This window comes from Nomascus leucogenys, chromosome 20, assembly GCF_006542625.1.
Source record: "Nomascus leucogenys isolate Asia chromosome 20, Asia_NLE_v1, whole genome shotgun sequence".
Taxonomy (NCBI): Eukaryota; Metazoa; Chordata; class Mammalia; order Primates; family Hylobatidae; genus Nomascus; species Nomascus leucogenys.
In genome coordinates, this window is record NC_044400.1 from 41,805,590 (window position 1) to 41,875,239 (window position 69,650).

Genomic DNA, 69,650 nt, shown 5'->3' on the forward strand with positions numbered 1-69,650 from the left:
CTCCTTCAAATCCTAAGCCTGGGACCCTTTGAGCTTCCATTAATAGTCTCCTTGAGGAATTTCCATCTTTTTCCTACTACTTGGTCTCAGATGCAATGTAACATTTTCAAAAACCAATTTCATTCACCAAATGTGTTCTAGTTATTTATTGCTATATCACAAACCACTCCAAAATTTAGTGACTCAAAACAATCATTCCTTTTGTGTATTCATCTGCAATTTGGGAAAGCCTGGCAGGAATGACTTGTTTCTGTGATGTCTGTGGCCTCAACTGGGATGACTCGACCAGCTGGGGACTTGAAAATCGGGCATCTCTTTCTCTCTCATCACGTAGTCACAGTCTCTCCATGTGGTCTCCCCATACAGCCTCTTCAGCATCACAGTCTCAGGTACTTACTACATGGCAGTCAGACTCAAAGAAGAAGTGTTCCAAGGGACCAGGCAAAAGCTAAATGGCTTCTTATCCAACCCCGAAAGTCTGAGAACATTGCTTCCTCTACATTTTATTGGTCAAGCAAGTCACTAAGACGAGCCTATATTCAAGGTGAAGGAAATTACATCCGTTCTTAAAAAGGAGTGTCAAAGAATTTGTAGCTATCTTTAATCTGGCTCAAATTGCAAAGTGTTCAATTGCATAGGTGTGTCATGATTTAACTAACTAGTCCTCTAATGTTAGACATGCAGGTCACTGTAAGGTTTTGATTTTTTTTTTTTTTTTTTTTTTTTTTGAGACGGAGTCTTGCTCTGTCACCCAGGCTGGAGTGCAGTGGCGCTATCTTGGCTTACTGCAAGCTCTGCCTTCTGGGTTCACGCCATTCTCTTGCCTCAGCCTCCTGAGTAGCTGGGACTACAGGCACCCGCCACCACGCCCAGCTAATTTTTTTGTATTTTTATTAGAGACGGGGTTTCACCATGTTAGCGAGGGTGGTCTCGATCTCCTGACCTCGTGATCCACCTGCCTTGGCCTCCCAAAGTGCTGGGATTAGAGGCATAAGGCACCGCACCCGGCCAAGATTTTGTTTTAATGTATATTCCCTGATTAAGTCTTTAGGATAAGTTATTTTAACTAGATTTGCTAAATCAAGGGTATATAGACGTTTTATGGTGCTTTTTAATGCATAGTTACCTGCTAAAGATTTTTTAAAACAATATATACTAAAATAAACTTTATATGAGATTTTTGGTTGTCTTCACCCTTACTAAAACTAGATATTTTTATTTTATTCTATCTTTGCTAACTTCATAGGTCAAACATTATGTCTTATTTTAGTTTAAAATTATTAATAGTGAGTTTAAATACTTCCCACAGGTTTTTCCGTTATGAATTGCTCATTTCTTTGCTCTTCTTTTTCTTTTTCATTTTAATTTCTTTGCCCTTTTATTTTGAATTAGGAGATATTATATTAAGTGTAGTCTCTATAGCCCTGATCCAATTGTCAGCACTATCATTTATACTCTCTATCATTTGCATTATTTTACTAGATTTTTTACAATGCTTCCTAAACTAATATGTTTTTGTTTCCTACTCTTATGTTTGTTCGAATACATTGTCTTTGCATTTCATCTTTTCCCTGACTCTGACTTTGAATTCATGTGTGCATATTGTAAGGGCAAGCTTAAGTTAAAAATATAATTTATTACTACATTTAATGCGCACTCGCAAACCCCAGTACGCTGTGGCTCTGTAAAAGGGAAGGGATGAAAATGGGTGTTGCTTTCAACATCTTCATGTGATGGGTTCCCAGTCTTCCTCATGATCCAGCCAACTCTGCAGATAAACCCAGGCAAACAGGGAGAGTACAGTAACTGTGTAAACTAAATACTAGTAATGATTAATATATTTCATATTTTTATATAGAAATAAATATAAATAATAGTGATATGGTTTGGCTGAGTCCTCGCCCAAATCTCATCTTGTATTGTAGCTCCCATAGTTCCCACATTTTGTGGGAGGGACCCGGTGGGAGATGATTGAAAATAATCGAATCAGGGAGGCAGTGTCTCCCATACTGTTCTCATGGTAGTGAATAAATCTCACAAGACCCAATGGTTTTATAAGGGGTTCCCCTTTTGTTTGATTCTTATTCTCCTATCTGCTGCCATAAATGTGCCTCTCACCTTCCACCATGATTTTTCTTGATAAATTACCCAGTCTTGGGTATTCCTTTATCAGCAGCATGAAAACTACTAATACAAATAGTCTGCTATTGTTTTCTCTACTCCATTGGATCGTCTTGCACAGTTTCACATCAGAATTTTGGGTGAAAGTAGTGTGATACATGAAAAGCTTCATTCCCCGAGTATATATTGCCATTGGATGCTTGTCTCTGATCTTTTAACAACAGGGTAGTGGGGGAGACTATAGTTCCTAGGATGCATAGAACCATTATTAGTGTCTTAGTCTATTCAGGCTTCTATAAAAAAGTGACACAGACAGGGTGGCTTGTCAACAGTGGAAATTTATTTTTCTTAGTTCTGGAGGCTGCAAGCTGAGATCAGGGTGCCAGCATAGTGGAGTTCTGATGCGGGCCCTCTTGCAGGTTGCAGACTGCTGAGTTCTTATTGTATCCTCACATATTGGAAGGAAACAGAGCTATCTCTCTGGCCTCTTCTTATAAGATTACGAATCTCATTCATGAGGGCTCCATCCTCATGACTTAGTAACTCCCCAAAGACTCCACCTCCAGATACCATCACATTGGGTTAGATTTCAATGTATGGATTTGGTAAGGGGACAAGAGGAGGGCATAAACATTCAGTCTATAACACTTTTTTAAAATTGTATTTATTTATTTTTTATAAAGGTGGGGTCTCACTATATTGCCCAGGCTAGTCTCAAACTCCTGGGCTCAAGTGATCCTCCCACCTCAGCCTCCAAAAGTGCTAGGATTACAGGTATGAGCCACTGCACCCAGCCAGTCCATAACAATTAATGAGAACTTCCACCCCAATCCCACTAAGCCACAATACCCTTTCACCATATATCCTGAGAGCAGTCCTCCCTTCTCCCAGGAGTGACTTTCCCCAAATATGTATCAGACCATAAGACCAGGTGGCAGGATTATTTCTCTGGCACTTAGAAAAGCAGCATTGTTACAGTAGGGGGATGGCTGCTTTTCTATTTATTACAAAGCCTGAATCTCTGAGGGTCTCAGGAATCTTCTGCCTTTCATATGAGTGAGCTGTCTTGGTGCACGACGGAAAGACTGCGATGGTCTAAAATCATTTTTTTCACTACATACTCATCGACCTTATCACAGAAATTTTACCCAGGCTCTGGCAGGAGGTTGACTCCAAGCATTAGTTTTTCACATTGTGGCATGTTTATCCTTTTATAAACCTTCATATGTCATTTTGCTGGGATTGTGGGACAACTTTCTGGCCTAGTGACACTTTAAACCAGACAGTCAACTGTAATTTTTTTAAAACAAGATTCAATTGTATTTAAAACATTATTTTGTCATGCTATACACTACTTTCCCTAGCTCAGGTTTGTGTATGAAACATAAATACTGCAAGGCAGAGAGTTTTCCTTTAAAGAGCTCCCCATATAAAGGCAATGTTTGAGTAAATGTTCAAATTAAGTTAAAATTCTAAGATGTAAGCAATTAGCTTCTACTATCGAAAGAAGGTAGAGATACCCTTTATGAAATAGAATTTGTATATTGACAATTACATTAAAAACATACTATATCTGGTCACTTTCCTCAAACTATTTTAATAACTCTCACCTGCTGATCATAATAAAGTTTTCACAATAAACTTGGAATACTTTGACAAAAATCTTAATAATGGTGCAATTGCATAGGCCATGAAATAGCAATGTTGTCATAAAAAACATAATTATGACAGAACATTGTGAAGAATTTCACCTTTGTTTGCTAAAGGAAATATGGTCAACATAAACATACGTCCTTACTGAGCAGTACCTAAAGGATTTTAGTCAAAATAGTAAGTAATACTTGGACAATAAAGTCAATTTTTACTTTTCTTATTAGAAATTTTATTTTTTTATTGTAAAATAAGACATGAATGCTAAGGAAACTTTAAATCTCTAATTGCAATCTCTCTATAAGACAGAGTATTTGCAAATATCCAGTCTCCTATCTTCTTTTGATAAAATAACTTTATTCAGATTTATGTAATATCAAAGTAGAAAAAAATGTGTTGAATGATTGTAAATAATGAACACAAGAGTAAATTTGGATGCTTGCTGTTGATCCAGTTTCATCATCACCTAGAAACATAATCAAACAGGTCACATTTATTGACAATTTACTACTTGCCAGCTACCGTAATCAATTGTACCTTTTGCAAAATTCTATCTAATCCTCATATTTTATACTGAAGTTTATATACACACATAAAAGTTATATATTCATTAATTAATAATCTTGATATATTGTGAAACATGGAAAAATAGAATTAAGTGGATGAGATAAAGATGAAATAAACAGTACCTAAGAGGAAAAATAAGTTTTATTCCTTTTTACTGATGAAGTAACTAAGTATCTATGTGATTAGATAACTTGTGGAAGAATGTATGTAATTCCTGGGAAAGACTTCCTATGAAAATTAATTACATCAATTTGCTAAATGGATGTAAATTTGACTTGTTATTACGTATTTAAGTGACTATTATAATAATATGGTTACTAAGAATGTACAACTCAATTGCTGCTCATATCAACTTTCATAATCTCAGGTGTAAATTATATTTTTGCTAACAAAACATATTGCCAAACTAAAAACTTAATAAGAATTCAGCAATAACTCTGCTAGAATGCAATGTTTTCTGTAAAGACAAATAAAGTCTTTACAGGAAAAAAAAAGTGGAAATTAAGAAGAAATAGCCAAAGTAAAAGTCAAAGATAATTGTGATAGTATTAATGAAGCAAAATCCTTTAATTTTCTTTTCTTTGCTTGCCATAGAACATATTGAGCTCTTTAAAATTCATGCAGAGCAACAGAATTTTATGCCCATTTTCATGTGTCTCTGTAATATTCAGGGCTGTAGTTTCAGGCTTATAAAATAGAAGCAGCAGGGTCTTTAAAAGGCAGATGATCAGGAACAAATCTTATGTGGTACTAACAAAAAGAGCATTTAAAGAATACTGATAAAAATGCATTAAAAGTAATGCAAAACAGAATGCATTCTATTCTTCTCTGAATTAATGCAGATGTGCATTAAATTGCAATACAGATTGCCAGAATAAAGTAATTACATGATAAACACTGGTAACAAACAACCTGTTTCTCTGTCAGCAGAGGTAGAAAATGATGACATATTTTTCTTTGGGTTTATTGGCAGCTCTATTCAGCTGAAAATATTTGGGGTAGAGGGACACAAATAAACATCATTTAGTGTTCCTAAATAGATACATTCATAACACCAGAGTTCTGGGCAGCCATACATAATATTTTTGAAGAAACAGAGTAATCAAAGAAAACTGAGCGAGTGAGAGAATTGATGCTTCAGACTAGGTTCTTTCACATACTAACTGTGTGAATGCACAAATCAATTTGCTTCTCTGAGCCTCCATTTTTATATCAGAGGACTGCAGTGATGAATGTCACAATTTTGCATTATACTTAGATTGATAGACATCAACTAAAATATTGGATTCTGAGTATGCAGTATTAATAATAGTTATCATTCATCCATACATCAAGCCATTCATTATTTAACTTAACACAAATATGTATGCATAACTGTCAGGTATATGGCAAATTGTTGTCAATATATCTATTGAGCAACTCACAGACTCTACAACATGTGACAGATCACCAGAGAGATGCTAAGAAACTATGGAGGGAAATTCTTATTGATTCCTACTGCTAATTGCAGTTAGCAACCACAGAAGAATCTTTCCTGATTTTGTCAAGTCGTTAAAGGTGTATTTTTACAGTCTTTTTAAGTGAGCTTTGTTATCTCCTACCAATCTGCTACTGTGAAAGTGTTATTTCACTTTTTAAAATAATTACAAAGAGAATTATAAGTGGGAGAAAATGGTGACTTCAACCAGGCTGATAGCAATGGAGATGGAGGAAATTGGTTAGTGAGAGATATATTTAAGAGACAAAATTGATAGAATTTGTTGAAAAATTAGATGATTTCTGATTTGAGTGGGTGCTTTGTGATGTCATTTCTTGAAATAGAGAAGACAGTGTTGGGTTGGGAAGGGTAGAGACTTTAAGAATCCACTTTGGATTATGTTAAGTTTGAAATGTCTATCAAATAGTCTGATCCTGAGAAGAAAGGTCAAGGATGCATATGTAACTTTTGGAATTGTCTATACATAGATAATATATAAAGCCATGGGAATAGATAGGATCAACTTAAGAGAGAGTTCAGAGAGAGAACTGAGGGAGAGAAGGAAAGGATGAAGGTAAGGAGAGAGGGGGGAGAGAAAAGAAAATGAGAAGGAAGGAAAAGAAAGTGGCTATGAGTAGAACGCGGGGCATTTTTACATCAGGTGAGAAACTTCATGCACATAATGCAGTCTTTTTGGTCATTCAGGACACAGAAACAATTACTAAAACAGATGAGTTAAAATAATTGATGACACTGTGACTATATGTAATATCAATCTACACTCTGTTCTTCAACACGTGCTACAGCAATCAGATAACTCATTAATGGAAAAAACCCACTTAAATGTATATTTTATAGATACACAGTGTTATATCCATAAGAATAGCTTTAAAATATTCTTGCATATGCATTAATGGTCCATTAATGCACTTCTAAAGAGACTGAAGTCATTTTGTCTTCAATGTTTCATGGTTTATAATTCACTTGAGGCCGAGATTAATTTTTTTATATGCCATTTTCAGTCCATATATTCCTACAATTCATTTAATCGAGCCAGGATTTTATGAAGGAAACTGTGTTGAAAAGTACAACATCAGAAAATAAGTTTAAAATGTATCTAAATGGACTAAGATAAAATAATATTATCTTTGGTAGGCTTTTTGTGGAATTTATATGTCAAAAAAATGTACTGTAAATCTCTGCTGTTTTAGAAAAGGACCTATGTTCTCACATAAAGAACTTTGAAAGAAGGAATAGAAAAGATAATAATCAAAATTTGGCCACTATATAACAATGTGGCCTTTTCCTATGGCATTATGCACTAGAATAGAAAAATTGACAGAATTCTAGAAATCATCCTCAGTAACTGCCTTTTCCTTCTTCCTCCTATTCAATAGAAACTGAATCCTATTAAATCTTTTCCAAACATCTTCTGTATTTGTTCAGTACTCTACCTATATATTGGACCTTCCTCAGTTCATATAACTCATCATAATTTTCCTGGACTGAATTTTCTTTTTGCTGATATTACTGCTTCAGTATTGACCCCTGTAATTCATCTTTTCCTCAGTTGCCATGACTTTTGTACCAGTTCTCCTTCCACTGCTACTCTAGTTCAGGCCACTCACATCTCATGCCTGTGTTATTGTAACATTCTCTTCCTAACCAGGCTCTCTCTTCCACTTGTGAGTAATACGGAATCATCACATTTTGTACAACCCTAGAATGACATTTCATTTCAATTATAGTAACCTTTAGACTCTTTACCAAATCCTGCAGGCTCCTTTTTGATCCAGCCTCTGTTCATACCTCTGACCTCATCTCCTTCAACTTTTCTCTAATTCAAAAATCCCTAGCAACATTGGTTTCTCTTTCTAAACCAGAAACCACAAAACTCCTTGCCTTCTGAAAGTCTTTGCTTGAAATGTTCTTCACGTAGTCTGTAAAGCAACTTCTTCATTATCATCCATCAGATCTCTATCCAAATGACCCTCTTAAGAAGCCTTCCCTGAGTACTCAAATCCTCTCCCCTTTGCACTCTCCATCTTAACAGTATATTCTATTGTATAATTCCTGAAATTATCTTGGATAATGTGAGTTCTGAACTCAGTCAGGTTTCAAACATTGGCTTTTTCACCTACTAGCTAATGACCCTGGGAAAATTATTCAATCTCCATTTATTTTTTGGTAAAATGGGATAATAATACCTCATCAGGTTGTTACAAAAATTAAATGACTTAAAGTTTGTAGAACAATGCCCAGTTATTCATTATTATTAGTTGTAGGTGTAGCAAAATCAGTAATAAGATGTAACTCTTTAAATGTTCAGTTTGCTTGTTTCTGAAACCCTGGCATCTACAGCAGAGTCTGGAACTCAACAGTATGCCCTTGATAAATGTGTGACCAATTGTTGCCTAACTAGTGATGTAGGAAGGGCAGCTGTGATTAAAGATATTCAAATTTCAAATGCTTTTAAACAATGTGGAAAAAAATTACTCCAGCATTCTGCCGTTGGCTCCAGTTGAAGATTCTTAAGCGCCAAATTATGTGCCTTTGGACAGAAAATTTCACTTACTGAGATTTGGATACATGGGAAGTCTTAAGTCCTAGAAAAGAGAATCAGCATGAAGCAAACCACAGGGGACTTGACTTCCAACCATGAGATTAATATTAGGGATGAGAACACCGGATCTAGATAGAATTGATAGTATTAGCTAGGTTACTTGGGTCAGAACCAGAAAGTAGGCTCCCAGCAGTGACCCAGTGATACAGAGAAGGGCCAATTCAGGGAGCTTCCTGAGGTGGGGATGGGCCTAACACCTTCCAGTGGTTAGGATTGGCTCAATAATGGTACAGAAACTGTCTGTCAAGTAAGAAGCACTAAATCCCATTAGCATATCCATCTTGGCCTCTGCTGGAAAAGTAGGAAGCAGGAAAAAAGTCAGAGGCAGACCATAATTAGTCTTCTTAAATATTGCTCATATAAATAGAATAGCTCTAATTTAGATAAAATTGACAACTCATTTTCATTTTGGTGCTGAGATCTTCACAATAAGATCATGTGCCATATTTTGATTTTTACTGCATATTATTAGGAAATCCATGAAATGGAAGGGACATCGAGGCCTCTTACTTTTTAACTGCTTGCCTCAAATAAATAATCTTACCTCAGAGTTTAGTAGACATGGACAAAAGGGAATTGTATCTATCTTTCCACAATTTCCATATTATCAAATTGTATGTCTGTAACACTGTTCACTGTGTTTGTAAACCATAATAAGTGTTATAAGATACTGTATTTGGCTTTTGGCAGGCTTTTTTATTTTTGACTGTAGCATCTGCTCAGGGTGTCAGAATACAAATTTAGAAAGGTATATATATAGCCAGCATGTCATCTTTTCACCAACGGATTTGCTTTAAATTTCTCACGCAAAGCTACATTTACTGGAGGATCTTTCCATAAAAAATAAGCAGAGGTATGTGTCTGATCCTTCTAAAAGACTTGGCATTTAAACAAAATACAAAGCTCGGTTATGTAAGGACTGTAGTACCAATAGTCATGTTACATAAAGCTTTGCACGTTATGAAAATTTAATGTATTCTCAATAAATTACTCTCTATGCTTTATAATAGCGTATTTTCACGTGTTGAGAAAGTTATGCTATTACATTTTAAGTTCTTTAAATTATAAATTGTTAAAAGATTTGTCACTAAGTCCTGATTTTAGTTTACATAACTCATAGCTACTTTTATACACATTACTAATGAAAAATCTTGATTTATTACATCAGATGTATGAATCGCTGCATCTAATTTTAGAGAAGCTTTTTGTGTTTTTATTGAACTGAACAAATTTGATATATTTGACAATTGTTACTTGAATATTTCTGATTAATGATGCTCTTAGAGTTGAGGCTGTTTATGCAATTTCATTTGAGATTTTTATAAGTAGTATTCCATAGATTATTATAAGTATATGGATTACTCCTGGCGATTTTTAAATCCACTCTTTTAAAATAAGAAGGTTTTCAAAGAAAAATAAAGAATTAAATGTTGAGTTGAATAATCACATTTGTCCAGTTGAAAAGAGTGTCTTCTCTATTCTCTACTTTTTATCCAAAGAGCCACTATTACCTCTCTAATGTCCTCTTCTCCCACACCTCTTCCTTCTCTCAGTTATTTATTTTTCCCTCTGATATTCCTGGCCATTAGGTCTAATTCAAAAACAATCATTCCTCTTTACTCCCAGAAGTGAGTGAAAACTATAGAGAGAATGTATAGAACGAAAGACTCCCCTTAGCAGGATTGAGTCTTTTTCTCTCTGACTCAGCCAGAAGCCCAGGTGCAGTATCCAGAGCAAAAGAAAAATGAAAATATTCCAAACACTTTTTAAGAATTGCCAAGTAGAACAAGGAAACGGGTTTGTAGGGTTTTGGTTTTACTTTGGGAAGGAGTATTATTATTATCAGCCATTTGCAGATAATAATCCTTGCTATGAGTGTGTGTGTGTGTGTGTGTGTGTGTGTGTGTGCACGCCTGCTTAAAGTGAGAAACACATCGTTTTAGGGAAATCCTTCTAGATGTGTCCTAAGTTTTAAGCTTTTTCTCTTAAATTACTAAGATATTTGGAGAAGATTAGTTCTTTCAGATGAATTAAAGTCAACTTTATTAAAAGCCACAGTCCAGGGTGTGAAAACTTCAGAAAAAGTAGTTGAAGATAACACATTCTGTAAATAACTTTCTAGTATATATTTCTATACCCTTCCCCCAATACTTTATTGACCCCATTCAAAGGACATCTTGTTTTCTGATAGGAATCCAGCCATAATCACATTGTCAGTTGATCTTTGTAAATATCTCAAACTAAATTTTACTGACTCATGAACTTATTAAAAACATACTCTTATTTTTCAGGATGTCAAACTTGGCACAATTTGACTCTGATTTTTACCAATCTAATTTTACTATTGACAACCAGGAGCAGAGTGGTGATTATTCCAATGCCTATGGAAATCTTTATGGATCTAGAAAGTAAGTACTTAATATTGTTCTTTTTTTTTTGACAGAGTCTCACTCTGTCACCCACATATAGTAAAAACTCAATATATTGCAGTTATTATGAAAGTTGAAGGGTCTGACCCTTCTTGCCCTCTAACCTAGACCCACAAAAAAAGTCCAAGAAAGCAACTAATTAACAAAATACAGTATACTTAAGTGACTTTAGGTAACAAAGTGTCAATTGCTTTTGTAAGGCTGGAGTGCAGTGGTGCAATCTTGGCTCACTGCTGTCTCTGCCTCCTGGATTCAAGCGATTCTGTGCCTCAGGCTCCCATGTAGCTAGGATTATAGGCGTGTGCCACCATGCCTGGCTATTTTTTTTTTTAATGTTTAGTAGAGACGAGGTTTGGCCATGTTGCCCAGACTGGCCTCGAGCTCGTGAGCTCAAGTGATCCGCCCCACTGGGCCTCCCAAAGTGTTTGGATTATAGGCATTAGTCACTGCACTGAGCTGTATTGTTCTTGTTTTAAGAAGTCTTAACATTATGGCAGGGATTTCTAGAGAGGGAGGTTTCCTTGGGAAAAGCCAACATTTGCCTCAACATATCTCAGTAAATTGCCCAAGAGGAAATGTCAGGAAAGGGCAGAGAAATTCATCAAGTTCTCCATGAATCCCCCTTATCACCTCAGCCTGAGCCAAGTGAATGGCTTGTCTCTTCTTTTCAAACTATCATTTAACAGGGAGCTGGGATGCAGGCAATGGGCAAACAGAAAGCATTTTCCTTTTGTCTAATATTTTCCAGGGCACTTCTTGAGAAACAGATTTCATTTAATTTAATAAGCATTTATTGAGATTCTGCTTGTGTTTCAGAAATTAAGAAGGGCACTGCAAATCCAAATATAACGATGAAATTCATAGTTTTTTCTCTCATGCAATTTAATATTTTTATGTTGAAGAATTGGGCAATTAAATATGCAATTTAAAGTATGAAAAATGCCATGACGGAATCAAGGTAAACATGTCAAAATATGATAGTTATTTGAGGTAAAAACTCAACTTGGGTTGAAAATGAAACAAAATGATTAAGAATTTGATAGTGGCAAAATATGGCATTTAGAGTAAGAAGAATTTGGTTGATCTGGCTTTGGCATTTTTCATCTGTGATATTGGGATGACTTACCTTCTCTGACTGTCTTAATCTGGAAAATAAGGATATTAATAATACCTACTTAATGGAATTGTTATGAAAAAAATTATGATAATATGTAGAAGAGTGTGTGTTAAAGTAAAACCACTATATAAACAGTATTTATTCATATAAATATGACTTACAAAAGCAATTGACACTTTGTTACCTAAAGTCACTAAAGTATACTGTATTTTGTTAAATAGTTGCTTTCTTGGAATTTTTTTTTGTGGGTCTAGGTTAGAGGGCAAGAAGAGTCAGACTCTTCAACTTTCATAATAACTACAATATATTGAGTTTTTATTATATGTTAGGAACTGTTCTGAAATTATATAAATTAACTCATTGGATCCTCAATTATATACATTAACTCACTGGAGCACCATATGAGTTAGGCACTACAGGTTGAGCATCCCAAGTCCAAAATTAGAAATCTAAAATGTCCCGAAATCCAAAACTTTTTGAACACTGACATGTGCTCAAAGGAAGTGCTCAGTGGAGCATTTCAGATTTCTAATTTTCAGATTAAGGATGCTCAACCAGTATGTGTTCTGTAAATATTCAAAAATCTGTAAAAATCTGAAATCTAAAACACTCTGGTCCCAAGCATTTCAGATAAAGGATACTCAACTTGCACTGTCATCCCCATTTTGCATGAGAAGACAGACACACAGAGAAATTAAGAGACTTTCTCAAGGTTATACATCTAGTAAGAAATGGGGTTAGGATTTTAGCTCAAGGTTGTTTGATTAGGGCTATAACTAGTGTGAGCATATGACTTATTATAAAATAAAGACTTTTTAAGTGTAAAATTCATGCTATTGTAATAATGTTGGGATAATAGGAATAAACTGTTCCATAAATTAGGATATGTGGTATATTTCAAATGTATTAATTTTTGAAGCTTTGTTATACACACACACATACATGCACACACCTTAAAAGCTCCAAATAGAAAGAGGAAAAGACAGAATACATATAACAGGCAGTGGGGAGTCTTCTGTTCCTACTCTGCCCAGAAAAAAATGGACTCTCTTTTTACTGACTGATCACTCCTACAGGTATAAGCAAATAGATGCTGCTTTCCAGATAGGGAAACGTACTGAGATATAATTTTTTTTAGGCTGGAAAAGTTGAATATCTGGAACTGTATCTAATTCACACTCCTATGCTATCCTGCCTAGAACTAGTCAGGCTGCCTTTTATGATTTACACTTTGGAAGGTGAAAAAAAAAAAAACCAGGAAAATGTTTGAAGCACAGGGAGTAGTTTGAGCACTAAGGTATACAAAGGTGGTCACTCTAAATTTGCAATCCACAATGAAAGCTATCTACTAAGATTTTTAAGCTCTGTTCTGTTTTGTAGAAAGGAACTAGTTGCCTTAAACCTTCTGTTTCTTTTCTCCACTCTCTTTTCCAGATAAGATTAGCATTTTGGTAGCATTGATATTTTCAGATTAAATTCAACTAAAATGTACAATAAGGGAGAAAAAACTTTCTCCCTAAGCAAGGACTCATGGACCACGACTTTATCCACCCACCCCACGCACTCTAATTTTCTTTTTCCATTTGACTGAACATTTCCTAGAAATCAAAATGACAAAGAGATGGAAATTAATGTAGCCAGATGAGGAAAGCTCATAATTTTATAGTACCAGGTTGATGACCTACCCTGCATCAGATGCTTAGCATTTAAGTCCAAGTCCTGATTTGGATGCAGCAACATTTAAATTCCGATTCACACTGTGCATCTCAGGAATTAGGAAAGGGCATAGTAGCTGTGGTAGTTTTATGAGGTACATAAAACATGGAGTCAGGTCAGTGATTTACTATGTACATCAAAGGAAATCCAGAGATTTGATCTTTTATTCATACCATGAATAGTTCAATTAAAATATACCCCAAATCAGAACAAGATGGTGATCATCCTGGCAAAAGATGTAGGAATGTAGAGAATAGTTATAATCAGTCATTCAGCTTCTGTTTCTCTGTCCCTGTCTTTGCCTCTCTCTTTCATTCTCTCTCTTCCTTCATCCCTGTCCACAGTATATGAGAGCTCATTTTAAAAAGCCTGTTTGGCTCAATGGTGTACTGATCTGAAAGCTGGCTGACTGTGCTCACTAAGACAATGAAGATAATTATATTTAAAAACAAGTTTTCTTATTTTAGAATGAACAGTAGGATCATTATCTTTTTAAAAACATAATTATTCAGCCGTTCAGATAGGGATAATTTCCAACCATCTATAACTAGTTACTGAGGCTATATTTTTCCACCTTTTGAAATGTGAAATCTATTCATATTATTTGGAAAAAAGAAATAGATACTGTTGCAGAAAGGTGTGAACAACTGGAAAAATTCCTTTGAGTGGTTTGATAGGACTTTAACAGATAAATATTGAATCATCATCTTTTCTGAATCCTCAGACGTGATCTTCTAGGATTTCAAACACAGTTAAGGCATCACTGTGCACCCAGCTAGACCAACCAGAGTCTAGGAATGTTGCAGAAGCCAGCTCTCCCAGCTACCACTCCCTGACTCATGCTACCACCAAACTCATCCTATTTGATAAGGTCTTACCAAGGGCACTTAGATTGCCTAAGTTTACAAGCTTAATCGGAAATTTACATAGATAAGTTACACAGATACGGTTTTGAATCAGCTATGTTTAACTAGTTAATTCTGTATTGCCTCTGGAATTAATAAACACCAAAAAGTTGTGAGCTGTTCTTGTTAAACATTTTCCTTGACCCCACCAACATCTCTGCTTTTAGAAAACTATCAGATATCTAATTGTATCCAGTATAGAATTTGGAAAATATAGAAACATATGAAGAAAATATTAAAGTCACTTCAAATCTTGTTTCCAAGACATGACTAACAATTTGGTGTACTTCCTTGCTGCCTTTATTCTATTTTCCTATGAACGTGTATATTATATATATATTTAAAAATAAAATACTATTTTTCAATGAATGTATATGTATTTATGAGTACTTATAAATGAAATTTGCTGATTGTTCTAAAGGAGCCCTACAGTCACTTCTCTGTAGTTTGAAGTGATTTTTAAAGGAAGAGGAGGTGTTTACTAACAAAGCTAAAGTTTAAATTCAACCAGCCAGAGTTCGATGTTTCTTTTGATCTAATTCAGTTAACATTTATTTTATCTGTAATAATGTGCTGAATTTGAAATTATGACAATTTCAGTATTTATCTTTCAATAGAGCTAATGGAGACATTGTGTAATACAGAAGAAGAGTTACATTTTCTTGGCATATTCTGCAAAAGTCTTATTGGGTGTGAGGTACAAATATATAAATGTAACATCTTAAATATTGAGCATATTAATCTGACTCATTACATTACCTCTAATAGGTTAATTGTCAAGGACTATAGGCTTAATAGAGCAAATAGTGATGTGTCCAGATCCATTATCTCACAGACTTTTTTCATGGAAGGATATTGTAGGCTTGAAAGATGTCTCTAAGAATATATGAAAACTCATTGGCATAGCCATTCAGAGTTGGTGCCGCTTAGTAACAAAAGGAAAATACCAGAAGACATAGGGGACTAAATGTAAATTCACAATATGTGTTTAAAATTAAGGTTGTTCATATAAATTTTTAGAAAAAAAACCCTAAAACATAAGAATTGGGTTATTTACTGTATCAGGCCATTCCCACACTGCTATGAAGAAATTCTCAAGACTGGGTAATTTATAAAGCAAAGAGGTTTAATTGGCTCATAGTCCCACAGGCTGTAGAGGAAGCATGGCAGCAGCTGCTTCTGGGGAGGCCTCAGGGAGCTTTTACTCATGGTGGAAGGCAAAGCAAGAGCAGGAGTCTCACATGGCAGGAGCAGGACCGAGAGCGTGGGGAGGTGCTGCACATCTTTAAACAACCAGATATCATGATAACTTTATCACGAGAGCAGCAATGGGGGACGGTGCTAAACCATCTATGAGAAACCACCTCCATGGTCCAGTCACTTCCCACTAGGACCCACCTCCAGCTGGGGATTTCATTTCAACGTGAGATTTGGGTGGGGACACAGATCCAGACCATAGCCTTCTACCCCTGGACCCTCCCAAATCTCATGTCCTCACATTTCAAAGTTCAAATTAAGCCTTCCCAACAGTTCCCCAAAGTCTTAACTCACTCCAGCATTAACTCAAAAGTCCAAGTCCAAAGTCTCACCTGAGACAAGTCTAGTCCCTTCTGCCTATGATCATGTAAAATCAAAAACAAATTAGTAACTTCCAAGATACAATGGAGGTGTAGGCATTCTAAAAGGGATAAATTGGCCAAAAAAAGGAAATGCCCCATGCAAGTTTAAAACCCAGCAGTGCAGTCATTAAATCTTAAAGCAAATTTGTCCAACCCACAGCCCACAGGCTGTGTGCAGGCAATAGTGGCTTTAATGTGGCCCAACACAAATTCATAAACTTTCTTTAAACATTATGAGATACTTTTGCAATTTTTTTAGCTCATCCCCTATCGTTAGTGCTGGTATATTTTATGTGTTCCAACACAATTCTTCTTTTTCCAGTGTGGCCCAGGAAAGCCAAAAGATTGGACACCCCGTCTTAAAGATTCAAAATAATTTCATTTGACTTCATGTCCTACATCTGGGTCACGCTGATGCAAGAGGTAGGCTCCCAAGGCCTTGGGCAGCTCCAACCCTGTGGCTTTGCAGGGCGCAGCCTCTGTGGCTGCTCTCAAGTTCTGGTGATGAATGTCTGAGGCTTTTCTAGATGCAGGTTGCAAGCTTCTGGGGGATCTACCGTTCTGGGGTCTGGATGATGATGGCCCTCTTCTCACACAGCTGCACTGTGAGGGACTCTGTGTGGAGACTCTGTGTGGGGGCTTCAACCCCTCTTTTTCATTCCACACTTCCCTAGTAGAGGTGTTCCATGAGGGCTCCACCCCTGCAGCAGGCTTCTTCTTGGACATCCAGGCTATTCCATAAATCCTCTGGAATCTAGGTGGAGGCTTTCAAGCCTCAACTCTTGCACTCTGTGCACCTGCATGTTTTACACTATGTGGAAGCCACCAAGACTTATGGCTTGCATCCACTGAAGCAGTGAGCTGTAACTGGGTTCATTTGCCCCAAGGCTGGAGCTGGAGTGGCCAGAATGCAGGGAGCAATGTCCTGAGGCTATGAAGGGAAGTGGGGTCCTGGGCCTGGCCCATGAAACCATTCTTCCCTCCTAGGCCTCTGAGCCTGTGATGGGAGGGACTGCCACAAAGCTCACTTAAAGGCCTTTGAGTCCTTTTCCTGTTTTCTTGGCTAATAGCACATGGCTCCTTTTTTTAACTTATGCAATTTTTTGTAGCCTGCTTGAATTCCTCCTTTGAAAATGGGCTTTTCTTTTCTACCATTTGGCCATTCTGCAAGTCTTCCTAACTTTTACACTCTGATTCCTTTTTAAATATAATTTCAAGTTTCAGATCATTTCTTTGCTCACACATATAAACATAGGTTGTTAGAAGCAGCCAGGTCATATCTTGAATGCTTTACTGGTTAGAAATTTCTTCCACTAGATGCCCTAAACCATCATTCTCACTTTTAAAGTTTCACACATCCCTAGAGAAGGGGCACAGTGCACCCAGGCTCTTTGCTAAAGCACAGAGAAAGTGACTTTTACTCCAGTTCCCACTAAGTTTCTCATCTCCCTCTGAGATCTCAGCCTAGACTTCATTGTTCATATCACTGACAGCATTTTGATCATAACAATTTAACGAGTCTTTAGGAAGTTCCAAATTTTTCCTCATCTTCCTGTCTTCTTCTGAGCCCTCCACACTCTTCCAACATCTACCTGTTACCCAGTTCCAAAGCCACTTCCACATTTCCAAGTATCTTTATAGCAATGCCCCCACTCCTCAGTACCAATTTCTTGTATTAGGCCATTCTTGCACTACTATAAAGGAATACCTGAAACTGGATAATTTATAAAGAAAAGAGGTTTAATTGACTTGTGGTTCCACAGGCTGAACAGGAAGCATGGCAACAGCTGCTCCTGGGGAGGCCACAGGGAGCTTTTACTCATGGTGGAAGGCAAAGGAGTATCATCTCACATGACAGGAGCAGGATCAAGAGAGAGAGGTGGGAAGTGCTACACACTTTTAAACAATCAGATCTCATGAGAACTCTATCATGAGAACAGCCTTAGGGGGATGGTGGTAAACCATTCATGAGAAATTGCCCCCATAATTCAATCACCTCCCACTAGGCCCCACCTCCAGCATTGGGGATTACATTTCAACATGAGATTTGGGTGGCGACACAGATCCAAACCATATCATTTACAGATTTTTTGGATCATACTTTGGACTAATCATGTGATTCTTTTAGTATTGGTTATGCTTTTTTATTGAGATGCAACATTTAATATTACAATGATGGTATACAAAGATATAAGATAAGAAAGATATAATTTAAATTTAGATAGTTATCAAAGGTGAGCATGGTAATTTTATACATAATTATGTGTTTTCCTTTATGGGACAAATTCTAACATTTTACTTTCTTAAATAAGTGGTAGAGGAATTTTAATATTATACCCCCATTACAATAAGGACAATGGAATCCAAGCTCCTGAGAATTTTTTTCTGTAAAATTTTGTTTCTCTTTGAAGAGGATGGTCAAAGTTACTACCTGAAATAGTCCACTCATTCACAGAGGTTGCTTTGCAGCTAATAACTGTGAAGGTTGTGTTTACTCAAGCCTGATTAGTAGCACCTGACATGAGTTATGGTAAGGCCAGACAAGTACGGCAATGACATAGTCTTACCTAGACATTGGTCCATTTAGTCATCTTTACATGTCCCTCTCATTTTTCTGGAAAAGCTTACATTAAAAAATAGATATTGGGGGATTTTTGTCAACAAAAAAGCCATTCAGATTCCTATTTCTAATTTGTTTCTACCAGTATTTTTGATGGTGTGCCTATTTTTCTGGAAAATAGATTAGGAATATTACATATGGCTAAGTGAACAATAATAACAGGTAATCACCATACATTCTGGCAGGTTCAAATATTATTACACCAGGCTCTTGCTCTTGATGAGCATACATATGAGTTAGTAAATGATTAAGTGTATATCTCCCCGCTCTATATCTGTGGCTTTCTTTTCCTAAATAAGTTATTCTCTTGGTCAGGCTTACTCACATAATGGAGGTTGAATATGTTATTCTTAGATTTCATATTAAGATTAATGTTCGAAGGAAAGTACTAAAGGCCATTTTGTGAATATTTTATCATGAAGAAATCACAAGGAGTTACCAAGTTCAGAACCTTGGACTGTACATTCCGTTTACACCAAGGGCTTTTGTGAAAGAAACTTAAAACGTGTTACTGGACAGCTCTATGTTTCTTTCCATTCTTTCAGGTAAAAACAATTTAAAATAAATAAAAATAAAAAGAAAAAACATGTCAAAGAGGTATTATGGCTTGGCAAAATTGAATTGCCCATTTTCAAAAAGGGACTCTTTTTTTTTGTTCAAGATGGCTGACTTGAAGCATTTCAAGCATGTTTTATCCACTTAGAAGAAGCAAAATTGTGTGTAGACAATCACACTTCTAATATATTATCCAAGGCAGAATATTGGAATTCAACAGGAAAGTGACAGAAAACACCAAAATCTAGGAAGGGGAAGGAAAATAGGCAGCATACATGGCCAAGACTAGCCAAGAACCAGGAATGACTCTCCAGTACAGGAGAGGGTGAGTGACAGTCTATACGTGGTCCCAATTCTGCTGGGGAATTGCACAATTCAGGTTGTGGGAGAGCACCTTGACTCTCTCAAACCCTAGGTCTAACTTAGAAAGCAACCAGGAAACTGTGAGAAAGAACTGCTTTAGGGAGGGAGCATGCCGTGGGTTCCATGCTGTTTCTGAAACACAGGCAGCTATAGCAAGACACCATTCTAGATCTTAGCCCTTAACAGACTGTGTGAAGTCCTGAGATTTCCAGTCCTAGGCGTTAGGGAAACTTAGGCTGCTGTTTGCACACCCGGGGTGTGAACTAGGGGCTAAGACTAAGAAGCTAGTGTGGCATGGGCTGCAGCCACCAGTGCAGGAAGCAGGTACTGCTCCTCCTACTTGAGCAGGATGAGAGTTGCCATGAAGGCCTAGTGTTAAGCTAAGTGGAGACTCCTATGGACCATGGGCATGAATTGAGGGGCAACAGTTGGGTTGGCTATGACACCTGAGACAGGGCAGTGAACTCTGTCCAGACTGGGGGCTGTAAGAAGGAAGCAAGTCTCTTACTCACTGGCCAAGGCTAAGGCCACTGGGACTGGTCCCACACTTCCCGTGGAGGGACCTTAGTGCAGTGGTGACTACACTTTACCCAAGAATTCCACCAGAGGCCTGAGGACTGTTTCTCCCCAACCTGTCATGGCTGGTGCATGCACTCATGACTAGGGGGCCTGAGTGTAAGCTTGCCCAGTCCAGCTCCATCTGGCTTTGGCCTTCAACCAATAGTAAGTGACAAAATTGAATCAGCAATAAAAAGTCTCTCAACAAAGAAAAGGTCTGGACCACATGAATTCACAGTCGAATTCTACCACATGTACAAAAAAGAAATAATACTAATCCTCCTGAAACTGTTCCCAAAAATTCAGATGGAGGGAATTTCCTCTAAGTCATTCTACAAGGCCAGTAACACCTGATACCAAAACCAGACAAGGACACAACAACAAAAACTAGACCAACAGTTCTGATGAACAGAGATGCAAATATCCTCAACAAAGTACTAGCAAACCAAATGCAACAGCACATCAAAAAATAATACGTCATGATTTAGTAGGTTTTATACAACAGATGAAAGGATGATTTAATACATGTAAAGCAATAAATGTGATAAATCACATAAACAGAGCCAAGGACGAAAAACATATGATTATCTCAATGGATGAAGAAAAGCATTTGATAAAATTCAACATCCTTTCATAATAAAAACCCTCAACAAACTAGGAATATAAGGAATGTACCTCAAAATAATAAAGTCTATTTAGAACAAACCCACAGATAACATCATGCTGAATGTGAAAAGTTGAAAGCATTTTTTCTAAGAAAAAATGAAACAAGACAAGAATGCTCACTCTCACCATTCCTGTTCAACATAGTAGTGGAAATCCTATTTAGCAAAATCAGGCAAGTGAGAAAAATAAAAGCCATCCATGTTGGAAATTGGATGATATGATCTTATTTCTAGAAAAACCTAAAGAATTCACCAAAACCTCTTAGAGTTAATAAATGAATTCAGTAAAGCTGTAGGATATAAAATCAACATACAAAATCAGTAGTATTTCTACACAGCAATAGCTGTCTAGCTGAGAAAGAAATCAAGAAGGCAATCTCATTTACAATAATTACAAACAAAATTTAGGAATACATTTATTAGCCAAGGAGGTGAAAGATATCTACAAGGAAAATGACAAACACTGATGAAAAAATATTGTGCATGACACAAACAAATGGAAAAACATATCATGCTCATGGATTGAAAGAATTAATATTGTTTAAATGACCATACAGCCCAAAGCAATCTATAGATTCAATGCAATCACTATCAAAATACCAGCATCATTTTAACAGAATTAGAAAAAAACTATCCTAAAATTCATACAGAAGGAGAAAAAAAGCCCGAATAGCCAAATCAATTATGAGAAAAATGAACAAACCTGGAGGCATCTCATTATCTGACCTGAAATTATATTACAAGGCTATAGTAACCAGAACAGCATGGTACTGCTGTAAAAATAGACATATAGATCAATGGAACATAATAGAAAACACATAAATAAAGTCACATATTTACAGCCAACTAGTCGTTGACAAAGCTGAGAACAACATAACCTGGAAAAAGGACACCCTTTTCAATAAATGGTGCTGGGACAATTGGATTGCCATTTGCAGAAGAATTAAACTGGACCTCTATCTCCCACCATATACAAAAATAAACTCAAGATGGATTAAAGACGTAAACATAAAACCTAAAACTATAAAAATGATGGAATAAAACATAGGGAAAACTTTTGGACATTGGTCTAGGCAAAGAATTTATGACTAATACCTCAAAAGCATAGGAAACAAAAACAAAAATAGACAAATGGGATGTAATTAAAAACTTCTGCACAGCAAAAGAAATAATCAACAGAGTGAAGAGACAGCCAGTAGAATGGGAGAAAATATTTGGAAAATATTCATTTGACAGGGGACTAAAAACCAGATATACAAGGAACTGAACTCAACAGCCAAAAATCCTGAAACAATCCCATTAAAAAGTGGGCAAGGAGTAAGGTGGTATTGCATCATGGTTTTGATTTGAATTTCCCTGATTATTAGTGATGTTGAGCATTTTTTCATATGTTTGTTGGTCACTTGTATATCTTCTTTTGAGAATTGTGTTTATGTCCTTAGCCTACTTTTTGATGGACTGTTTTGCCATCACCTGTCATGGCTAGTACATGCACTCATGACTGGCGGGCCTGAGTGCAAGCTTGCCTAGTCCAGCTCCATCTGGCTTTGGCCCCCAGCCAATAATGATTCAAGATTGAATCAGCAATGAAAACGGCCAACAAACAGCCAAAAAAAAAAAAAAACCCTGAAACTCAACAGCCAAGAAACCCTGAAACAATCCCATTAAAAAGTGGGCAAGGAGTAAGGTGCTATCGAGTCATGGTTTTGATTTGCATTTCCCTGATTATTAGTGACATTGAGCATTTTTTCACGTTTGTTGGCCATTTATATATCTTCTTTTGAGAATTGTCTGTTTATGTCCTTAGCCCACTTTTTGATGGTAACTTTTTTTTCTTGATGATTTGTTTGAGTTCCTTGTAGATTCTGGATACTAGTCACTTTGGAATACTATTCAGCCATAAAAAGGAATGAATTAATGGCATTTGCAGCAACCTAGGTGGAACTGGAGACTATTATTCTAAGTGAAGTAACTCAAGAATGGAAAACCAAACATTGTATGTTCTCTCTTATAAGTAGGAGCTAAGCTATGAGAATGCAAGGGCATAAGAATAATGCAATGGGTTTTGGGGACTTGAGGGAAGGGGTGGGAGGGGCGTGAAGAATAAAAGACTACAAATTGGGTTCAGTGTATACTGCTCAGATGATGGGTACACCAAAATCTGATAAATCACCATTAAAGAACTTACTGATGTAACCAAATACCACCTGTTCCCCCAAAACCTATGGAAATACAAAATTTTTTTAAAAAAGAAAAAAGTGGCCAAGAATATGAATAGACATTTTTCAAAAGAAGACATACGAATGGCCAACAAGTATATGAAACAATGCTCAACATCACTAATAATCAGAGAAATGAAAATTAAAACAACAGTGAGATATCATCTTCCCCCAGTCAGAATGGCTATTATTAAAATGACAAAAAGTAACAGATGTTGATGAGAATGTAGAGAAAAGGGAACTCTTACACACTGTTGGTGGGAATGTAAATTATTAGCCTCTATGGAAAACAGTATGAAGATTTCTCAAAGAACTAAAAATAGAATGACTATTTCATCAAGCAATCCCACTACTGGGTATATATCCAAAGGAAAAGAAGTCAATATATCAAAAAGATACCTTCACTCATATGTTTATTGAAGCACTATTCACAATAGCAAAGATATGAAATTAACCTAGTATCCACCAATGGATGAATGAATAAGGAAAATATGGTATATATACAATGAAATACCATTCAGCCATGGAAAGAATAAAATCATATCATTTACAACAATATAGATGGAAATGGAAATCACTATCTTAAGTGAAACAAACCAGGCACAGAAAATCAAATATCACATGTTCTTACTCATAAACGTGGTAAAAATACGTACACATGGAGGTAGAGAGTAGAATCATTGGCAGTTGATACTTGGAAGGGTGAGGGGGTAGGAGAGGAGTGATGAGAAATTAGTTAATGCATATAATGAATGTTATTTGGCTTTCGGATACCCTAAAAGCTCTAATTTGACCACTACACAATCTATGCATGTAACAAAATTTTATATGTGCCCCATAAATTTGTACAAATAAAATAAAGAGACACTAAAGCCAACTAGATAATACATTTAGCTAGGAACTCAGAGACAATTCTATTGGCAATGACTGTCTCGGAATGGCTAGAACTGAAGTGTATTTCCTTATGCACAGCAATTAGTGTATGTATTTATTTTTCCTATCAGTTGACTATACTATTAAAATTATAATTTTTCCTGGCTGCTTCCACATATTTGGAGGGGCTTCATGGCTGGAGACTGTCCCTGAAGATAAGTTAAAAAGCATCAGTGTGTGGCGAGCAGATCGCTGCTCAGAAAGCTTCACACCAGAGTCCAGCACCTGCAATGTTATTTTGTGTTACTGGACAAGTCGTTTAGTCTCTGTGAAATTCTATGTCTTTTTCTGTAAAATGGGATTAGAAATACAGCTTTTACCTTATAGAGTTTTAACTGAGAAAAGATTAGGGGAAACATTCAGCATGTTGTCCACGCTCAATTAATGTTTATTGGTATGGATTATTTTTCCAGAAGCGTTTAGATGACCAGTTATTTTACATTTTTGGACTAAAGTTAAATTTTAAGTAAGTTCTTTCTTTCATGAGTAAATACTCATAAAAACTACATGAATTCACGTGATTAAAATTGTAATTTCCTCCTTTATTTGTCATGATACCTTTTTCTTAGACATATAAATGTTTGTATTTTTCTTTTTCTAGGCAACAAGCTGGTGAGCAGCCTCAGCCTGCCTCCTTTGTTCCGTCAGAGATGCTCATGTCACCAGGTTACGCAGGACAATTTTTTCAGCCAGCATCCAACTCAGATTATTATTCACAATCTCCTTACATTGACAGTTTTGATGAAGAGCCTCCTTTGCTAGAAGATAAGTTAAGGAAGTGTTATTAATGTGTGTACAGCTAGAAGAGTAATAGCAATAATTAGCACTTAATGTGTGCTGTCAGCCTGAAGTGTACAGTGTTTTATGTGTGACTGTATCACATATAACAAGAGTTTGCAGAACCAGAACCCTTAAAGCATTGGAAGTTTGTCACATGTTTGCATAGGGGAAATTGGGTGCAGATATGGGCTATTCTGTGATATTGCTGCACTTATTAAGTACTTCTTCACTGTTTCTTAAATTCAAACTCCTTGGCCAAGAACAGAAAAAAATGAAGACATTTTTTGGCAGAGTAGTTACAGCAAAGTGACCACCCTTCCCACCCAGTTAATGAAGCACTTCATAACAGCATATTTTATTTTCTACTATGTTTTCCTGGGAGCAAAGTGGATAGTTTCTCAAATTAATATTTTTGTTGTCATTGTTGACATGGAGACAAGCCAGTTTTTTTTCTTTCCTGACTCATACAAGCCCTTTCATATCAGCTTGGCATGGGTAGGTGAGGAAGAATATAAATCCAGTAAATAACGCTGCTGGTGGGAAGGAAATCCAGAGATTCTTAGAGCTGAAGGTACTTAGAGGATTTCGGAGTTGTTCCATCCATTGATTTTTTTTTTCATATGTAGCCAGTCTGTATGTGCTGCTTTTGCTCTTAAACAATGTTAATACAATGCTGGAAACATGGATGTTAAGACGCTAAAACCCAAGTGGATTTAAATTGGAGAACCAAGCAGAAATAGTCACTGGTTAACTACTCCAAGTCCTTTGCATGAAGTCAAGTGAAAAGGAATAGATTAAAATTTCCAGTATTTTACATCACAAGATGTAAAGGTGTTTGCCTCACATGAACACAACCAGCCACATTATTCTTTCTTTTCCTTAAATAATGTAAAAACATGAAAGATTTAAACTGTTCAGAACAGAACAGAGATTTATATAATCGATCTATTGGCTCTTTAGAAGCCAGTCAATTTTCTGGATCAGTTATCTTTAACCAGTTCGTTCAGTTTTGCCTCTCCAAGTAATAAACACCTAGAAGTTACAAGTTATTCTCATTAAACATTTTCCTTGACTTTGCCAATATCTCTGCCTAATTGTCTTCAGAATTTGGAAAACATAGAAACATAAAAATAAAAATATAAAAATTACTTCAAATCTTGTCCCAAAAACATGACTATCATTAACAATTTGATGTATTTTCTTCTAGCCTTTATTCTATATTCCTATAAATGCCTGTTTATATGTATTATGTATGAATATGCATGCATACTTTAAAGTAAAATACCAATTTTTCAATGAATATATATGCATCTGAGTACTTAAGTATTATATTCTTTTTATTTACTTTATGTCATGTGTATTTTTTTTCTTTTTGAGATGGAGTCTCACTCTGTTGCCCAGGCTGGAGTGCAGTGGCCCAATCTCGGCTCACTGCAACCTCTGCCTCCCGGGTTCAAGCAATCCTCCTCCCTCAGCCTCCTGAGTAGTTGAGACTACAGATGCACACCACCATGCATGGCTAATTTTTGTGTTTTTAGTACAGACAGGGCTTTGCCATGTTGTCAAGGCTAGTCTCGAACTCCTGACTTCGGATGATCCACCCGCCTCGGCCTCCCAAAATGCTGGGATTACGGGCATGAGCCACTGTGCCCAGCCTGTCACGAGCACTTCTATGCAAGCATTGTTTAAAGTCATTAAATATTATTTGAAAACAATTTATAATGGTTTCATAGAGTTCTATCATATAACATAACCATAATTTAAACACAGCTTATAGGTTATTCCTTAAAGCAAGTAATCCTTTGTTGACCATCATAGGAAACCATCTTTGACCTTTATAGAGTCTGTCCTTAGGATGTGTCTATAACAGTGGGATTGCTGGGTTAAAGGTACTGACACTGTCAAGTGATCTCAAAAATGGTGTTCTACTCCACTTCCAGAGTAGAATATGATATGTCTTTGTCAATTTCATAGGAAAAAAGGAAAAAGGAATACTTTGTACCTCTGGGTTACTAAAAAATTTTTGACATTTCTCATATGTGTATTGACTTTTTATTTTTCATTGGTTTTTTTAATTCAGATTTCTGTAGAATCTAAAGAGTTTTCTTTCCTTGTTTATTTTTTAGGGATTTTATATAGTAACCATATTAATTATTGTCTAGAACATGTATTTTAAACTTTTTTTTTCCTAGCTTGTGTTTGCCACCTAATTTGTTTATGGGTCTTTGGGACATATTAAAAATGTGATATTAATTTTTTAAACCCAGAATATGTTTCCTAGTAACATTTCTTTCCAATTGTTCTTTGTTTAGAATCTATTTCTCCAGCTCTAGGTACTGCCTCTATCTCCTTATAGATGCTCACATTTTAAAATTATCCTTTTCTGTTTTTTGTTTTATATTTATTCGAGAGTTGTTTAAGCTTAATATGTGAAGTAAGGATTTAATTTTATTTTTTTCTGTACTGCTTAACTATTTCCTGCAGCATTTATTGAAAATAATCTTTTCTACTATCTGAAATGTCTCTATTGTTGCATTAATGTACCACTTTCTATACATCCTCCTCTAACATGTCTTTCAATTTGAATAGAAAATATGTAATAGATTTTCATTTCCATTTTATACAGCTCAGAGTTAATTTCCCCAAAATATATAGTGTATTAGAACAGCAGTCCCCAACCTTTTTTGGCACCAGGAAACAGTTTTGTGGAAGACAATTTTTCCACAGACAGGTTGGGGAGATGATTTTGGGATGAAACTCTTCCACTTCAGATCATCAGGCATTAGTTAGATTCTCATAACAGGCGTGCAGCCTAGATCCTTTGCATGCACAGTTGACAATAGGGTTCACGCTCCAATGAGAAACTGACGCAGCTGATCTGGCAGGAGGCGGAGCTAAGGTGGTAATACTTGTTTGCCCACTGCCCACTGCTGTGCGGCCCGGTTCCTAACAGGCCATGGGCAGGTAGGTATGGGTCCACGGCCCGGGGATTGGGGACCCCTGTATTAGAAGGTAGAGTACCTAATATAATTTTGTGTTTTGAATCTATGAAATATCTGGATTTTGGATCCAATGTGTTCTTCAAGCTGAGTGACTTGTGAAAGCCTCAAGCCTCTTTTGTCTAAAGACATGAAAAAGGCCAGGGTATGTCTTTTTCAGATATTAAAAAAATACAATTTCTAGGATAACGCATTAAATAACATTTACTAGTTTTTATTGACCATCCAACAGAATGGCCTATAAAATTATGAAGCTATAATACTATGCACAAAAACATGTTGTTTCAAAAGTGTCCTGCTTTATTTCTTATATATTTTGTTGTCTAAAATATTTGTTTGGTTTTATGTAAGAATGATAAATATGTTAACAAATGCATTTTCAAGAATAATAATAAATTCAATTCTGTCAGATAAGAAAAATTACTGATATTTGGTATTTTGTATTTATAGCATAGCTTGACATTTCCATATGACAGGCCAATGCCACAATTTGCATAGAAAGTAGAGATCTTAATTCACTTTTATAGCATATGTATCATATACTTTACTACCACTAGATGACAGCAAAACAATAAATTTTGCATTCAAATTTCACAGCAGTTTTATCTTCTTTTATTTTGTACAATAAGATGTTATATTAGAGTATCTACAATTAATAAATAGTTATAATTGCTCACATACCTTATAATAAATAAAAACCACAATATTATAGAGATATATTTCAGTAGAAAGCACATAAAATCTTTTTTATTACAAAAATATTTGTATGGGCTTATGTTCGTTTACTGTCTCATGGCTTGATGTTAAAATACGTGCAGGAGTTAGTTATGCCATTAAATAAATGGTTGACATCAGTATGATGTTGTGTAAAGCATTTTTCATCTGAATTTCTTCCAAAATAATTATGTTTTCTGATGAAAAGATACTTGGAATTAAATACCACTTTATTGTGGTAAATACTGAAAATGTATTTTTAGCATACATGCCAAAATTAAAAAATAAAGTTTGAGCACATAAGCTTCAGGTGAAATTAATTTAAAATTAATTAATTTAAAATATATAGCATGTCTCAATTTTTAAAGTCTTCTTCTCTTTTAAAAATTACATTAGACATTCTAACCTCCTTTTAAGCTTGGTGAACTGCTCATATTCTTCAAAGCATATGTTCATTAATAAATATATAAATGCACTGTGGAAATAAAGGATGAAACAAGGAAGCAGAAATGTAAATTAATTGCTATTAATTTAACTATTCAATTTTTTTTCAAGCTTAAAATAAGAGATGTCATTCTGGGCATGAAATGAGTAAAACTTTATTTTTTGGTTTAGACCAGTGTCTAGCTGACCCTCTGAAAATTTCTAAGTTGTTAGAACAAGGGTCCTCTGCGTCATAGAGATTATGAAAAGTCCATGTTGTCGTCTGTGTACAGAAAGTCAACTTTTCAAGGTATTTAGATGGCATGTGCTTCTGTAAAATAAGTTGAGCTATACCCCTGTATCTGACCAAAGAGGGTTACTAAAGCTTGGAAGGGTGGTTGAGTGCCACATATAAATACGTTTAGAAAGACAGTCTTTCACATGGAAGAATTGGGCTCATTTAAAAAAAAATACAAACATTATGAGATTAGATGAACATTGACCTGACCACAAATCTATGGTTACACATGTGCTTTCTTGAGTCAGATTGTGCAGCATTGAAACCTAAGTTTTCTATTACTGCTTTGTGTCTTCAGACAAATTAATCTGTCAAAGCCTTATATATCTGATGCATAAAATAGGGATAAAATAATAGTAATTGATTGATTGTGTATTTATAAGACCAATGTATGTAAATCTTGTGGAGTCCATAGCAAACACTCAGTAAATGTTAGCTTTCATTCTTCCTAGCCTCCACCTCACCCTTACTGACATTCTGAAATTATAGAAGGAGGATAACCAATTTGATTGCTGGTCCCTAAATAGTCAAGTCATACTCTTCTCTTTGAATATTCTCTTTCTCTACCCTAGATAAATCTTAGTTCATCTCTACAGGAGTGGTGAGAAAAGAAACTGATGTGGTATCAATATGTATTTCTATGTTCAGAGGATGTCAAATGGCTAAGTATTTGCTTTATAGTAATAAGAGAAGCAGATTCTAGTAGAAGGACCTGTGAGGCAGCAGTCAGAAGTATTTGAAAAATGGGAATTGGAGAAAAAGAATCAGAAATTTCTAAATGGGTTTGGACTCATGAACACTGAACCTCATTGATTTTGGATATTTTATTTGAATACTACCATGTATAAAAGAGAAAGGTTAACTCGTCTCAAGAATTTAATCTTTGAATACATAGACTCAACTTCACAGTACATTGACCTTACAAATATATGCATGCACATCATGATCACTTTTACTTGCAGAAAGAGCCCTTTTCCCCTCTGTGTAGTTTCAAGCATTTAGCATAAAATTGCTCTTCTCATTAGGCATAGTGGAAGTAAAACCCCAGACTTGGACTAAATCTCATTAGTTCATTATAGCACTGCTAATTGAAAAATTATGCCATGGCCGATATGAAAAGATTTCAGAAGTGTCAGCAATTGAAAATACAGGAAAAGGGCCAGGTGTGGTGGCTCAGGTCTGTAATCCCAGCACTTTGGGAGGCCGAGGCAGGAGGGTCCCTGGAGCCCAGGAGTTCGAGACCCAGGCAACATAGTGAGACCTCGTCAACATGAAAAAAAAAAATAAAATAACCAGGTGTGGTGGTGCATGCCTATAGTCTTAGCTACTCAAGAGGCTGAGCCAGGAGGACTGCTTGAAACCGGGAGGCGGAGGAGCTGAGATCGTGCCACTGCACTCCAGCCTGGGTGACAGAGAGAAACCCTGTCTCGAAAAAGAAATAAAAAACAAAACAGAAAATACAGGAAAAGGGAATATCTAGATGGGCAATAGGATGAAAGCTTTGATCTGTTAGCTACAATTTTATTTTTTACTGTATATTGCCAACTTCCCAATTTTCAATTAGATTTAAAGGTTGTATTTGCTGCATAAATCAGGGAATATTTTCCTTGATGGAAATATTTCTCTAATATATTTCTTTTAAGTCATTCTTTGGAAAGCAAATTATTTTTTAGTTTTTTTTTAAGATTATTATATGTTTCATAGAACTTGAGTTTCTGTGTAATACAGAACATAGAACTTTAGAAGGTATGATAGAACAATCAGATTAAAATGCTAAGTAAATTAATCAGATATGTTAACCTTTAAAGAGTGTAATTTATTTTTATTTTTCTATATTTATGTTATCATATTATATTTTTTCCTTTTTACAGAACTTGGAATCCATTTTGATCACATATGGCAAAAAACTTTGACAGTGTTAAACCCAATGAAGCCAGCAGATGGCAGCATTATGAATGAAACGGACCTCACTGGACCCATTCTTTTTTGCATAGCCCTGGGAGCCACCTTGCTTCTGGTAATGTGTCACAGCAAGCACCAGATTTTAATGCTTGTCCTTTCCAGTGCTGGTTTTGAAGCAATCTGTATAAATATAAGAGCAACTGTGTCACTTTACATAGTGAATTTTTTAAGTGAGAGAGAATAGTTTAACCATAGTGACAAAAATATGCTACCACTATGCAATGCAACAGCTAAAAAGTATAAATTTAAATAGAATTTCAAAAATCAAGAAGGAGATCAAAGCAGGAGATCACTTATGTCTTTTTTGTTATTAAGAAAAGACTGTAAATCTGGAATAACGGAAGGAAAACATAGATTTGGGAGATATAAGGCCTACATTTTATTTTTTGCTTTTTTGTGACAGTTCTATTGTGACACTGAAGAAGTCACTTCTCTTTGGTCACCATTTTCTTTGCTGTGATATATCTCCAGACTATTTCTAACATCTTATGAGGTACCAGACAGATCTCTTTGTTTGGGGTTAGGCTACTATGAAAAATTAATTTGCAATGACAACCTATGTTTTGTTTACTCAACCTACATATTTCCTCTAAAATGTTAGTTTTTCACCTTTTATGAAGACATTTGTTCCCTGACTTCACCATATGTCTTATGTATGCTTTCATTCTTTATATCTGGAAGTAATTATATTAAGGGTCACTAAAAAAGTAAAGAAAAATGTACTTCCACCTAAGTAAACTTTAAAAGACATTCTAGCTCATAGTTTAGGAAAATGTTTCATTAAGAAAAAAAGGAAGAAGAAAAAAATGAGAAAATGTCTCTGACTTTATACCAAGGAGGAGGTGGCAATACATTAAAAACAGAGAATGATAAAGATGGTCAAGCCAGTCTGAAAAGTGTAGTTTCATTAAGACACAAAGAGATAAACTAGGCAGAGGAAATAATATGAGAAATTAAACATTACAGGAAAAGCTCTTACAATAACTATTTAGCCCTCTTCCCCATTTTCCTGCTCTTCATGTTCCATAATAATAATTTCTTCCAATGGATATACAATTTTCAAAAGTAGTTGTAAAATGCATTCGCAACTAAATAAAATCCTGCTTTTCAATTATTATATATAATCAATCAAAATACTGATAGTAATCTAGTTTCTGTAGGTGATATGGCCAATAATAACATCATATTCATCCAATACAATAGTATTTAGTGATAACATCTTATTTCTTGGTACTACAGCAAATGCAAATACTCTGTAAATCAAACACTATATCAACTAGAGTTTTAATTTAGTCTCTAACCTCCCTTCTTCTGTCTTTGTCACAGTAATTTGATAATCTTAGATTAACTGCTAAGTAAGGCCATGTCAATTAATCAAATAGTCAGAAACAATTTGCTATATTAACTCATCTTTCTTTACAAGTCATTTGTGATAAAACAGCTGTTTGTTCTGTAGCAGAATATTACTGTTGCCATCCCTTAAAGAACAGCATCAATTCCATTATGATCTCTCTTGGATGCATAATGTTACTTGGAGTTATTTACATAACCCTTCTTATATTTTAAATACAAAGCAATAGAGGCAAAAAATTCTTAACTGGAAGTGAGAAAATTGGATCTACCCTAGCTTTGCCACTTGCTGTAATCTTTAACCTTTGGCTTCATATTTCTAGGCTTTCATTTTCTTCAAGGCAAAAGGAGTTTATTTGAGTGGCTCTTCAGGTTCTATTTAGTTCTAAAATTGTGGAGAATATGTGAAAATACGTATTTTCTGAATGTCTTTATGCAAACATTATCACTTGAAATTTTACCATTAGATGTGATAACTTTCAAATTGATTCTGATATAAAGCAAAAAGGACTCCCCAAAAACTCCAATTGAATATTACTTGAAGTATGATTTAACTCAGAATTCATTTGATTATAGGTTAGTTCTTTCCTGGATATGTAGAATTAAAATGTAAGAGTGATTTTACCGGCTGATAAAGGAATTTTACTAGCGAAAGCAAAACTAAATCCAGAATCAATGTCCAAATCTGTTTATTATCTCTGGAGGCATAAGAGTCATAGTCACATACTCTTCCTTCTTTAAGATTTATGTTGACATAAGACACAATTCTTTCAGTGGACTTTCTTCAGGAGAAAGGAGACAAACCAAAGAAAACAGCTTCAAGCACTTAGCACAAATTTAGTTTTACTTATTCTTTTCCCCCAAACTATTTTCATTTCCAACACCAAGAAGACAAATGGTTTAAAGCTTTTGCTCCATATAACTTTTCTGGTAGGGCCAAGAGTGTGGTCTGAAAAAGCAATATGCATGGCCAATATAAAAGTGCAATCAGAAGAACACTAAGTATTTTAAATCAAGATGTGGGGCTGGGCGCGGTGGCTCACGCCTGTAATCCCAGCACTTTGGGAGGCCGAGGCGGCGGATCACGAGGTCAGGAGATCGAGACCATCCTGGCTAATACAGTGAAACTCTGTCTGTACTAAAAAAAATACAAAAAATTAGCTGGGTGTGGTGGCGGGCGCCTGTAGTCCCAGCTACTCAGGAGGCTGAGGCAGGAGAGTGGCGTGAACCCGGGAGGCGGAGCTTGCAATGAGCCGAGATCGCGCCACTGCACTCCCGCCTGGGCAAAAGAGCGAGACTCCGTCTAAAAAAAAAAAAATAAAAAAATAAAAATAAAAAAAAAAAAAGATGTGGTAATGAGGATGGTATAGGGAGGATCCTTAAAAATTTTGAGGTTAAAAAAAAGAACATTTATTTTCTATTTTAATTATAAGCCCTTGTTAGAATTTGAAACACTTTTGTAAAATGGCAGTGATTTAGGCTAAACGGAATTACAACTTAAACGGGACAAACTAACAAGAGAAAGACATGATGAGAGAAGTGCATAACTGACATGAAAAGACACAACTTTACTACCAAATTAGCTTCATCTACTCCCTATTTGCCCCACTCCATTTGTAGAACTGCCTTTTCAGGACAGGAAGGTCCAGTTGGATGTCCTTTGGGTGTAAGAGAGTTGTCCTATACCATCAGCCCTACCTCAGATTTATCCCATCCGAGTGAAATATTAAGTCGATGGTTTCTCTAATGCATGACAATGATGTGAAATTGTCACTATTTTGCAAGTGGAGCAAACTCACCCAATAAAGCAGTGGATAGCTGATATGTTTCTGTTAGCATGTCCATCATTAGCATTATTTCATTACATAGTCACAAGCATACAGAAGGTATCATAAGAATTTATCAGTGGCTAATGCTGGAGACAATTCTGCCAGCAAAAGTCAGGAATATTTAAGAAAGGACTTTGTAGTGATCAACTCTCCAACTGCAGAGGAAGAAGAATTCAGAATAGGTGAACAATTTTGAACATTAAAATAGCTATGGCATTCTCCATTACCCTGATTAATTGTAAAATAAATGCTCTAAAATACTTCGTAGATAATAGCATGGAGAAGGAAAAGTGGCAACTGAAAAGCTCTCTCTCTCCTGAATGAACTTATCAGATCCTTCATTGTTTTTGTCTAATTCCCATGAAAACCAGAGACAGCCTATTCAACTTTTGTCTAGAAGTTATGCTCAGCATAATGTAAATATAAAAAATTAATGAATTTTTTTAACTGTAGCTTTGGTATTCTCAGATAGCAAACATTCAAATATCCTCTTCTGAAGTAATAGTACGCTGTGATTTTCTCTGAATGAATTTATTGGGGCTTGTATTCACAAAACACTAGTTTTATGAGCAATGGGCTGTTTTTATGAGTTTTCCTCAGAAGATTGGTGGTGTACTCTGAACACTACTAACTTCCTTTGACAGTACACCTTTTATAATTCATTACCAGTTAGTTTATATAAATCACCTTTTCATAAGGTGTGGTTAATCAACCTGGCAATAGGTATCATGAAACATAAAAGGATTCTGTGGTCAACTAAATGCTGAATTAAGTAGGGTTAAATATGTGCCATTATTTTGTGACTTATTTAGGACTTGTAAGAGCTCCCATTGATGTTCAGGACCTAAATTTTAGAGCTGAAATACCTAGGTTAAAAGCCAACCTCCATTGCTTAGCGTTATATTACCTTGGGCAAGTTACTTATCCTCTCTGCACCTCAGTGTCCTCATGTGTAAAGTTGGTGTAATAATGATACTGATTTCATAAGGTGGTTATATGGATTAAATAAATATACATAGCACACTTAGAATGGGATCTGCCATGGTAAACCCTGTAGGTGTTTGCTAATTTTACTAATATGCCTTGTAAATCTCCAAGACTAAAATTGGATTTTTTTATTCCTCTATTCAATCACATATTTATTTAATAAATATGGGAACAAAATATAGTCTTACTTATGCCTTGTACTCGTAATGGACAATTTATAGTAAAAAATATAAGTCTAGAAATATTCGATCTTTTTTGTAGCATGCTTATCCCATCCTAACTCTAGTCAGAAGTGTTTGTTTTCAGAATCTGAATTCAAACCACTGGCCATGTTTTTCCCAGAACTTCCAGTCTCCTGATGACAGTCCTTCAAAGATATGGAACAGCACTGAACTGACTCTAAGATGCTCTCTGCTTCATGATATTCAGATTTCCTCTTGGTGTCCATTGTGTGTTCAAACTGTTTTTTCTTCACGTTGTTTCAGGCAGAAAAAGTTCAGTTTGGTTATGTGTATGGCATAAGTGCCATTGGCTGCCTTGTGATTCATGCCTTGCTGAACCTGATGAGCTCTTCAGGGGTGTCGTACGGCTGTGTGGCCAGCGTGCTGGGTTACTGCCTGCTCCCCATGGTCATCCTGTCTGGCTGCGCCATGCTCTTTTCACTGCAGTAAGTGTCTGTGTGCTCTCAATGACCCCACATGCACAATCATAGCCAAGGTTTGCCACAGCCATGAAAAAGTTAAGGCCTTTCTGATTGTTTTGGTAGTGGAACTGGGAAAACCATGGCTATTAAAAGCTACACATAGATACAGAAAAGTAGGTTAGTTTTGGCCCAGGTGCTGTTCTTACTTCAATTACTTAAAAAATAAATTAGTCCAAGTTATCTTTAAAACTGGCACTTTTTGGCCGGGCGTGGTGGCTCATGCCTGTAATCCCAGCACTTTGGGAGGCCGAGGTGGGCGAATCACCTGAGGTCGGGAGTTCGAGACCAGCCTAACCAGCATGGAGAAACCCCATCTCTACTAAAAATACAAAATAAGCCAGGCATGGTGGCACAGGCCTGTAATCCCATCTACTCGGGAGGCTGAGGCAGGAGAATCGCTTGAACCCAGAGGCGGAGGTTGCAGTGAGCCAAGATCGCACCATTGCACTCCAGCCTGGGCAACAAGAGCAAAACTCCATCTCAAAAAAAAAAAAAAAAAGAGAGAGAGAGAAAAGAAAAAAAACTGGCACTTTTTAAGTTGTCACATTTTTCAATGTGAACTATTGTCATGTGTAAAATAAGAACTACAGGAACTTCACTTGTTTGATTTTGGAAGAGTAAGTGCCTGGTGAACACTGATAAATTGCTTCAGCTTTCAGGCACTCTGCCTTCTGGGCTGAAAACAACTAGTTCTTTCTCAGCTGGGCTCTTTGCCGCGTAGAATTCCCAGGAACCCTGATGAGGATACTAATGTTGGAGAACTTTATAACATGCATGCTCAGTCAATATGTTTTTTTCTTCCTTAATTTAGGCAATTAGTATGTGCAACTCTAGACCATTACTAAGAATACAGTACATTAAACAACTCCAGAAATTATCCCTAATAGGTATTACTTAAATCAATAAATGTAGCACTTATTTGGTGTTTTAAAAATATGTTTGGTTTATTAATGGTCTGAGGCATTAGAAGCTATACTGTAGAGCTTTTCACTTGTTTTGCTTTGGTTCAATTATTAGAAGTAGATATTTCTGTCATTTTCACAAATAATAAACACAATTCCCAACTTCAGCGTCAAACCAACATCAAGTAAGGCAGTTTAGTTTGGTGGTGAAAAGAGTACTATGCTAGGAGAGATCTTGACCTATTGTCCACTTCACCATGCAATTTTTATCATCACTTTATGCTTTAAAACTGGGCAGTAGACATCTCCTGAGATTTCTCCCAGCTCTTATGTCTTATTTTTCTAAATAATGCTTTCTATTTAGCACATAAGAAAGGAAATTCACTCTCGACCACCCTTCCTGCCTTATTATTCTCCAAGTGACTAGACTTAACTATCTTATTTGCTCACCTGCCTCCACAGTTACCTTTTGAAGACACCAGTTGAACAAATCTATTTCAGCATTCTAAAAATATACAAAATGGAACTTCAAGGATGAGGTGGGAAGCCACACACATATGTGCTTTCCTGTCCCATGTGTTCCTTACTTGAGCTGTGTCAGGCTTTTTGTGATGTCCGACAAAAACCTGAGAAGTAGATCTGGAAGTAGTGGGAGCTAGGCACCCCACTGGAATGTAACTCTGTCTATCTTTCTCCGATGCTGTTGGCCAATTTTTGAGGAAAGTAGGGAAGAGGAAATCTGTAGCTATAAGGAAGAGAAGGCTCTCAATGCTGTATTTGAGGGACTTTTAGAAATTAGGATTTGAATACTGACAGATGAGAACAGAGTGACTGCAGGTGACTTCTACTGTTTTTTTTTCTAATTCAGGTTTAACAGAAATATAAAATATTTAGCCTCTGTAATGAATTTGACTAAAAAATGCCTAACTGGCCAAGGGCTTTTGTTCATATATTTCATCATTTTCATTTTACCACTCAGGAAAGTAGTTATAAATATTGTACCAAGGACATTTCAGAGGCAACTTTAACTCAATAATCTCTTTTCTACTGGCACAGGCAATCATTTCTTTGTCTTTGCTGCAGGGGCATCTTTGGAACCATATCATCCCTGGTCATCATTGGCTGGTGTAGTCTCTCAGCTTCCAAGATCTTCATTGCAGCCTTGCACATGGAAGGACAGCAGCTTCTTGTTGCCTACCCTTGTGCCTTACTTTACGGACTTTTTGCCCTCCTAACAATTTTCTAAAGAATGTTTGAGATGGCATTTCAAGACTCTGTTTCTGTCCAGATTATTTTGGAAATACATTAACATTCGAATTTGGTGATATGATTACTGTTTTATTGCTTTTGAGAGAGTAATAAGCAGAGAGACAAAGCAGCACTTAAGGGTGGTGCTCTAATAGCCTGTTGGTTTGACTGATGTTTTGCTTTTGAGTTTGGTGCATTAAAACATTTCAAAATACTTAAAATCAAAAAGGATACAGTTGCTGTACTGATCAACCCTGCTTTTCTCAGTAGATGTATTTCTGAGAAAAGTAAGTAAATAAACTCATATGTTTACTAAAAGAAAATCTCTAGTAAGCCTTTTGAGAAACTTTCATGACAGCTCAAGCTGTGTGCATGTGGCTAAAAACTGCACTGTTCTGCACCTTTGGAGAGTTCAGGGGTATGTTATATAGGGTTTTACTTACCTAAAGAATCAAAGATCCTCTTGCCTTTCAATTCACTTACTTTAATAACTATTCTTCAGTCTCATTTATATAATGCATTGACTCACCACTTTTTCAAGCCCTCACTTCCTTCTTACTTGGTTTAGATGCCATGGTTCGTTACTATAATTTCTTTCTTGCATATCTTTCTTGCATGTATCCTCAGCAACCTTGCCATTTTCTCCCTAAGTAGGTGAATGTTAATAGAAGAAATCTCACTTACTTCATGTTTATTGTATTACCATGTCTTAAATGGCTCCTCAGTACTACCCTTGAATCCCACTATATTCTCTTAAATTTGCCTCCATGCTATCTGAGATGAATATATCCCACCAATTCTTTACCACTCAAATCCCCAATACTCCTTCCTCATTTTCTACTGTTTGTTGATTCTTATTTTATTGCAAAACAGAAACATCTAGAAGAAAAGTGCTTGTCTTCTCACTTTCTTCTCTCTCAACATACATGCATCTTAACCCATATATACTCTTCTTTTCCTCTTGTCTCTCTCTTCTCTCCACAGCCAGCCCCTCCACCTGCATAACCCATATTTTCTCATCACCTATCATTTATGTCAGCACATGAACATGTTTCAATATCTCTTATCTTAAAATAAAACTCCTTTGATTTAACATCTTTCTCCAATTATGGCTCATTCTCTGCTCCTTTCTATTGCAAAAATTCTTGAAAGAGTTTTCTATTGTCTCTGCTTCTACTTTATCATCTCCCATTCTTGCTTTCCTACGTTCCAGGCAATCATTTATCATCCTATTCACCAAGACCACCTTTGTCAAGTTAGCAACAATGCCCACATCTTGCAACATTCAATGGTCAATTCTCAGTTTCATTTTATTTGAACCCTGACAGGTATTTATTTGATTACCCAATCTCCATTAGCCACTATGCTGAAGCACTTCTTCACTTAAATTCTAGAGTGTCACATGTTCTTGAATTATTTTCCTACCTCACAAGTAGCTTCTTTTCAGTCTCCTTGGCTGTCCTTTCTTCTTCTTCTCAGACTTAAATCTCTTCTGTAATTCTCCCTTGCTAGATGAGCTCATTTAATTGAATAACTTTAAAATCTAATGACCCCCAAATTTCCATCTACATTCAATACTCTTCCCTAAGCTCTTAACATATATACACAACTTATACTTAATATTTCTATTTGATCATTAATATGATATTCTCAATAATAGCATATCTGAAACCAAACCCTTGACTTCTATCCTGTGCTACCTGTCCCTCTTCCATATTTTCTCATCTTTATAACAAGAACCACAAATCACTTACTGGTTCATTTACAGAGTAGTCAGTCTTGATTACTCAGACTTTCACATCCAATATCTAGTCCATCAATTATTTTGACTATGTAATCAAAACATGTCCCAAACGTGGCCGTGTGTCCTGGGCTCCTTCATTGCCCGGACTACTCCGAACCACCCTCCTCTGTTGTCTCACGGAAGCAGTTTCCTAACTGCTTCCTCCTTCCATGCTTTCTCCCCCACAAGCTTTTCCTCACACCGGTGTGATCCTTTGAAAATGAAAAGCAATTATGTCATCCAAGGCCCTTTCATAGCTTTTATTCATATTTACAATAAAACTCAACCTCCTTTTTGTAACTCAGAAGCTTCCTTTTCAGAGTGGTCCCCAGAATAACAGCATTAGCATCCCTTGGAAGCTTGTTAGGAATTCAGAATCTCAGGCCCTGGACCAGACTTCCTGAATCAGAGTCTGCATTTTAACAAGATTCCAGATGATTTACATGCACAACTAAATTTGGAAAGTGTGAGACAAGAAGGCCTTGCCTGCACCATCTCACTATGTCTTGCTTTTGTGACATCATCTCCTTCCATTCTCTCTCGGTCACTGGTTTTATTGCTTCTTCTCAAACCACCAACTTTATCCACCTCAGGATCTTTATACAAATTCAGTCTACTTGCAACATTTTCCCCTCAGATCTTTCATATTATTAACTTCTCTGTTCATATGTTACCTCCTGAGAGAGGCCTTCACTGGTTTTTTTTTTCAACAGCACATCTACCCAGATTTTCTCAGTCCACCCTCTGCGGTAGCTGTTACAATTACTTGAAATTATGTTATTTCTTTGGATACTTGCTTTCTATCCTACCCCAACTCTGCAGAAAATAAACACTCTGAGGCCAAAGACCTTGTCTATATGCAACAGTTCCTGATAAGGAATAGGAGATTAATATTTATTTATTCAATTAATGAATAAACAAACAAATGAGACTGTGATTGGGCATTGTTCACTATGGTGAATAAGACAGCTGAGGGTTGCAGCCCTAATGGAAATACATTAAATACATTGGCAGTGGACAAAAATAAACAATATGCAATCAATTAATATGAGATAATTACAAAAGTATGAGAAGAATTCTAAGGTAAGAGTATGTTGAAAAGAAGGCAGGATTGTAGTAAATGTTAGACTGTTATGGTCTAATAACCCATTAGTAGACATGTTAATTAGCACAGAATTTTCTTAAGTTCTTGGTCTTTCTATTTGGGCTGAGACAGTTCTACTGACATCCCTCATGGTGAAGCAAGAATGCCATTTATTGTAATGATTTCTCTATAAAATCACCCCTTTGCTTAGAAGTATACTTATATTGTGGACCTAATTTTTTTTTTTTTTTTTTTTTTTGAGGTGGAGTCTCGCTCTGTCACCCAGGCTGGAGTGCAGTGTCTCAATCTCGGCTCACTGCAAGCTCCACCTTCCGGGTTCACGCCATTCTCCTGCTGCAGCCTTTTGAGTATCTGGGACTACAGGCGCCCGCCACCACACCCGGCTGATTTTTTTGTATTTTTAGTAGAGACAGGGTTTCACCATGTTAGGCAGGATGGTCTCGATCCCCTGACCTCCTGATCTGCCCGTCTTGGTCTCCCAAAGTGCTGGGATTACAGGCGTAAGCCACCGCGCCTGGCCTTATGGACCTAATTTTTTTTTCCTCTTTGGAAAGTGCTTTTACTTTTAAAAAGATAAAACTAAAAATTGCTCTAAATTCAGGATGTAAGTTGATGTTTTTCTATGTATAAAAACAGTCATACACAGAAAGGTTTGATACTTTACTATGAAAAATTATAGCCTCTATATTAAAAAATGGCATAAACTACTAACTATTTCCATAACAGTAAGAAATAAGAATATATTCTATTTAATATTTCCTAATGACAGAGTTGTGAAATACCAAAGAATATATGTACAAAGAAATACAGATGATTTATATGAAAATAATTGCAAAACATTAGAGGTTTATTTTAAGGAGGTTTAAATTTACAGAAAGATAAACTATATCCCTGGATGAGAAGATTGGACTTCATAAGAGAATCTCCCTGAAATAAATGTGTATGTTTAATATAATCTCAGTTAAAATCCAAGAGGCATTTTTTTACAAAGTTGACAAATTGATTCTAAGGTTAATCTGAAAAATTAGGCAAATATATAACTGTGAAGAACTGGAAAAAAATCTAAAAATTTATTACAATTGTTAGTTAAGTAGATTATTGTTCATCTCTGTAATTGAATGCTTGGTAACTAACAAATGTTTTAGAAGAATCATGACAGGAGAAAATGCATGCAGTAAGTTTTCACAATTTTGATATTTACTGAGGATTTACCATGGGTTGGCCTAGATGCTTTACATTTATTAACTCATGTTTAATCCTCACTATAATTTTATGAAGTGCAATTAGCATCACCTCCATTTAATAGGTGAGGCTACTGAGTTACAGAGAGGCTAAATCACTTGCCCAAGTTACATAGCCAACGACTAGGATTCGAATAAAGGAAGTTTGATTCCAGAGCCCATAATCACTACATAACACTGTCTGTAACTAAGCAGTAATGCATCGACTTTTCATTCTACTAGGGTTTATCCTTTCTTTTTCATCTTGGCCAATACTAGACAGGGCCAATGGGCTTTACCTATAAGGGAAAAATAATACTGTAATAAGATAGAAGAATCCAGAATGTCTAAGTGGATTATAGTGGTACCTGTATGACTCCTGGGTCCATTTCTGAACTGTAATTGAAATGAATGATGCACATTTATATCTAGTTAGCATTTGCATAAAACATTTCACAAAATATCATTCTCTCTCCCAATTCCAAGAGGTGTATGCATTGTATGGATTTGAGTGGAATGAAGATATTTTCCTTTTAAATTTATTATATACTTTGTGAAATGTATCTGCAGTCAGTAAAATCTGTTACAGAACAAATGAGAAAGTAAAAGAAAACACATTTGGGGTGCACAACAAGAAATATATCTTTTTTTTCCTTTATCTGAGGATGTAACATTTTCCATTTTTCCGTCTTTACTGGTTGGATGAAAGTTACAGATTATTGCTCAGGGTAAATGGCACATTTAGTGGCAAGAGATGGCCTTCATTTTAACAGGAATGATTGGGGACATGGTCTGAAAATAAAAGTCCTGAATTACTCAGACTCAAGTGCCCCAGTTCACAACAGTTTAACTAGGGCAGTGGCCTTTGTCACATTTGATGACAGATGCTTTTCTACTCTGCTCTGACTCCAAGGGAGGGATGCCAACTGTAAACCCACATTGACAAGCTCCTGCTCCTCTTGTTCTCATAGCACTGTAGGTTCTATTCTGTTTCTCCGACACAGTCAAGAGTCTATAGCTTTCCAAATAGATTTTCATATTGGAGTAAAAGTATGGAATAATTTTTTTAAATTTAAAAAGCCAACCAGTCTGTGTCACAGAGAATCCTTGATGATGGTGACCAAATACATATTTTCAGAAAAAAAGTGATTTTTTTGTGTGAAGGTAGGATTCATGCGCTTTTATGCTGCTGATTAGACATGCAGAGTGGTGAAAATATCTTGAACAGAGACTTTGACATAGAAGAAAAGGAACGAAGTAAAGCAGGAAGGAAGGAGAAATCACTCAGTCCTAGGTTATCATCCCAGCTCTGCCTGCAAACAATTTGCTGTGTTTGAGACCATTACGTAGATTTTTGAATTTCATTTTCTTTACATGGAAAATGAAGTGAGTAATGTAGAGTCTGCAAGGGCCTTGTGAGGACTAAATAAGATGCTGCATATAAATTACCTAGCCCAGTGCCCTGCATATAGTAATTACTCAGTAAGTGGAAACTTGCCACAGCTGTAATAGATCCTCAGGGATAAGATTTTAGGAAAGTCTATTTGCTTTTCCATACTGTCATGAATAAGATTATGGGTAAAATATGATGACCTTAATTGACATACAGACTTACTGGAAAACAATTATTTTGGCATGGTGGTGCAACTGGTGAGGGAGATCATGTCAAGGTCAGCTAAACTTTTTGTTAAATATTACTGGAAATATTAACACAATTTTACGAATTTGAGAGAAGATCCTTTGTTAAAGTTTCATTATTTGGCTGCTGAGCATCTGAATATTTTATATTGAAGGCATTTTCCATATCCTAAAGCAGGCAGTTATTCCCTCTCTCTGATCTCTGGCAGCTAGTGGCATATGAAATAGGATCAGCCAATTTGATCCTTTTGTTCAGCACCTGGAATCCTGATAAAATGATACAAGGACAGAGGAGCAGTTAGAAATATTCACGGAAGCTCAAGGGCAGATTCTGGCAGTGGTAATAACTATGCATAAGTAGCTGGGTCCATATCTGTAGAACGACTTGAACTTGAAGACTTGGGCTGTCTTCTCTACTCAGTCTCTTTTGGATTGTGCACTTTTAGCAAGCTCTGTCCTCTTTCCTTATGGTTGATTCTATGATCTAGCCTATATCCTTCTTATAAATCCTATTTCTTTTCATATTAACTAGAGCCAACTTCTGTTGTTTGCATACAAGAACTCCTAAAGGATTGGTAGACTAATGAACATCTTCTCTCTTGGCATCACCAAACTTTTGGAGGGCATATTAGGTTATCATAATAGAGAAAGTTGAAATACATGTTATTCTTTACATTATCTGAGAAGACACAGCTATTATATTGTATGTAGCACTCACAAGCAGAACATGTAGCACCTAAACTGTCACTGTAGAGGTATTTTTATCACACAGAACAACATAAACATGACACTTGAAACTGACTGTAATTTGGGGAAAGATTTTTAGTAACTCGAGTATAATTTCCAGACTCTGGGAATTAAGAACTTGTGTAGTATTTGTCCCAGCTGCAAATCTTGTGAGACAGATTGAAGATGGTATTTGCTGGCATATAATGTGGTGCAGAGATGAGCTTTGCTAGAAGGAAAGCAGCATGTGAGGAAGAAAGTGTTGACTATTTCACTGAGGCAGAATCCAGGGCAAGAGCAGCAGGAATGACAATGAATATCAGCCAATGGCAGAGCAGTCCGAGGGGCTCCCACTGACCCAGTGACAGGGCACATAGATCCTCAGTTGCTGCCGGTTACCGGTGGAGTCATCATCTACAGGTGCTGCGATCTGTCTTGCATTTTAAAATGTGAACACTGTGGAATTCACCCCAATTTAATAAAAAGCGTGGGACTTCTAGATAAACGACCATTCTGAACTTCCCTCAAAGAGGTCATTTATTGAACCGAGAGGGGTGAGAGAAGCCAGTACAACAAGTATAATCAAGGTTGTTCTTGTGTCAAAGGCATATTCGAGGAACTCTTACAGAATGCTTTCAAATTTCTGGGATTTGCTTAGAATGCGATTTTTAAGAGAGGACCCAATGTGCCATTTCGTTTCTGTGTTTAATATTCTTTATTTGCCAAGGGAGTTTGTTGGAGGGAGCCCAAAAAAACACATAGAATGAGCAAGGATATTTTTATTCCTAGCATTATTTTTGTCAACACTGACTACAAAAGCATTTATTTCCTATCTATTTGGATATGACCTGGAGCTTGTCCCTCTGCAACAAATCATAGAGCCTGGCCTAATGCTTAGCATACCTATAGCCTTTACCCTATGTATCTCCCCTGGATCATCACTGCTATCAAGAAGCATTGCTTAATTAAAACGATAAATCAGAAATGTAAATAACTCTTCCCTGATGAATCGTATGCATTAATGTTAACTTAATCTTAGAAATCAACTTCCAGCAAGATTTCCCAAGTTAAATTCCTTTCATCAAAATTCTTTTTTTAAAAATCTCTCATCATTCATAAACTTGGATAAAATAAATCCTTTAAATAGCCATTAGTATTGGCTTAAACATTATATTTTCATGGATTATTATGTTTAAATAATGAGAAGGTCTATTTACTAATCTTTGCTTTCAGTCACAACTTGAACTAATCTTGAGAAAATTCCTCTTAACTTGAGCAGAATGAACTCACCCAGAATATTTTAAAATGTCTTCAGAACCATCCTGGTTCCAGCACACAGCTTCATAAGGCTTCAGAACTAGTAGCCCTTTGGTTGTGAAAAACTCCTAAGTGACCCAGAGCTGCCAAAATGAGGCTTCTGCCTCATTGTTGGGTGTGCATATAGTCCCCTAGGTCAGTGGTGTATTTTTCAGATTCTTCCACTCTGACTTTCTACTTTTTTTTCTTTCCATGGGTAGAAGGAGAAAAAAAAATGTATGTATACATAATTTGAAGGAAACTATGTATACATAGTTTGAAGGAAGGAGCTAAAGAACTAATATATAATAGGCACCTATTACTTCAGTGCTTTACGTAAAATGTCTCATTTCATCATCAGAAAAAGCAGTGAGACATTGTTTTAAAGAAGAATCTAAACTAAGAGAATATGATGCCCTTTTTCCTATGTTCCCATGGCATCCTGTGTCTACCCCTATTGGAGGTATTATCACACTGTACTGAAAAATCTACTTATTTGTCTACATCATCCATGCAGTTTAAGTGTCTTGAGTATACTGTATTCTATCAGCTTGCTGGGACCTCCATAACAAAGTACCACAGACTGGGTGGCTTCAACAATGGAAATTTACTGTCTCGCAAGTCTAGAGGATAGAAGTCTAAAATCAAGGTGTCAGCAAGTTTGCTTTCTTCTGTGGCCTATTTGGCTTGCGGATGGCCCCCTTCTTGCAATGCATAATGTCTGCCCATATGACTTCATCTTACTTTATTTACCTCTTTATTTTATTTTATTATTATTATTTTTTGAGGCGGAATCTTGCTCTAGCCAAGCCTGGAGTGCAGCAGCATGATCTCAGCTCACTGCAACCTCCACCTCCTAGGTTCAAGCAATTCTTGTGCCTCAGCCTCCCGAGTAGCTGGAATTACAGGCACCTGCCACCGCGCCTGGTTAATTTTTGTATTTTTAGTAGAGACTGGGTTTCACCATATTTGCCAGGCTGCTGTTGAACTCCTGACCTCAAGTGATCCACCTGCTTCAATCACCCAAAGTGCTGGGATTACAGGCGTAAGCCACAATTATCCTCTTTAAAGACCCTATCTCCAAATGAAGTCACATTCTCAGTTACTAAAGGTTAGAATTTCAACATATAAATTTCGGGGTGCAGGGAACACAAGCAAGCCTATAGGCATTGTCCACATTGTCCATATAGCATTGTCCTATTGAATCATTTTTATATCTTTGCCATCAAGCATAGAAAAGGATGTATATTGGACACTCAGTGAAAAAAAGGCTGATGCCAAAAGTAGTGCTTATTTTTATCATATGACCTTTTTATTCAAGTCATTTTCTAATCTCTTTCTCAATCTGCTACAGCTTCTTTCCCATACCCCTTATAACTTTCTGCACTTCTCATAGGATCTCTCAAGGAAAAATGGCCACTGCCATCAATTCCTTTCTGCTCTGTACACATGGCCCTCTCCCCCTCTTGAATCTTGGCTGCTTATACCTAATTTGACTAAGAGAATAGTTGAAAATGACATTGTGAAACTTCTGAGTCCAACCTTTAGGAAGACTGGCTGCTTCTGCTTCCTGGCTTTTGAAGTCTTGAACTACTTTCAAGAAGTTCAGGCTCCTCTGCTGAAATGAGACTCCACATAGAGGAGCTAGAAACTGAGGTGCTGGAAACATCAGTGAAGAAGACATCTTGGACAGACAATGTCTACCTTGAGAAAATAATACTGATAGGAACTATGACCAGAATTACTATCTCCCCTTGAACCCTCTCCCTTGACAACACAACTACTTCTAGGCCCTTTTGACTTCACTGAAGCCCCTGCTTCCATTTTACGACCTTGAGGATGGATAGATTATCATAACGATAGAGAATTATTTTGCACTAGCCCAGTGTATACAGTAGGCAGTGAGGGCAGTCTTGTCTTCTGTCCTTTCCCAAGATGCTAGCTGGCTCAGTTGTAAGGGAACTCCAAGTCTCTAAACAATTTAATAAAATTAATGCATTTTTAGGACAACTTTTGCACTTTTAACAAAAAAACCAATTTCATATAATTTGAAATCTATTCACTGGAGCAACCATCCACAGAATCGTTCTCAACTATTCTTGAACCTGAAATGTCTGTTCAGAAGCAATTGGTACTGTCAACATTTCTTGTATGATTTTAATTAGAAAAAAAATTAAAAGCAGATTCTCCATTCGGCCAGTCATTAATCACTGCAATGATAGCTGGGAAGTAAATTAGCTGATGCTATAACCTCTTCCCCTTCAGAGGCTAAGTAATCATAAAGGTACCACAAGAAAACTGGTTACATCTGAACACATTTCTAAAGAAGTGATGATAATTAAAAATGTTAAAAATCAAAGTTTTAAACATTTATTTTAAAAGTAAGACTTCCTGAGAACTTCAAGTGTAGAGACAGGGCTGCAATTCTCATCTCTTCATGTCACTTCCTGTGTGCTGCTCAGGCCAGGCCACCTCCTGCTCCAGGGCACCCCTCTGCATCCATTGAAGACTTAGGATCCTTCTTGTGTTCTGCTCTTTCCTCAAATGTTGGAGTCATCCCAAAGGACCGGCAGATCCATGTAAACTGTATGTCCTGCATCATGTCTTCCAAGCATCTCCATGACTGCAGCATTCGATACTCCAGCTACACTCTGGACTTTTCTGTTTCCTAGAATTGTTTCATCTCAAAAGAAAAATCACATTAGGATTCTCAGTCCCTCAATTCCTTCATTTTACTTCAGTGTTCCTCTCCCATCCTAACACATGTAATTTTTGTTTCTACACAGGGCAGATAACATGGTGTCACACTCTCAACTCCCTAAGGCTTTTGCCCTTCTGCCAACTTGTTTTGCTAAACGTCACACAGCCTAAATTGAAACAAACTCTTGGTTTCCTAATTCCCTGCTTAGTCTGATGGGAGCTGCTGGACAACTGTTGAATCACGCAACCATACAGATGAGTTTGATTTCATATTTGTAAGCCAAAATGTCAAATGAATTTTCAAAGCAACTCAATAAGTAAAATATATCTATTATAGAACTCATAAAAGCAGACAAACAAACAAAAACTGTGTGGAGAAAAAAGGCACCCGTAATACAATCACACAGAAAAATGGTGATCAACTTTTTGGTGCTTTTCCTCCCAATCTTATTTTTATGCACATAACAGGAATAATGTTCGTGTTATCTTACAAAATACCCCTTAATATTATAAAATGCACTTAGGTAATGTCACATAATTGATTTCCAGTGTCTACTTTTTCATGGCTCCATGTTATTCCTCTTTTTAGACATTCTATTATTTATCTTTAACTTTCCCTTACTGGTGGTTATTTAGATTATTACTGACCAGCAACTCTAACTTTTTATTTAGAATGCGTTTCTAAAGATAGAACTAGGGAGCAAAAGAAAATAACGGTTTAAGGTTCTTGATGCACTTTGACAAATCAATTCTGAAAAAAGTGAGAACAATAGATTCCAATGATAGTGGAACAACTGTCTTGTCCTGCACTTGGCACGCTGAGTAGCTTATATAAACAAATGTGAGACCATACGTGATCAGTGACCAGAGTAGCACTGATAGCACTTAAAATTCTTTAAGTGAGTAAAAATCAGATATATGTGTGTTTTATCTCTGTGATTACTAGTAAGATTAAGCTTTTCATTTTATGAGTTTCTTAACATCAATTATTTTTGTGAATTACCTGTTCACAGTTTTAAAGTAATCATTTGAACTATTCCTGGCCATCTCATTTCCAATTCCACAACTTCCAAGTTTGATTCCTACGTTTTAGATGGTATTTAGTCTGTCTGGCAAAAATATTCCCTCTTCTTTATCTCCATACACTGTCTTCTCTACTGTGCTGGTTTATTTATGGGCAACTCAGATTTTTTTTCCCATTTTTTGCCTGTTACTTTATATCACATGAGCTAGAACCCTAGGGATTATATTTACTTAAGTTCCTAGTTGGATTTCAGGTAAGATTTCAGTACATCTTTTATGCAATATGTAGTAGGCCAAAAAGAAGCAGAAACCATCATACCTCATAAGCAGCAGTGGCCACACATACGGGTTTTGGCCGAAGGCAAATGTGAGGTTTTTCCACCTTCTGGGTGTTTTCCTGCCTGCCTTCCAATTTTGGTGCTACAGGCAGCTGAGATTACCACTGGCATTTTTCTACAATACCTATATAATTAAACTCTTCAATGCTAGCAGTTTCCCTGTAAGGAGTCCAGCTCAACTCCCAAGTTCTATGTGTGATCTTTCAGTTTAAACCACAGGCAAGGGTGGAGAGGCCTCCTAGAGGGAAGTCGCCCTCCCCACACCAGACTTGTTGCATTGCCAGTCCATTGTAGTTTTCTGGAGGGAACTGCAGTCAAGGAATCAGGCTCCCCAGGACTAGCCATGCTCTTTCATGGAGGCATTTTTATTAGGCCCAAAGAGTCTTCATCACTTCCCAGGCACCTCCTCTCAGACCTTAGTAGAGGACTTGCCTAAGGCACTTCTCTCCATTTTGACTCCATAGCTTCTAACTCCTATTTCTTCCCCTGTGACTCCCCAATAGGTTTTCCTTGCCTGCTGCCCAGATAAAGCCAATTTATCAAGACAGGGGAATTGTAATAGAGAAACGGTTTGATTCACACAGAGCCTACTGAATGAGAGACCAGGGTTTTATTACTCAAATAAATCTCCCTGAAAATTTGGAGACTGGAGTTTTTAAAGGATAATTTGGTGGATAGGGGACAGGGAGTAGGGAGTGCTGATTGGTTGAGTCAGAGATGAAATCATAGGAGGTCAAAGTGTGTTCTTGCTGTCTTCTGTTCCTGGGTTGGATCACAGAACTGGTTAAGCCAGATTGCCAATCCGTGTGGCACCAGAGAGTGTATCAGAATGCAGGGTCTAAAAAATATTTCAAGCATCAATCTTAGGTTTTACAATAGTGACGTTATTCCTAGGAACAATTGGGGAGGTTCAGAACCTTGTGGTCTGTGGCTTTATGACTCCTAAGCCATAATTTTTAATCTTAGGGCTGATTTGTTTGTGTTATAAAGGCAGCCTGGACCCCAGACAAGAAAGGGGTTTGTTTCAGAAAAGAGCTGTTATCATCTTTGTTTCAAAGTTAAACTAGAAACTAAATTCTTCCGAAAGTTAGCTGGCCTATGCCCAGTAATGAACAAGGACAGCTTGGGAGATTAGAGGCAAGATGGGGTCACTTAGGTCAGATCTCTTTCACTGTCATAATTTTTGGAATCCCTCCATTTGGCTCACAAATCCATAAAGAGGCAGAAGCGTTTTGTCTGGGACTCCTCAGTAGTCATATCATGCCCACCATCTGGGCTGCATCCACCTGGTTCTTGCCCAGTTGAATTTCTAGGGGAAAAGTGGAACACTGAGTAGCCAGTGTCTGCTTATGCTCAACCCTGTGATCCTTGTTTCCCTGGGCTCTAATAAGCCGAGTTAAATCTCTTTCCATATCAAATATCTAGAGATGTTTCTTTTGTTCTGATAGAAACTTTACTGAATCTATTACTTTTAATGGCAAAAACGGCAATTACTTTTGCACCAACCTAATAGTATTTCTTCTTTTTCATCCACTTTACAGGGAGAAATGTTGCATTTCCTCCTCAAGGTTAATAATTCATTCAGTCATTAATTTATTTAAACATGTTTACTGCATATCTGATGCTATGTAATAATCACTGGCCTTCTTGTTAGTTCCTAAGAACACAAGATGAAGATGATCTGGTCTATGACTTCAAGGAGTTCTAGTCTCATTCAGGAGAGATAAATAGACACATCATTACAATTCACAAGTTAACACAGGGAGCTACTGGGAAGCAGAGGAAGGTTACCCAATCCAGTCAACGGTTAAGTATTTACAGAGAAGTTGATATTGTGACACAGAAAAAAATCATACCATGAAAATGTGTTGAATAATGCTGAATAGAGATGGAAGCCTGCCAGAGGATGTGAAGCTGAGGAGAAGAAGAAGGAGAAAAGGGGAAAGGTAATACAGCCAGAAGAGAGGGGAGATCTTCAGCCAAGGAAAAGAAATGACAAGCACTATGTGTGCAAAAACTGTGGGCAGTTCTGTGTTGTTTGACTATAAAATATGAAATAGAGGAGGGAGAGATGACCATGGAAATGAGATGGTGGCCAGAAAATGTATTGACTAAGATACTGTAAAGAAGAGTTTGGGCCAGGCGCGGTGGCTCACGCTTGTAATCCCAGCACTTTGGGAGGCCGAGGCGGGCGGATCACAAGGTCAGGAGATCGAGACCATGGTGAAACCCCGGCTCTACTAAAAATACAAAAAAAAAAATTAGCTGGGCGTGGTGGCGGGCGCCTGTAGTTCCAGCTACTCGGAGAGGCTGAGGCAGGAGAATGGCGTGAACCCGTGAGGCGGGGCTTGCAGTGAGCCGAGATTGCGCCACTGCACTCCAGCCTGGGCGACAGAGCAAGACTCCGTCTCAAAAAAAAAAAAAAAAAAAAGAAGAGTTTGGACTTAATCATGAAGGTAATCAGAAGTTATTGGAGGATTTTATCAGCGAACCTGTCCACTAAAAAAAATAAATTTCTTGAGCAATTTTAATTAAGATCTTCATCATTATTAAGATTTTCTGTAACACAATGCTGAGAAAACCAAGAATTCTTACAGGCTTCCTGGCAACTTCCCATGAAGAAGCAGGATGTATAGGCATGGGAGACAAGACGTAAATAGGACTAGCAGGAAAAGGCTTTGGTTTCAGACTCTTTGGTTATCAAATAATCTAATGAATTAAAATAGCAATGCTCTACTATTTCACCTCTACAACTAGCATAGATAAAAATGTTAATCCTTATGAGGGTATGATGAAGTAGACACGCAGTAACTATTGCAAGCTTCTGTGGAAATCAATTTAATGATATGCTCCGAGAGCTTCAAAATGCTCATACCTTTTGACCCTTTAATTCCACTCTTGTGGATTATGAATGCAGACAATGATTATCACTACCAAGTGGAAAATAAAACAGCAATAACTTATGTTGCTGTAACAAATAAATGAGATAATGCTTGAAAAGTTCCTGTACTACTGCCAGGACACAGATGAGTTCAGGGAATGCAAGGAGTCACTCTCCGTTTGCATCTTGATTTTTAAAGTGCTTATGCATTAAATAAATAGTGAGCAAACCACAGTATGTATTGACTGCCCACTGTGCACTAGTCTCCATGCCAATTGCTGAGTATATAATAGTAAATATGGTAGGCTTTGTTCTTACCCTTATGATATTTACAGTCCAATGGCAAAAATAGGCTCCAAGTAAATAAATTGTACAAAATATTACATATGTGTGTCTGCATACACACACACAGATGATTAAGGAAATGAACATGGTGTTATGAGAGAAAAACAGAGAGACTAAATTTAGAGAGGAAGGTGCAGAGCAGCACTTGCTGAAAGTAGGGACCTTGTTACAGACTAAACTGTGTTCTCCCAAATTCATATGTTGAAGCCTTAACCCCCAGTGTCACTGTATTTGGAGATAAGGAGGTAATTAAGGTTAAATGAGGGCAGAAGGGTGGGTGGTACCGTAAGCCGATTGGACCATTCTTTAAAAGAGGAAGAGACATGAGAACCCTCTGTCTCCTAGAAGATGCACACGGTGAAAAGGCCAGCTGAGGGCACAGTGAGGAGCGGTCTAGAAGCTGAACAGAGAGGCCTCACCAGAAACCAAACCTGCTGGTACCTTGATCTTTCACTCGACTGTGAGGAAATAAACTTCTGTTTTTGAAGCCACACAGTCTGTGGTATTTTTTATGGAAGCCCCAGAAAACTAACGCAGACCCAAAGAATGGGAGGAGATGGCTATATGCAGAAGGGCATTTCCAGGGAGAGAGAACAACAGACACAGCCCTGGATGCTGAAAGGATCTTGGTGTGTTTGGACAGCTGAAAGAAAAGCAGTATGCCTAGAATCTTATGTATCCATTATGAATATTTCTGAAACATCTTTGGGAAATGAGGCCACGATGTCATCACTAGCTACAGCAATAAATAGATTTTGCTTCTGAGGACCTGAGTTTTGGTTCAAAAGAGTACAGTGTAATGGAGATAGAAGAGGCCAGTGTTCTACAGGCTAGAAGAGTGTGAGGCATTGGTAACCATTGAGTGAATTCAACCTTTGCATATTACAGATGTCAAAACCAAAACTCAGAAACACTAGACGTATTAACAGGGATTAAAGAAAAAAACTACATACTAGCTAATGTCAGACATGTTTAAGAACGTAAGTCTCTTATATCGCTTACAAGTGCCTTAAGGAAGCCCATTAAACTAAACCAAATTCCCTGTCTCAAACTGATGTCTCATAATTGAGCACCAAACCTGGATTTCTAGAAAAATGATCTGCATAGGGTCTGAATAATTCTAAGGAAAACAGAAACTGCAAGCTAGAAGAATTAGCTATAAATTATCTTGAATGTATTTGCCTCGATATTCTTAGCAGTATTGAGCAAGCCCTGTTTGAAGGTTCCAAGACTGCAGGTTTATGAGTCTGTTACATATATAGTTTATTTACATTGTACTATAACCTCCCAAGAAACCCTCACTTTTGTAATTGTAGTAATGATGGGTAATGTTAATTTATTGAGTATTTATGATATGTCTAACAGGTAGCCCACATTTTATAAAACACTTCACCTATGAGGTAAGTACTTTTATTACCAATAAATAATGAAAAGAGATATATATCCATATATATATATCCATATATATATCCATATATATATCCATATATATATCCATATATATATCCATATATATATCCATATATATATCCATATATATATATCCATATATATATATATATATATATATATCCATATATATATCCATATATATATATATATATATATATATCCATATATATATATCTATATATATATCCATATATATATATCCATATATATATATCTATATATATATCTATATATATATATCCATATATATATATCTATATATATATATCCATATATATATATCCATATATATATATATCTATATATATATATCCATATATATATATATATATATATATATATATCCATATATATATATATCTATATATATATATATCCATATATATATATATATATATATATATCCATATATATATCTATATATATATATATCCATATATATCTATCTATATATATATATCTCCAAGGCTACTTAGCTAAGAAAATAAGAGGGCTAAAAACGAAGTAGATTGCTGGTAAGTGTTTAACAACCAGCTCTTTAGGGGCAGAGGACTGCCCTGAATCTATAGACGGAAAGTTTGTATCACTTCAGAATTCGTATGTTGAGGTGGAGCCAAGATGGCCGAATAGGAACAGCTCCGGTCTCCAGCTCCCAGCCTGAGCGACACAGAAGACGGGTGATTTCTGCATTTCTGCTTGAGGTACCGGTTTCATCTCACTAGGGGGTGCCAAACAGTGGGTGCAGGACAGTCGGTGAAGCGCACTGTGCGCGAGCCGAAGCAGGGCGAGGCATTGCCTCACTCGGGAAGCGCAAGGGGTCAGGGAGTTCCCTTTCCTAGTCAAAGAAAGGGGTAACAGACGGCACCTGGAATATCGGGTCAGTCCCACCCTCATACTGCGCTTTTCCACGGGCCTGGAAAACGGCACACTAGGAGACTGTGTCCCACACCTGGCTCGGAGGGTCCTATGCCCACGGAGTCTCCCTGATTGCTAGCACAGCAGTCTGAGATCAAGCTGCGAGGCGGCAGCGAGGCTGGGGGAGGGGCGCCCGCCATTGCCCAGGCTTGCTTAGGTAAACAAAGCAGCCAGGAAGCTCGAACTGGGTGGAGCCCACCACAGCTCAAGGAGGCCTACCTGCCTCTGTAGGCTCCACCTCTGGGGACAGGGCACAGACAAACAAAAACTCTGCAAGAACTTCCACAGACTTAAATGTCCCTGTCTGACTGACAGCTTTGAAGAGAGTAGTGGTTCTCCCAGCATGCAGCTGGAGATCTGAGAACGGTCAGACTGCCTCCTAAAGTGGGTCCCTCACCCCTGAGCAGCCTAACTGGGAGGCACCCCCCCAGTAGGGACAGACTGACACCTCATTCAACCCGGTACTCCTCTGAGACAAAACTTTCAGAGGAACTATCAGACAGCTGAATTTGTGGTCTCACGAAAATCCGCTGTTCTGCAGCCACCGCTGCTGACACCCAGCCAAACAGGGTCTGGAGTGCACCTCTAGTAAACTCCAACAGACCTGCAGCTGAGGGTCCTGTCTGGTAGAAGGAAAACTAACAAACAGAAAGGACATCCACACCAAAAACCCATCTGTACATCACCATCATCAAAGACCAAAAGTAGATAAAACCACAAAGATGGGGAAAAAACAGAGCAGAAAAACTGGAAACTCTAAAAAGCAGAGCACCTCTCCTCCTCCAAAGGAATGCAGTTCCTCACCAGCAACGGAACAAAGCTGGATGGAGGATGACTTTGACGAGTTGAGAGAAGAAGGCTTCAGACGATCAAACTACTCTGAGCTACGAGAGGAAATTCAAACCAATAGCAAAGAAGTTAAAACTTTGAAAAAAAATTAGAAGAATGGATAACTAGAATAACCAATGGAGAGAAGGGCTTAAAGGAGCTGATGGAGCTGAAAGCCAAGTTTTGAGAACTACGTGAAGATTGCAGAAGCCTCAGTAGCAGATGCGATCAACTGGAAGAAAGGGTATCGCTGATGGAAGATGAAATGAATGAAATGAAGCGAGAAGGGAAGTTTAGAGTAAAAGGAATAAAAAGAAATGAACAAAGCCTCCAAGAAATTTGGGACTATGTGAAAAGACCAAACCTACGTCTGATTGGCGTACCAGAATTCGTATGTTGAAATCCTAATTCTTCATCTGATGATATTAGGAGCTGTGGCCTTTGGGAGGTTATGAAGTCATGAGGGCAGAGCTGTCATGAATGGGATTTATGCCCTTATGAAAGAGAGAGCTCCCTTGGGCCTTTTGCCATGTGAAGGCACGAAGATAAGATATCCATGAGTAATGAATCAGGCTATCACCAGACACCAAATATTCTGGCCACTTAATTTTGGACTTCCCACCATCCGGAATCTAACAAATAAAATTCTGTTGTTGGTAAGCTATGCAGTCTATGGTAGTTTGTTACAGCACCCTGAACAGTCTGATATTGTTCAGTCTCTAGCATCAGGGTTCCTCTCTGCCTTCAGAGAGGTGGTTCTTAAACATTTAACAGCAAACCACTTCATTTTTGGCTGCTTTATTTTCTGGTCTGTAGCATTTGAATATTTCTGTGGGGTTAATATGCTCATTATGGTTGATTTGGTTGATTTCAATGTGATACCACTGAAACAGAGTTGGAAACAGATGCCCAGTAGTAGCATGCCATTATATAGCACTTTCACTGTAACCATTAGTTCTCACAAGCCTGGATGACCCAGCCCCTGTTACACTATTGTCAATAAAAGTGTGACTCTAGTGCTTGCATGTCTAAAAACTCGGGTATATTTTATCTCTTCGCCACTGGGCATTAAAACTAGTGCAACTAATACAACGTGCCAGATATATGTAAAAACCAGGACAAATGGTACTTTTTTGATATTCCATCTTTTCAACTTTATAGCGCAATGTAAGTTTCCCTCTGCCTGGTTGATAGGTAAATGCTGGATCAGTTTGGAAAGACACTGGCTTCCTTCATGAATTTCTATGTCTTCCAAAATTAGATTAGAAGGTGGGTTAAAGCTGGGCGCGATGACTCATGCCTGTAACCCCAGTACTTTGGGAGGCCTAGACGAGAGGATCACTTGAGGTCAGGAGTTTGAGACTAGCCTGACCAACATGGTGAAACCACCTCTCTACTAAAAATACAAAAATTAGCTGGGTGTGGTGGCAAATGCCTGTAGTCCCAACTACTTAGGAGGCTGAGGCAGGAGAATTGCTTGAACCCAGGAGGCGGAGGTTGCAGTGAGCTGAGATCATGGTACTGCACTCCACCCTAGGCAACAGAGTGAGACTCCATCTCAAAAAAAAAAAAAAGTGAGTTGAAAAATTCCTATATTCAATGAAGTTCTTAGAAAGACACGAGGTCTAGGACACTAATATGTAGGCAGACATTGGTAAAATTGATTCTTGGTCACCCAAAATTTACTCTCAACCTTTTTCCTCCATGCAGAGCTAAAATTTTATTCTGGTTTTATGTTCACCTACTATAGAGTGAATGTTTGTTAAATATTATGCAGATGTTAAATCCTGATGCAGAATGTGACAGTATTTGGAGGTGGGACTTTTGCCAGGTGCTTAGGTCATGAGGGTAGAGCACTCATAAACGGGATTAGTGTCCTCATAAAAGAGACTCCAGAGAGTTTCCCTTCTTTTCTGCCGTATGAGGACACGGAGAAACGATGGCCATTTTTGAACCAGGGGCAGGTTCTTTCCAGACACCAAATCTGCTGGTGCCTTGATCTTGGACTTTCCAATTCCAGAACTGTGAGAAATAAATTTCTGTTATGTGTTAGCCACCAAGTTTATGGCATTTTGTTACAGCAGCCTAAATGGACTAAGAGAATCCTCTGGCTCACATGCCTTGGTAAATTCTTATGGATCTAAACCAATTATCAGGTCCTATCACCTTGCCAATGACCGATTTTGGTTTGGGCTTATTACCCACTTATGACAAATGAGATATGAGGGATGCCTGAGAGATTCTGAAAAATCCTTCTTAGTTTTAAACAAAATGAAAGTATAGTCACTTTTTCTGTCTCCCTTCACTGGCATAGGAATATTTGATGCCAGTAGCTGTAGCCATCTTACAACCAAGAAGCAAACTGATAAGGTGATTACAATGAGGCGAGATGGAAAAACCTGGGTTGTTGATAATGACTTTGAGCTACAAAATTAATAATCCTGGTGGATCCTTTTTGATGTGCTGCTGGATTTGATTTGCCAGTATTTTATTGAGGATTTTTGCATCAGTGTTCATCAGGGATATTTGTCTAAAATTCTCTTTTTTTGTTGTGCCTCTGCCAGGCTTTGGTAGCTGGATGTTCTCACAACATGTTCTCACTCATAGGTGGGAATTGAACAATGAGAACACTTGGACACAGGAAGGAGAACATCACACACTAGGGCCTGTTGTGGTGTGTGTGGGTGGTGGGGACGGATGGCATTAGGAGATACACCTAATGTAAATGACGAGTTGTTAATGGGTGCAGCACAGCAACATAGCACATGTATACATATGTGACAAACCTGCACGTTGTGCACATGTACCCTAGAGCTTAAAGTATAAAAAAAATTAATTAATAACCCTGGAGTTTCTCTTCCATGGGGCTTCATGTTCTGTGTACCAATAACTTCCCATATTTGAGTAAGTTTTCTGTTACTTGGGTTCTTATAGCTAGTCTTACACTATTTTTCCATCCCCAAGTTTTTTACTCTCTTTCCTCTAGATTATTTGTTATATCTGTCTTATTTAAATTTTTCTAATGGAGTACCCTGGCTGGAGTTTGACCTGAAGATTTACAAAAGTTTGAGTAATCACAAGGAAAAAAATGAAAGTCACTAACATTTTCTGCCTCTTAAGAGCCTCTCAACAATCTTTTGTGATGAATTATCTTTAATTTTAAAAAGATAGATAATTGGTGTGAATATTTTATTTACGTAATCATACAGCCAGTATCTACCTATTATTCTTGTGAAAAACTAAAGAAACAGGTAATGTCTATGCAGCTCTTTTAATTGGAAAATTGTTTCTGCGATGTAATTGTTTTGGATATGTCAATGTTGTGCCTTGGTGGTTTTAATTTTGTTCTTGCTTTCTGTTTCTTTGGCTTAGTTTGGGAATGGGATAATTTTCTATTTTTTCCCTGTGTGTATATTGAGTGCACTTTGTGTAGAAAATCTTGCATGATCTTATAAAGATGTTTGTTTGTGTGCATATGTGATAAGCAGGCTCTTACAAAGATAAGAACCTGAGATGCTTAGAGACACAGGAAGGACATGTAGGCCTGAACCAGTCCTCATCCTGGAGGAAAGACTGTAAAAATAATTTCTCTGACAAAGCAATTTGCCTGGAAACTTCTCAAATGCGTGTCCAGAGAGATACACAAACACACAGAAAAGGATGGAGACTAAACAGACATGACTTAAATGCAATGTGGAATCATGGATAAATTCTTTGAAAATAATTATAGAGATTGTTATTGAAACCAATGGCAAAATGGAATAGAAACTAGAATTTCCCAAGTATGATAACTGCATTGTGGTTATGTTAGAGAATGCCCTTGTTCTGAACAGGAATATACCAAAATGTTTAGAGAGGAAGTATTTTGCTACCTGTAATTAACTCTTAAATTGTTAAAGAAAACAAAAAAAATTGTCTATGGATAGAGAAAATGTGGCTAAAATTTTAGATAAATCTGGATGTAGAGTGTATGGGTGTCATTGTACTATTTACCAACAACTTTTCTGTAGATTTGAAGTTTTAACAACTAAAAAGTTGGGAAAATAAAATAAAACAAGAAGACTTGGGTTTTGGGTAGCTCAATCTTGATTAACTGCTGATATTCTACATATAGTGAATAACAGCACTGGAAAAACAGGAGACACTGGACCGTTGTGTTCCAAAGTGATTATCCAGTTGATAAAGGATGGGTTATAATTAATGATGGTATAATACAATGGTGGCATTTCCTCTGAATAGAGCAAACATTCCCTCTGTAAATTTTGCTGGGAAGAAGCTTAATGTAGAAGAAGAAATGAGAACTGGAAGGCAGGCTTTCCAGTGGGAAGGATGAATGTGAGAGGTCAGACCTGACATTTCACAAACAGTGCTAGTACCTATGAGTGTACCTTGGGAACTGCCTCCTGCCACATGGAGTCAGCCTTTTAGCCAAGCGTGGAAGTGCCTTGTGAATACTGAACTTACGGGCTTGAGAATATCTACATCTAGTATTAAGCCTTCCTTAAAGTTTCATGACATACTAGACTAAGCTCTCCTGTGAGGCCATAAGAGTAGACTCTTCCATGCTTGTGTTAGTGTGAATTAGCAATGGAACTTGACAAACCCATGTTTATTTTCAGAGACAGATGATCTGGATCACTTCTTGCTATAAACCTCAACAGTAAGCCTCAAAAGCCAAGTGATTTTAACAGAAACAAAACTACACCAAGCATTTCAATATGTTGAGCTTGAGAAACATACTTGACAAACTTCCTTCAAGGGATTCTTAAAAGGAGCATTCATTAGGCAGACACTGAAACACTGATCTGTTTTGGTGTGAAGAAAAGGTCTCAGCTTGTGTATGACTAATTTTCAATTATCTTGTTTTTCTCAGGTGTGCATTTCCTTAAATTGAACACTTTCAAGTATTTTTCTAGTTTAATTCATGGATATGGGTTCAGCTGTTTAGAATATCAAGTAAGCGGAGTATGTGGTGTATGTGTGTGTACATATATATGTATATATATATATGTCTGTATGTGTTTATATATAAGTATACACACAATGACATGTGCATATACTTTGTTTAAAGCATTGTACTTTATAAGGTTTCATACATACATATATGTACACATACAGACACATACACATATCATGCTTTATAATGCTTTTTAATTTTATCTTTGTTTTAATGAAGAAGTTAAATACTGTTACATGCAAATGTGGAAACATTCTAGATCTAAACATACATTCCTTCAAAGTGTCATATTTATCCATGGCTGACCTATTACTATCTTCTCTACAGAGAGAGTGCTGTATTGTTTTCACTCTCTTCCAACTTTTTTTTTTTTTATTATTATACTAGAAGTTCTAGGGTACATGTGCACAACGTGCAGGTTTCTTACATATGTATACATGTGCCATGTTGGTGTGCTGCACCCATTAACTCATCATTTACATTAGGTGTATCTCCTAATGCTATCCCTGCCCCTTCTCCCAACCCCATGACAGGCCCCGGTGTGTGATGTTCCCCACCCCATGTCCAAGTGTTCCCATTGTTCAATTCCCACCTATGAGTGAGAACATGCAGTGTTTGGTTTTCTGTCCTTGGGATAGTTTGCTGAGAATGATGTCCCTACAAAGGGCATGAACTCATCCCTTTTTAAGGCTGCATAGTATTCCATGGTGTATATGTGCCACATTCTCTTAAGCCAGTCTATCATTGACTGACATTTGGGTTGGTTCTAAGTTTTCGCTATTGTGAATAGTGCCACAATAGCGATACATGTGCATGTGTCTTTATAGCAGCATGATTTCTAATCCTTTTGGTATATATCCAGTAATGGGATGGCTGGGTCAAATGGTATTTCTAGTTCTAGATCCTTGAGGAATCCCCACACTGTCTTCCACAATGGTTGAATTGGTTTACAGTCCCACCAACAGTGTAAAAGTGTTCCTATTTCTCCACATCCTCTCTAGCACCTGTTGTTTCCTGACTTTTTAATGGTCACCATTCTAACTTGTGTAAGATGGTATCTCATTGTGGTTTTGATTTGCATTTCCCTGATGGCCAGTGATGATGAGCATTTCTTCATGTGTCTGTTGGCTGCATAAATGTCTTCTTTTGAGAAGTGTCTGTTCACATCCTTCACCCACTTTTTGATGGGTATGTTTGATTTTTTTCTTGTAAATTTGTTTAATTTCTTTGTAGATTCTGGATATTAGCCCTTTGTCAGATGGGTAGATTGGAAAGATTTTCTCCCATTCTGTATGTTGCCTGTTCACTCTGATGGTAGTTTATTTTGCTGTGCAGAAGCTCTTTAGTTTAATTAGATCCTATTAGTCAATTTTGGCTTTCGTTGCTGTTGCTTTTGGTGTTTTAGTCATGAAGTCCTTGCCCATGCCTATGTCCTGAATGGTATTGCCTAGGTTTTCTTCTAGGGTTTTTATGGTTTTAGGTCTAACATTTAAGTCTTCAATCCATCTTGAATTCATTTTTGTATAAGGTGTAAGGAAGGGATCCAGTTTCAGCTTTCTATATATAGCTAGACAGTTTTCCCAGCACCATTTATTAAATAGGGAATCCTTTCCCCATTTCTTGTTTTTGTCAGGTTTGTCAAAGATGAGATGGTTGTAGATGTGTGGTATTATTTCTGAGGGCTCTGTTCTGCTCCATTGGTCTGTATCTCTGTTTTGGTACCAGTACCATGCTGTTTTGGTTACTGTAGCCTTGTAGTATAGTTTGAAGTCAGGTAGCATGATGCCTCCAGGTTTGTTCTTTTGACTTAGGATTGTGTTGGCAATGCAGGCTCTTTTTTTGGTTCCATATGAACTTTAAAGCAGTTTTTTCCAATTCTGTGAAGAAAGTCATTGGTAGCTTGATGGGGATGGCATTGAATCTGTAAATTACCTTGGGCAGTATGGCCATTTTCATGATATTCATTCCTCCTATCCATGAGAATGGAATGTTCTTCCATTTGTTTGTGTCCTCTTCTACTTTGTTGAGCAGTGGCTTGTAGTTCTCCTTGAAGAGGTCCTTCACATCCCTTGTAGGTTGGATTCCTAGGTATTTTATTCTCTTTGAAGCAATTGTGAATGGGAGTTCACTCACGATTGGCTCTCTGTTTGTCTGTTATCAGTGTATAAGAATGCTTGTGATTTTTGCACATTGATTTCGAATCCTGACAGTTTGCTGAAGTTGCTTATCAGCTTAAGGAGCTTTTGGGCTGAGGCGATGGAGTTTTCTAAATCTACAATCATGTCGTCTGCAAACAGGGACAATTTGACTTCCTCTTTTCCTAATTGAATACTGTTTATTTCTTTCTCCTGCCTGATTGCCCTGGCCAGACCTTCAACACTATGTTGAATAGGAGTGGTGAGAGAGGGCATTTCTGTCTTCTGCCAGTTTTCAAAGGGAATGCTTTCAGTATGATATTGGCTGTGGGTTTGTCATAAATAGCTCTTATTATTTTGAGAGATATCCCATCAATACCTAATTTATTGAGATTTTTTAACATGAAGGGCTGTTGAATTTTGTCAAAGGCCATTTCTGCATCTATTGAGATAATCATGTGTTTTTTGTGTTTCGTTCTGTTTATATGCAGGATTAAGTTTATTGATTTGTGTATGTTGAACCAGCCTTGCATCCCAGGGATGAAGTCAACCTGATCGTGGTGGGTAAGCTTTTGATGTGGTGCTGGATTCTGTTTGCCAGTATTTTATTGAGGATTTTTGCATCGATGTTCATCAGGGATATTGGTCTAAAATTCTCTTTTTTTTTGTATCTCTGCCAGGCTTCGGTATCAGGATGATGCTGGCCTCATAAAATGAGTTAGGGAGGATTCCCTCTTTTTCTTTTGATTGGAATGGTTTCAGAAAGAATGGTGCCAGCTCCTCTTTGTACCTCTGGTAGAATTAGGCTGTGAATCCATCTGGTCCTGGATTTTTTTTGGTTTGTAGGCTATTAATTATTGCCTCAATTTCAGAGCCTGTTATTGGTCTATTCAGGAATCGAACTTCTTCCTGGTTTAGTCTTGGGAGGGTGTGTGTGTTCAGGAATTTATCCATTTCTTCTAGATTTTCTAGTTTATTTGTGTAGAGGTGTTTATAGTATTCTCTGATGGTAGTTTGTATTTCTGTGTCATCAGTGATGATATCCCCTTTGTCGTTTTTTATTGCATCTATTTGATTCTTCTCTCTTTTCTTCTTTATTAGTCTTGTTAGTGGTCTATCAATTTTGTTGATCTTTTCAAAAAACCAACTCCTGGATTCATTGATTTTTTTTCACTTGTTTAAAATAATCTTTATTTTTACTGGTAACAAGTATAAGTGAAAAATGTAAAACATTGATAATCTTTACAATACAGGTCCTCTCAGTGTTTTATATGACTCTTCTAACATAGCTGTAATTATACTTTATTATCCATTTTATTTCATAGTTTTACAACAAAAAAACCATAAGTATTCAATATTATTTTCAAAATCTTTCATAAAAGTATTTTATTTTATTTATTTATTTTTTATTATTATACTTTAAGTTTTAGAGTACATGTGCACAACGTGCAGGTTTGTTACATATGTATACATGTGCCATGTTGGTGTGCTGCACCCATTAACTCATCTTTTAGCATTAGGTATATCTCCTTATGCTATCCCTCCCCCGTCCCCCGACCCCACAACAGTCCCCACTGTGTGATGTTCCCCTTCCTGCATCCATGTGTTCTCATTGTTCAATTCCCACCTATAAGTGAGAACATGTGGTGTTTGGTTTTTTGTCCTTGCGATAGTTTACTGAGAATGATGATTTCCAGTTTCATCCATGTCTCTACAAAGGACATGAACTCATCATGTTTTATGGCTGCATAGTATTCCATGGTATATATGTGCCACATTTTCTTAATCCAGTCTATCGTTGTTGGACATTTGGGTTGGTTTCAAGTCTTTGCTATTGTGAATAGTGCCGCAATAAACATACATGTGCATGTGTCTTTATAGCAGCATGATTTATAATCCTTTGGGTATATACCCAGTAATGGGATGGCTGGGTCAAAGGGTATTTCTAGTTCTAGATCCCTGAGGAATTGCCACACTGACTTCCACAATGGTTGGACTAGTTTACAGTCCCAACAACAGTGTAAAAGTGTTCCTATTTCTCCACATCCTCTCCAGCACCTGTTGTTTCCTGACTTTTTAATGATCGCCATTCTAACTGGTGTGACATGGTATCTCATTGTGGTTTTGACTTGCATTTCTCTGATGGTCAGTGATGGATTCATTGATTTTTTGAAGGGTTTTTTTGTGTGTGTCCCTATCTCCTTCAGTTCTGCTCTGATTTTAGTTATTTCTTGCCTTCTGCTAGCTTTTGAATTTGTTTGTTCTTGCTTCTCTAGTTCTTTTAATTGTGATGTTGGGGTGTCAATTTTAGATGTCTCCTGCTTTCTCTTGTGGGCATTTAGTGCTATAAATTTCCCTCTATACACTGCTTTAAATGTGTCCCAGAGATTCTGGTTTGTTTTTTCTTTGTTCTCATTGGTTTCAAAGAACATCTTTATTTCTACCTTCATTTCGTTAGGTACCCAGTAGTCATTCAGGAGCAGGTTGTTCATTTTCCATGTAGTTGAGTGGTTTTGAGTGAGTTTCTTAATCCTGAGTTCTAGTTTGATTGCACTGTGGTCTGAGAGACAGTTTTTTATAATTTTTGTTCTTTTACATTTGCTGAGGAGTGGTTTACTTCCAACTATGTGGTCAATTTTGGAATAAGTGCGATGTGGTGCTGAGAAGAATGTATATTCTGCTGATTTGGTGTGGAGCGTTCTGTAGATGTCTATTAGGTCCTCTTGGTGCAGAGCTGAGTTCAATTCCTGTATATTGTTGTTAACTTTCTGTCTCCTTGATCTGTCTAATGTTGACAGTGTGGTGTTAAAGTCTCCCATTATTATTGTGCGGGAGTCTAAGTCTCTTTCTAGGTCTCTAAGGACTTGCTTTATGAATCTGGGTGCTCCTGTATTGGGTGCATACATATTTAGGATAGTTAGCTCTTCTTGTTGAATTGATCCCTTTACCATATGTAATGGCCTTCTTTGTCTCTTTTGATCTTTATTGGTTTAAAGTCTGTTTTATCAGAGACTAGGATTGCAACCTCTGCTTTTTTTTGTTTTCCATTTGCTTAGTAGATCTTCCTCCATCCCTTTATTTTGAGCTTATGTGTGTCTCTGCACATGAGATGGGTTTCCTGAATACAGCACACTGATGGGTCTTGACTCTTTATCCAATTTTCCAGTCTATGTCTTTTAACTGGAGCATTTAGCTCATTTACATTTAAGGTTAATATTATTATTTATAAATGTGATCCTGCCATTATGATGTTAGCTGGTTGCTTTGCTCATTCGTTGATGCAGTTTCTTCCTAGCATCGATGGTCTTTACAATTTGTTATGTTTTTGCAGTGGCTGGTACCGGTTGTTCCTTTCCATGTTTAGTGCTTCCTTCAGGAGCTCTTGAAAGGCAGGCCTGGTGGTGACAAAATCTCTCAACTTTTGCTCGTCTATAAAGGATTTTATTTCTCCTTTACTTATGAAGCTTAGTTTGGCTGGATATGAAATTCTGGGTTGAAAATTCTTTGCTTTAAGAATGTTGAATATTGACCCCCACTGTTTTCTGGCTTGTAGAGTTTCTGCTCAGAGATCAGCTGTTAGTCTGATGGGCTTCCCTTTGTGGGTAACCCAACCTTTCTCACTGGCTGCCCTTCATTTCAACTTTGGTGAATCTGACAATTACGTGTCTTGGAGTTGCTCTTCTCGAGGAGTATCTTTGTGGCATTCTCTGTATTTCCTCAATTTGAATCTTGGCCTGCCTTTCTAGCTTGGGGAAGTTCTCCTAGATAATATCCTGAAAAGTGTTTTCCAACTTAGTTCCATTCTCCCTACCACTTTCAGGTACACTAATCAGATGTAAATTTGGTGTGTTCACATACTCCCATATTTCTTGGAGGCTTTGTTCATTTCTTTTTACTCTTTTTTCTCTAAACTCTTCTCATTTCATTTCATTCTTTTGATCTTCAATCACTTACATCATTTCTTCCACTTGATTTAATCAGTTACTGAAGCTTGTGCATGCATCATGTAGTTCTAGTGCCATGGTTTTCAGCTCCATCAGGTAATTTAAGGTCTTCTTTATGCTATTTATTCTAATTAGCCATTCATCTGATCTTTTTTCAAGGTTTTTAGCTTCCTTGTGATGTGTTCAAACATCCTCCTTTAGCTCGGAGAAGTTTGTTATTACCTATCATCTGATGCCTACTTCTGTCAACTGTCAAAGTCATTCTCTGTCCAGCTTTTTTCCATTGCTGGAGAGGAGCTGTGCTCCTTTGGAGGAGAAGAGATGCTCTGATTTTTAGAATTTTCAGCTTTTTTGCTCTGATTTCTCCCCATCTTTGTGGTTTTATCTACCATTGGTCTTGATGATGCTGATGTACAGATGGGGTTTTGGTGTGGATGTCCTTTCTTTTTGTTAGTTTTCCTTCTAACAGTCAGGACCCTCAGCTGCAGGTCTGCTGGAGTTTGCTGGAGGTCCACTCTAGACCGTTTATCTGGGTATCACCAGCAGAGGCTGTAGAACAGCAAATATTGCAGAACAGCGAATGTTGCTGCCTGATCCTTCCTCTGGAAGCTTTGTCTCAGAGGGGAACCCAGCTGTATGAGGTGTCAGTCGGCCCCTACTGGGAGGTGTCTCCCTGTTAGGCTACTCGGAGATCAGGGACCCACTTGAGGAAGCAGTCTGTTCGTTCTTAGATCTCAAACTCCATGCAGGGCGAACCACTACTTTCTTCAAAGGTGTCAGATGGGGACGTTTAAGTTTGCAGAAGTTTCTGCTGCATTTTGTTCAGCTATGCCCTGCCCCCAGAGGTGGATTCTACAGAGGCAGGCAGGCCTCCTTGAGCTGTGGTAGGCTCCACCCAGTTCGAGCTTCCTGGCTGCTTTGTTTACCTACTCAAGCCTCAGCAATGGCAGACGCCCCTCCCCCAGCCTCACTGCTGCCTTGCAGTTTGACCTCAGACTGCTGTGCTAGTAGTTAGGGAGGCTCCATGGGTGTAGGACCCTCTGAGTCAGGTGCAGGATATAATCTCCTGGTATGCCATTTGCTAAGACCATTGGAAAAGCACCGTATTAGGGTGGGAGTGTCCCAATTTTCCAGTTACCATCTGTCACGGCTTCCCTTGGCTAGGAAAGGGAATTCCCCCACCCCTTGTGGTTCCTGTGTGAGGCAATGCCCTGCCCTTCTTCAGCCCACACTCCGTGGGCTGCACCCACTGTCCAACAAGCCCCAGTGAGATGAACCTGGTACCTCAGTTGGAAATGCAGAAATAACCTATCTTCTGCGTCGCTCACACTGGGAGCTGTAGAATGGAGCTGTTCCTATTTGACCATCTTGGAACTGCTATAATGCTTTAAACAAATGCTATAATGCTTTAAACAAAGTATTTGTATGTGTCTGTGTGTATATATATACACATACATACACATATATATTCATATATATACAGACACATTCGTATATATGTATATATATCTGTATGTATATATACGTATACACACATACAAACACATACACATAAATTATAATGCTTTAAACACATACACATAAATTATAATGCTTCAAGCAAAGTATGTGTATGTGTCTGTATGTGTGCATATACATATTATATATATGTGTGCATATACATATATATATACTCATACAGATATGTATACATATATATGCATACAGACACATACACATACTTTGTTAAAAAGTATTATCATATGAAATCTGCATTATGTGATACTAATGGCAAATGGGCAATTTGTAACATATAAAATATAAATATATATTTGAATATATACATTTAAAACTTCCTTAATAAAATATGTACATGCTAAAAAAAATTTTGTATTATCTACTAGAGTGTCACTGATATAATAGAACCCAATTATTCTTTGATTATACCATTCAAAAAATTTTTTTGAAATTTAATTATTGATTTAAAATAATGGTATTATTATATTATTATCATTTTTTGAGACAGAGTCTTTCTCTGTCACCCAGTCTGGAG

General features: G+C 37.1%; 1 protein-coding gene across 1 annotated transcript; it reads left to right on the forward strand.

Annotated features, from left to right (window-relative positions):
* The first annotated feature begins 8,662 nt into the window (after nucleotides 1–8,662).
* Nucleotides 8,663–38,330, forward strand: YIPF7 (Yip1 domain family member 7). Its single transcript, XM_003258395.4, is given in 7 exon segments — nucleotides 8,663–8,685; nucleotides 9,151–9,291; nucleotides 10,730–10,846; nucleotides 24,739–24,917; nucleotides 31,223–31,368; nucleotides 35,965–36,146; nucleotides 38,168–38,330. Coding segments are annotated over 7 exon segments (951 nt in total).
* The last annotated feature ends 31,320 nt before the right edge of the window (nucleotides 38,331–69,650 follow it).